The 71,718-nt window shown below is 41.0% G+C and overlaps 2 protein-coding genes and 2 pseudogenes across 4 annotated transcripts; 2 read left to right on the forward strand and 2 right to left on the reverse strand.

Annotated features, from left to right (window-relative positions):
* Positions 1-15,327: 15,327 nt before the first annotated feature.
* Positions 15,328-23,548, reverse strand: MBOAT4 (membrane bound O-acyltransferase domain containing 4). Its single transcript, XM_007093977.2, has 3 exons — positions 23,411-23,548; positions 19,449-19,673; positions 15,328-16,291 (listed from the first exon to the last, which is right to left on the reverse strand). The coding sequence occupies exons 1-3, from the start codon at positions 23,527-23,529 to the stop codon at positions 15,328-15,330; spliced, it is 1,308 nt and encodes a 435-aa protein (XP_007094039.2). The 5' UTR covers positions 23,530-23,548.
* Positions 23,549-26,138: 2,590 nt separating this feature from the next.
* DCTN6 (dynactin subunit 6) lies at positions 26,139-52,223 on the forward strand. Of its 3 annotated transcripts, none has more exons than XM_007093942.3 (7): positions 26,139-26,240; positions 35,002-35,066; positions 44,455-44,560; positions 46,164-46,252; positions 47,538-47,585; positions 48,598-48,740; positions 51,648-52,223. In XM_007093942.3, the coding sequence occupies exons 1-7, from the start codon at positions 26,218-26,220 to the stop codon at positions 51,744-51,746; spliced, it is 573 nt and encodes a 190-aa protein (XP_007094004.1). In that variant the 5' UTR covers positions 26,139-26,217; the 3' UTR covers positions 51,747-52,223. The 3 variants fall into 3 exon arrangements, with proteins under 3 accessions (XP_007094004.1, XP_042839058.1, XP_042839059.1); XM_042983124.1 differs by lacking the exon at positions 26,139-26,240 and adding an exon at positions 26,669-27,038; XM_042983125.1 differs by lacking the exons at positions 26,139-26,240; positions 35,002-35,066 and adding an exon at positions 37,488-37,599.
* A 5,102-nt stretch (positions 52,224-57,325) lies between these two features.
* Positions 57,326-58,102, reverse strand: LOC102966610 (annotated as a pseudogene).
* A 4,279-nt stretch (positions 58,103-62,381) lies between these two features.
* Positions 62,382-62,755, forward strand: LOC102966316 (annotated as a pseudogene).
* The last annotated feature ends 8,963 nt before the right edge of the window (positions 62,756-71,718 follow it).

Genomic DNA, 71,718 nt, shown 5'->3' on the forward strand with positions numbered 1-71,718 from the left:
AGTGGAGAGAAGTAATTAAGGAAGGATACAAAAAGGACTTCAACAGTATTCTCAATGTTTCACTTTTTAAAATTTTCATGGTACATACACAGACACTTTGTTATACTTTACACTTTTTTTTGATTATTTTTTTTTAACGTTTATTTATTTTTGAGAAGAGAGAGACAGAGCATGAGCAGGGGAGGAGAGAGACAGAGGGAGACACAGAATCTGAAACAGGCTCCAGGCTCTGAGCTGTCAGCACAGAGCCCGACGCGGGGCTAGAACTCACAGACCGCGAGATCGTGACCTGAGCCGAAGTCGGCGCTTAACCAACTGAGCCACCCAGATGCCCCTATTTTTATTTTTTTCAATGTTTATTTTTGAGAGAGAGAGACAGAGTGTGAGTGGGGGAGGGGCAGAGAGAGAGGGAGACAGAATCTGAAGCAGACTCCAGGCTCTGAGCTGTCAGCACAGAGCCTGACTCAGGGCTCGGACTCATGAACCACGAGATAATGACATGAGCCTAAGTCAGATGCTTAACCAACTGATATTTATTTTAAAGACAGGAAAATGGGGACACCTGGGTGACTCAGTTGGTGAATGATCTGACTCTTGATTTCAGCTCAGGTCATGATTTTTGGTAGGAGTATAAACTGGTACAAACATTCTCAAATGCAGAGCACCTGGCTGGCTCAGTTGGTAGAGCATGTGACACTTGATCTCAGAGTCATGAGTTCAAGCCTGATGTCGGGTGTGGAGTTTACATTAAAAAAAAAAAGAGAGAGAGAGAGGGGCGCCTGGGTGCTCAGTCATTTAAGCTTCTGACTTCAGCTTAGGTCATAATCTTGAAGTTTGTGAGGTAAGTTTAGGCCCTGCATCGGGCTCTGTCCTGACATACAGAGTGGATCCTGCTTGGGATTCTCGCTCTTTCTCTGCCCCTCCCCTGCTCATACTCTCTACCCCTCCCCTGCTCATACTCTCTGTCCCCCTCTAAATAAATAAATAAATAAATAAATAAATAAATAAATAAATAAAAACTTTAAAAAAATATTAAGGGGCGCCTGGGTGGCTCAGTTGGTTAAGCGTCCGACTTCGGCTCAGGTCATGATCTCACCGTTCATGAATTTGAGCCCCATGTCAGGCTCTTTGCTGACAGCTCACAGCCTGAAGCCTGCTTCAGATTCTGTTTCTCCTCTCTCTCTCCCTCTCTCTCTCTACCTGCTCGTGTTCTCTCTCTCTCTCTCAAAAATAAATAAACATTAAAAATTTTTAAAAAGAACATTAAAAGAAAAAACTGAAAAACATACTCAAATGTAATTTGGTGATAAATATTAAAAGCCTCCAAGTATGCATACTATTTAACCTATTAAGTCCTTGAATAGTAATCCTAGGGAATTAATCAGAGATAGAAGATAGTCATCACCTTATTATTTATAGCAGTAAAAAGTTTAAAAATGTTAAAGTCGCATAGCAGAAGATTGATTAAGTCATGAATGTATTAGGCAGTTATTAAAAATCACCTTGTAAAAAATGCAGACATAACAACATTTTACAACATATTGTTAATCATTAGCAGGCTAGAAAATGAGTATGATCCTAATTTTCTGAGAATATGTAAGTACATGTATATAAATACATATGTATGTATATGTAGAGAAAGTTGGGAGGTTTTTGTGTTAGTTTGCTCAGGCCACCATAACAAAGTACCAGAGATTGGGTGGCTTGAACAACAGAAACTTCTGGATGCCTGTCTGGCTCAGCAGAGCATACAACTCTTTTTTTTTTTTTTTTAATATTTATTTATTTGGGGAAGAGCACAAGCAGGAGAGAGGCAGAGAGAGCGGGGCCAAGGATCTGAAGAGGGCTGTGCACTGACAGGCTGACATCAGTGAGCCCGATGTGGGGCTCGAACTCATGGACCACAAGATCATGACCTGAGCTGAAGTTGGATGCTCAGCCGACTGTGCCACCCAGGTGCCCCAGAGCATGTGACTCTTGATCTCGGGGTCATGAGTTCAAGCCCCACGTTGGTCATAAAGCTTACTTTCAAAAAATAAAATTAAAACAACAGAAATTTATTTTCTCACAGTTCTGGAGGCTGATTTCTTCTGAGGCCTCTCCTTGGCTTGCAGAAAGCCACCTTCTTCCTCACTGTGTCATCCCTCCGTCTGTGTTCTTTCTGTCCCAATCACCTCATCTTGTACGAATACTAGTCATATTGGACTACGACCTATGCTATGACCTCACTTAATCTTGATTACTTCTTTAAAGGCCCCATCTCTAAATACAGTTACATTCTGAGGTACTGGGAGTTAGGACTTTAACATATGAATTTTGATGGAACAAAATTCAGCCCATTATACCTATATATCAAAATATTAACTAGATGTGTCTAAGTAATTTTAAAAATGATTTTTTGTAAAAATGAGATCTTCCTACACTAATGATAAATGGGACTCTTTCAATCTCAGTTGAAGTCCCCAAAACCAAGAATAATACTATAGGTGCCAATTTCTGTCCCCTTGTCCTAAATGTGGTGCCAAGTCACATCTATTAAACACGTACCCGCTTCCTACCTGTAGAAGTAAAACATGGAGGATCAAAGAGTAGAGGCGGTAACCCTTTGAAGAGAGTCACGGGAGCACTTTGGCATTTCCCCCTCCAAGGGTGTGAAAAGAAACTGCTTCCTCCTCCTTCAAGCCAAGGGAGAAGCAGTTTAAGGGAGCCACTCAGGGAACTTGGCATGTATTCCCTGAGCTTGGATGGCATGAGTACTAGAATGAGAGCTTTGGCCAGATCATCCTGAGCTAGAAAAGCAGAGGGAGAGATCATCAGGGCTGCAAAGAAAATGAGCTGAGGGGCGCCTGGGTGGCTCAGTTGGTTAAGTGTCCGACTTCGGCTCAGGTCGTGATCTCACAGCCTGGAGCCTTTTTCAGATTCTGTGTCTCCCTGTCTCTCTGACCCTCCGCCGTTCATGCTCTGTCTCTCTCTGTCTCAAAAATAAATAAATGTTAAAAAAAAAAAAGAAAGAAAGAAAGCTGAATGCATTTCTAATGGCAAAGGTGGGGATGTATCTATGTACCTTCTCAGAGGAAGGTCTCTGTTTCAAGGACTTGTCAATGGGCTCTAAGTAGCAAGGAAACTTAATTTTTTCCTCTTGCTTTTGTTTCCCACATCAGACTAGGCATTTATTTATTTATTTATTCATTCATTTATTCATTCAGAGAGAGAGAGAATAAGTGGGGGAGCAGCAAAGAGACAGGAAACAGAATCCCATGCAGGCTCCGCGCTGTCAGCACAGAGCCCAACGCGGGGCTGGAACTCACAAACTGTGAGACCATGACCTGAGCCAATATCTAAATTCAGATGCTTAACCAACTAAATCATCCAGGTGCAAAAAAGACTAGGCTTTTAAATGCCAGAACATGGGGACTATCTATGTAGTAACTGAACTAACGTAAATTCACTCCTTGGTGAGTTTCAGATAGAGATTATACCAGTTGAGTTGTCACACAAAGGAAACTTCATTTGCAGCAAGTAAGGAGATGATGGGGAATAATTTACAAAGCCACCATGTGAGGACTAAGCCCACCAACCCAATCAAAGGAGGGCCGCGGAAACTTGGAGCAGAGTCAAGGGAGACTTTAATCAACGTTCTTGCAAGAGCAGGCGTCTGAGAGACAGGCACACTCTGGGCAGTTACAGCAGACAATTTATCTCCTAGTGTGCGAGTCCCTTCCCCGGTTCCTCATTGGCTGAGTACTACAGAGGTTAGAGCCTTCAGGGCCACGCCTGTGCCCGTGTAAGACAAAAAATAGTCTGATTGGAACAAATATACATTCCCTGAGGTGACAGAGACTTTCAGTCCCTCCTCCTTTTGTTCTTTGGCGCATGCTCGTTGCAAAGCCCACTAAAATAAGCCCTCGAAATGCAGAGGGGAAGAAGAACCAGGAAGTGAAGTGTCTAAAGGTTTGGGGCTCCATTGGTGGAGGGTGTAAAGGTTAAATTGTACTATAGGGCTAACGCTTAGCTTGGAAGATAACAACTTTGTTCTGACACTAAAGGTCAAAAGATAACAACCTTGCTTTTACTCTTGTAAATCATACTTCATACTCTTGTGAATCAGGCTTTACCAATGAAGGAAACAAAACCTCAAAAAAGGAGCATCAGAGACAAGGTCAAGGAGATCCACTGGTTGCAACTTAGCAGCAAAAAGTCTAAAATAATCACCTCATTCGATAACTGTTTGTGACTCATCTGGCAACTGTTTCTAATCATCTGGGAACTATTTCTCTGTTCTGTTCCCAGATAATGATAAAACGATGTGATCGGCTTTAAAAACTCTGTACCCCGGCTGTTCGAAGCCACACTCTTATCAAGAGTGTTGGTCCCGATCAGTCGGCCACACTCTTATCAAGAGTGTTGGTCCTGATTGGTCAGCCACACTCTTATCAAGAGTGTTGGTCCTGATCGGTCAGTTTTGCCTCTCATTGTAATAAACTTTGTTGCAACTGTCACTGGTGCCCATAGCATTCTGTTTCAGGAGTGGTGTGGATGCAACAGAGGGGGGTGGGGGTTTGTACATATTTCCAATAGGTTGTAAACCTACTATTAACTACACATCACAGCTTTTATTTGGTATTTCTGAAAATGAATCATCTCCCTTATTTCTCACAATGTCCCGTCCCCCCCCCCCCCCCACCTTGCAGGGGTGAGCAGATTGTTTTAATTTAAGTTTTGGGATAAATATTCAGAAAAGGAAGCTTTGTCATCACAAACGCCTATACACACATCCTATGTTATGTTAATGAAGCTTGTGTTCCTTCTAGGGTGGAGACTTCAAAGAAGCAGAGGTAAATATCAGACTAGGGGAAGGGACTATGGCTGTGCTCTGAGAGCAGATGTAACCTGGATGGGGTCTTGGGCTCCTAAGGTAAGGAATGCAGGGCCTTGCTTGTTCATAGGCTGAAATCAATCAGTTGACCAGGAGTCCAGGCTTCTGCAGAGACAGACTATTTGTTGGTGGGTCTGAAAAGAAACAATAGTTGATTAGGGAGAAACAGTTCTCTGAAAAACAAGCTTTAAATTTTCTGCTAGTTTAAACTCATTAACCCTATGGGTCACGGTTTCAAACCTGCAGAAACAACTCAAGAATGGGCATTCGGTCAATCTTTACTTTTGCGAGTTTTACCATTGATTTATTGTCTTTGAATTTGTTAGGCTATTTCTTGACTTGGTAGAGACTTCCCCCCCCCCACCCCCACCCCCGCAATTCCCTTTGTTTTCTTAAAATCTGTAACTACTAGGTTTTTCATTTCTTTGTGATTCTGACACCTAGGAAGCTCTGCCAGCAGTGTGCCTGGGCACAGATCACAGTAAATAGCTGGGATCTAAAATGACTTCTCTTGGGTCACAAAAGCTGTGTTTTGTCTTTTTTTTTTCAGGGGACCCCTAAATCTTTCTGCTTACATCTAAACCCTATTGAGAAAACTCTTCAAATAAAGCAGTCTCTTAAAGAATTCAAAGAACGCAATCATTCCCATCCTCATTTACCACCCAGAAATAGCCAATATTAACATTAAGTGACTGTCATCTATCTATGGACGGTTTTGTACAATAAGACAAAACTCTCCATTCTTTAAGCAATGACAACAACAGGAGTATATAGGAAGACTCTGGACTAGTTCACAGAATCTATGGAGAAGCTGCAAATCTGGTCTTGAAAAGGACAAGAACTTGGGCAGCAGCCAGAGTCTGCGGAACAGAGCCAGATGCATTGGCAGTATTTGGGAGCGCTGATGATCGGATAAATAGGCCCCAGGTATTTTTCATTATGTTCTTATACTCAAGATTTAAATTCTTACCTTAAAAAAAAGTTTAACAAAGAAGACAAACTACAGGAGGCAGACACTTGTTTCTTTACCCCACAGCTCTTTCTCTCTTAATAATTGCTAGCAGAAACACATTTTGGGGGCACCTGGGTGGCTCAGGTGGTTAACCACCAGACTTCAGCTCAGGTCTTGATGTCTCAGTTCCTGAGTTCAAGCCCCACATGGGGCTCTCTGCTGTCAGTACAGAGCCTGCTTCAGATCCCCTGTCCCATTCCCCCTCCCCCCGCCCCTCCCCTGCACGGCAATCTCTCTCTCTCTCTCAAAAATAAATAAACATTAAAAAAAAAAGGAACATATTTTGTTTGTGGCTATGTGAACAGTTATAGGGAATGAATCATAATGGTTTAGAGAATGACTTCCGAATTTAACCTAAACACCTTATAAAAGATCTTTCTTTTTCCTTGCAGATCAATAATTCCAGGGTAAGACTGGTTGAAGAGATCTTTGTCAAATTGCCCAATATAGGACTAAAGCCCCTGGTATTGACTATACCTTTTATTATTTTTCTCTCTCAGGAAAAAAGATTAAAATAAGAAATGAGTTAAGAACTCCTATATTCAACAATAAAAAAAAAAAGCCGAATTTGAAAATGGGCAAAAGACTTGAACTAACATTTTTCCAAAGAAGATATACAAAAGGTCAATAAGCATATGAAAAGATGCTCAACATCAATAATCAGAAGGGAAATGCAAATCAAAACCACAATGAGGGGAGCCTGGCTGGCTCAGTCAGCAAAACATGTGGCTCTTGGTCTCAGGGTAGTGAGTTCAAGCCCCATGTTGAATGTAGAGATTACTTAAAAATAAAAATCTTAAAAAAAAAAAAAAAAGAAATATCACTTCACACCCATTAGAACACACACACACACGAACATATGTATATATGTATTTACCTATACATATATATATATGTATGTATATATATGTATATATATACATACACACACACACATATATGTATATATACTTTTTTAAGTAAGCTCCATACTCAGCATGGGGCTTGAACTCATGACCCTGAGATTAGGAGTCACATGCTCTACTAACTAAGCCAGCCAGGCACCCCTAGAATGACTATTATATTTAAATAAAACAAAGCCAGAATAAACAAGTGTTTACAAGGATGTGGAGAAATTGAAATGTTTGTGCACTGTTGGCAGGAATGTTGAATGGTGCAGCCACTGTGGAAAATGGTACGGCAGTACCTCAAAAAATGAAACATTGACTATGATCCACCAATTACACTTCTAGGTATATGACCCAAAGAACTAAAAGGAGGAACTCAAACAGATATTTTTACACCAATGTTCATAGCATCATTATTCACAGTAGCCAAAAGGTGGAAACAACTCAAATACTCAGCTTTAAAAAAGGATGAAATTCTAATACGTGCTACAACATGGATGAATCTTGAAGACATTATGCTCAATGGAATAAACCAGACACAAATGGCAAATACTGTATGATTCCACTTATATGAAGTACCTGGAATAGGGGGAAACACACAGAGACGAGAGATAGAACAGTGGTGACCAGGAACTGGGGGGTTGGGAAATGGGGAGTTATTCTCTAGTGGCTTTCTATTTAGAATGATGAAAACATTCTGGAAATGGATGGTGGTGATTACCCCAAGTATGTGAATGTTCTTAATACCACTGAAGTGTATACTTAAAACTGGTCAAAATGGTAACTTTTATGTTATGCATATTTTACCACAACAGAAGCAGTTTTGAAAAGGGATGACTGTTAATTGCTGTTCATAAGATGCATGTGCAACTTTTTCAAAAAATTAAATTTTGCATTGTTGCAAATATGTAATCCTTGCAAATTTCATGAGGCAATTATGCCAATTTACTTTTAATGTTGCATATGAAGCCACCTCAAATGAAATAATAAAATTATAGATAATTGTCATTATTACCAATTGTATTTGCCCCAGGCAAGGTTATAAAAAGGATCCAAAGAGTTCACCCCTTTGAAGCAGATTCTGAGTGAGGGAAAAATCTGTTAATAGATGCCCACTCTATGAAAACAAAAACGAATAGGGTGCATCCAGATCTCCCCGGACATTTGGGAAAAAATAGAAGAATAAGAAATGTCAACACACCGCAACAGAGGTTATGCGATATTATATTGGTTGTAGAATATAAGGAGAGCAAAATAACCCTTTGAATGAGCCCTCAATAAGATGATAGATACATACATACTTACGTACATACTTATGTACGTACGTACATACATAGATATTTAAAAAAACATGAGATTTACTGTCTTAACATATTTTTAAGAGTGCAGTTAGTATTGTTAGCTTATACGTACATTATATAGCAGATGTCTGGAACTTTTTCATCGTGCATGACTGCAACTCTACACCTGTTGAATAGCAACTCATTTCCCCCTCTCCTCCAGCCACTGGCAACCACTGTTCTGCCTTCTGTCTCCATGAGTGTGTCTACTTTAGATACCTCGTGTAAGTGGAATCACGCAGTATTTGTCCTTCTGTGACTGGCTGATAAGCTGCACATTGCTTAGTGACAACCAGCATTCATTCCCACTATTACAGAAGTCTTGGAACTAGATTTTCCAGATCCCTCTGCCTCCAGGCTCCCGAGTTTAATTTGTTTTGCTAATTAAATACACTCACCATGCTTTTCGAAAACCCAAAGAGACCAAAAGATGCTTTTCCTCTGCCAACAGTGGTGTGCAGGCTTAAGCAGATGAGAGTTTTCTCAAGGGTTGACAAGACTGTATTCCACTGCTCTGAAGCCGAATGTGTGAGTTCCTGACCTGTGGGTTTTACTGGAAACTTTCTGACCTCCGGATTAAAATATGGAATTTCTAGTGGAGATCTAAGATTTTGCTCCCCCAAGTTTCTCAGTGATTTTGTGTCTTTCTCTCTTTTTTTCTTTCAGTTCTTATCTTAAAAGAAAAAAATCAACTTTAGGTGCCAAGGCAATTAATTCAAAGGGGAAACACTAGTCTTTTCAGAGATGGTGCTGGAACAACCGGATATCCACATGCAGAGGAATGAAATTGGACCCCTACCTCACTCTACTTTCAAATGTTAACTCAATATATCATAGACCTAATGTAAAAGCTAAGTCTAAGATTTACATAAGAGCAAATCTTCATGACCTTGGTTTGGCAATGGTTTCAGAGATATGACAAGCAAAAAGCAACCGAGGGAAATGTATAATTTGTGTTCATTAAAATTAAAAATTTTTGTGCTTCAAAGGACACTATCAAGAAAGTAGTGAAAATACAACCCACAGAATGGAAGAAAATATTTGTAAATTACATATCCGATAAGGATCAAGTATCCAAAATATTTAAATAACTCTTAACAACTCAACAGCAGAAAGCCCCAAATAACCCAGTTTAAAAATGGGCAGAGCAGGGCACCTGGGTGGCTCAATCAGTTAAAGGTCTGATTCTTGATTTCTGCTCAGTCATAATCTCAGGACTTGTAGGACTGAGCCCCATGTCCAGCTCTGGACTGTCAGCGCAGAGCCTGCTTGGGATTCTCTCTCCCTCTCCCTCTCTGCCCCTGCCTGTCTCTCTCTCTCTCTCTCTCAAAATAAATAAATAAACATTAAAAAAAATTTTAATAAAAATGGGCAAAGCATCGAAATAGACATTTCTCCAAAAAAAAAAAAAAGAGAGAGATACAAATGCTAATAATTACATGAAAAAGTACTCAACATTATTAGTCATTTAGGGAAATGCAAATCAAAACCACAGTGAGACACTACTTCATATCCACTACAATGACTAGAATGAAAAAGACATCTATAACAAGTGTTTACGAGGATATGGAAAAATTGTGAGCAGGAATGTAAAACGGTACAGCTGATGTGGAAAAGAGTTTGGCAGTTCCTCAAAAAGCTAAACACAGTTACCATATGACCCAGAAATTCCACTCATATGTATATACATAAGACCATTAAAAACATATGTACACAGGGGCGCCTGGGTGGCTCAGTCGGTTGAGTGGCCGACTTCGGCTCAGGTCATGATCTCTCAGTCCGTGAGTTCGAGCCCCACGTTGGGCTCTGTGCTGACAGCTCAGAGCCTGGAGCCTGTTTCAGATTCTGTGTCTCCCTCTCTCTGACCCTCCCCTGTTCATGCTCTGTTGTCTCAAAAATAAATAAAACGTTAAGGAAAAAAAATTAAAAAAAAAAACATGTACACAAAAATTTGAACACAAATGTTCATAATAGCATTATTCATGATAGCCAAAGAGTGAAGTATCTGGGTTTTTTGTGAAGTGTCTGTTCAACATTTTTGCACATTCTTATTGTTTTGGAAATAGGTGCCATTGACAAAGTTCACATAAAATATAACCACTAACCCTTTACTTCTTAGTGCTGAACCCCACCAAGTTTCTGCTACGTTAAAACGTGTAGAAAAGAATATGTTGGAAGTGATTTGAATCTACAGTCTAATAGTTGGCATTTTAATCAGGGTTGTTACTAATGATTGCCATTTATTCTTTGATAACAATTGGGCATTGCAATGTTCATAATCTAGTGGTCCCTATAGTGCTTATAGGAATACATTGGTCCAATCTGTTCTTTCACACCTACTGAACCTGATTCACCATCAATCTGTTCCTCATTGTTTGATCCTTTCCCCTTCACCCAGGCTCGGCAGGCTGGCTGCCAGAGCCTCTCAAGCGACCTGAGAGAGAGTTCATTGCCTGTAAGAGATCAGTCACGTGGGCAGAGTAGCATCCTTTGGGCAGAGATAAAATTTGGCTTTCTTAGTACTTTTCTGGATTGAAATATCTACTAATGCTTGCCAGGACGAACTCCTCAAAACGCTCTACCTGGGCCTCCTTTTCCATGTTCTCATGAAATTGATGAATCAAGGATTGATGAATTAACTGTGTGTCAGTGATGTCTCCCTATGGTTTGCTTTATAAAACTACATGGATAGAAAAAAATCAAGATTGGATTGTGTCCTTCAGAGAAGTTTAACAATTGAGATGGATCACTAAACTTGAGTTACCCATTTAGAGCCACTGGCTGCCTGTTGGTCACGGCAGCTGCCAACAGATGAAGAAAGAGGCCAGCGTGGGTGAGTGGCTACATGTGCATCAGGGGGACAAGGCTGTGAGCCTACCTTACCTAAAATTGAAAGGTAAATTGAAGTTCTCATGGAACATTTCCCGGGCAATGCCATCTCAACAGACAAATGATGGCCCCTATAGCTCCTTGGTCCTCTTAGGAAGGCAAATTTTGCAGTTTTTTGTTAAAGATTTTCTAATTAAGCTTTGCTAGTATTCTGAGCTTTTCAGTTATCATGGCTTATCCCATTGTTATTTATTTTATTTTATTTATTTATTTTTAAATTACATCTAAGTTAGCATATAGTGCAATAATGATTTCAGGAATAGAATCCAGTGATTCATCCCCTACACATAACACCCAATGCTCATTCCAACAGGTGTCTTCCTTAACTCCCCTTGCCCATTTAGCCCATCCCGCACCCAAACCCCCTCCAGCAACCCTCAGGTCTCTGTATTTAATAGTCTCTTATGTTTTGTCCCCCCCATTTTTATATTATTTTTGTTTCCCTTCCCTTATGTTCATCTGTTCTGTATCTTAAATTCCACATATAAGTGAAGTCATATGATATTTGTCTTTCTCTGACTGACTCATTTCACTTAGCATAATACCCTCTAGTTCCATCCATGTTGTTCCAAAATACAAGACCTCATTCTTTTTGATTGCCAAGTAATACTCCATTGTATATGTATACCACATCTTCTTTATCCATTCATCCATGAAAGGACATTTGGGCTCTTTCCATACGTTGGCTATTGTTGACAGTGCTGCTATAAACATTGGGGTGCATGTGCCCCTTCAAAACAGCACACTTGTAGCCCGTGGATAAATGCCTAGTGGTGCAATTGGGGGTCATAGGGTAGTTCTATTTTTAGTTTTTTGAGGAACCTCCATACTGTTTCCCAGAGTGGCTGCACCAGCTTGCATCCTCACCGACAGTGCAAAACGGCTCCCCTTTCTCTGCATCCTCACCAACATCTGTTGTTGGCTGCCTTGTTAATTGTAGCCATTCTAACAGGCGTGAGGTGGTATCTCATTGTGGTTTTGTTTTGTATGTCCCTGATGATGAGTGATGCTGAGCATTTGTTTCATGTGTCTGTTAATGGCTTATCCCACTTTTAGAAATTTCTTAATCAACAGAATCTCATACAATGATATTTTTCAAAATTTGGATGAGGTCCCATGGGGGGATCTGTGAAGCCTCCTACCAAACTCTTTAGAGTAAGTTGGCTGATAAAAGGTAGGATGCCAGAAGCCAGGGGCTTCAGCCCCATTGGGGGTTGTTTCTATGGGTTACTTAGCTCTAGTACTTGGCCCCGAGAATCTAATTCACTTGTCCAGGGTACCACCTACAGGACAGCAGCTGCTGGCCCTTTCCTTGCATTTATAGAGGATAAACATAATTTATCAAAATACTATTCTGGTTGGGCCTATAAGTAGGACAGAATAAGACAGAAATCAGGGGTGGCCTGAAGGCCACTTTCTAGATCAAACAAAAGAAGAAAAGTGTCATATCCAGTTCCGAAAGCAAGGTCAGAGCCATGAGATTAATAATGACAGAGATGAAAAAGCAGGTGCTATCGGTGATATGTCAAAGGGAATTTGGGAGGCAATAGGCGGGGTCTTGGGAGTGATAATCAGTAACTGAAGGAAAGGGAAACTAAAGTTGCCAAATGCTGAGGGAGCAGCTGAAGCAGGAGTCAGGAACTCAAAAATTAAGTCCTAACAAAGGAAATGAGGATTGGAAGAAGATACATTCTCTGCTCTCTGCTCTTGGATCCCCGAATCTCCTCTGGGCAGACAGATGGCTTCTGGATCTACATGTCTGGCTCAGACTTTTTTCCTTAGATTAAGTCCTTCAAATCACATTGTTCTTTATACTGTCCAATATAAATGAAGCATTTCTATAGGATGCAAATAGAAAGCGAAGGAAGTAGATGTCCTGGTTTTAACCAATCGGAGGAGCAGAAATTACCCCTGGCCATCAATAGAGAGATAGATTTGGAGACCAAATTGCCCTTTAAAAAACTTTATTAACCAACTACTTTTTAAAATTGAATAATTTATCGTAAGCATTTTCCTAATCATTAAAGGCATTCATGTAAAAAATTTGTTCAAGTGTAATGTACATACATAAACTTGCACATATCTTAAGTGTACAATTTGAAGGGTTTTCATAAACTGAACACATACATCCATGTAGCTAGCTCCTCAGACGTGCCTGTATACAAGCATTCATTTTTTTAATGGTTTTATTATTTTTTTAATTTATTTTTTGAGAGAGAGTGCAAGTGTGAGCGGGGGAGGGGCAGAGAGAGAGGAAGACAGAGGATCCAAAGCAGGCTCCCAGCTGACAGCAGAGAGCCCCACGTGGGGCTCAAACTCACAAACCTTGAGATAATGACCTGAGCCGAAGTCGGACGCTCAACCGACTGAGCCACCCAGACGCCCTCAACCGTTCATTTTTAATAGCTCTATCATAGCCCATCGTAATTGCTTAACCATTCTCCTAATGCTGACTTTTTTTTTTTAATGATAAATAATGCTGCAATGGTTATTTATCTTTCTTCCCAACCTATAACACCGCCACTACCATCCCACTTGCCCGTCTGGGTCGGATTCTAGGATGTCCTTCCAGCAACGTGCTTGTAATGGTCTTAGAGTACTTTAACATCCCCTTGGCAACCTACTGCTTCCCCTTGACTATCCCCAACCTTGGAAAATCCTGTTTGTCCTCATTGTCTCCTCTGTGTCGGAGGGTTAAGGCCACTACAAATTCCTGCCATCTGTTCGGAGCCCTCACTGCTTGTTGTGCTATATTCTGTGTGTGAAGATTGGGCTGTTTGTTTGCTGTCTGTTAGTGAGTGATATTGACACAACTTTTTTTTTTCAAGTTTATTTATTTATTTTGAGAGAGAGAGAGCTTGAGTGGAGTGGGAGCAGAGAGAGAGGGAGAGAGAATTTCAAGCAGGCTCCATGCTGACACAGCACAGAGCCTGACGTGGGGCTTGAACTCACAAACTGTGAGATCATGACCTGAGCCAAAATCAAGAGTCAGATGCTTCACCAGCTGAGCCACCCAGGTGCCCCGACACAACTTTCTAAATGATCTATAACTTCTGACTGTCTTTGTCAGGTTTTAAAAATTAGAAGCTCACTTGCAAGTTTAAATTTTGTAAAGAATGAAAATGGTTGGTTTGGGAAGATTAGATGCTGTGCAGTGCTTCCCATGGTGCAATAAACGGAGTCAGCAGATGATTTTAAGTGGGACACAAACGATTTGTATGTATTCCTTTTAGTGAATATGAGAATAAAATATAATTAATGCACTAAACTCGATTTTCACCAATGCCATTGCTTAGAAAGAGGGTAAGTTTTTAAAGTAAGCTGAGCTAAAATTGATTTGAAGAGAAATTGTAATTCTGTAACATGCCAGGTGGCCCACAGATGTGAAAACGATCGTTATGTGACTGTGGCTTCACTACCAATGGAGGTCTTGACAGCTTTCTCTTGGGGTATTTTAAGTCCTAACAGAGGAAGAAACGGAGACAATTATTTAGGATGTGCCAAGAAAAGGGAACTGGACCCTCAACGTTGTACTAAAATAGGATTTACTTCTTGTTCTTGGTCTCTTTGTGTGACATATTTCATGGGTCAGTTTTGTACTTAACAATTATGTAAGTGCTTATCAAGCCTCAGCCAGATTTTCAATTTATTAACATATTCTGAGATAATATCAGCCTTTCCATTCTGAGACCAAATTTTTCAAATTATTTACGGATCAGCATGAGTCTCTAGTTCATGTAACAAACCCACACAATTATATGATTTAGAGGGTTTTTGTTGTTGTTGTTGTTTTTAAAGTAATCTCTACACCCAACATGGGACTAGAACTCATGACCTCGAGATCAAGAGTCACATGCTCTAGTGACTGAGCCAACCAGGCGCCCCTGACTTAGGTTTTTGTTTTTGTTGTTTTTGTCTTGCTGAACTCACGGTCCAGGATCAAGTGGACCAATCGGACACTCAGTGTTTAGGTGTCCATGTATATACTGTTTGTCATTTGGTTCACAGTACCTAATGTTTTTATCTATCCCCTTACCTAAATGTTGTTTCCACACCTACACTGTAAGCCCCAAGGGAAGAAACCATGTCTTTGTCTCTCTTTTTTGGGGGGGGGGGGCCGGACTTCGGTACCAGTATAATAGCTTGTTAAAGTAGATGCCCAAATTTCTATGGCAAGACATGAGGTATACGCATCCAATACTTGAAAAAAAAAAAAAAAAGACCTAGTATGGAAAAGTTCAAGCATATGCATCATCAACACACCATCTGGCACTTTTTAAACTCTATTTCATGGATGTATAAGATGAAGGCTGGGGAAAGATATCAGGTCAATTTATGCTTTCTCTTCGCTAATAGAAAAAGCAAAATACAATACACCATGGGAAAGACACTGTTGTAAGAATTACACAGCAGCCAGAGAGAGGAGAGGCTCCTGACCTCCACAGCCAGCATTATATAGGCAATGATGAGCTGGGTGTGGGCCCAGGTGACAGTTCTATAGAGCAGCTGCATCGGCCAGGATCTGATAGACAAGTTGGCAAAGGTGTGGATTAGGTAATCAGCTTCCACCATCAGAGCCCAGCAGAGGAAACCAAACACCTGTCCTGGATGGAGCCCGTGCCACCAGGCAGAGAAGGCAAATGTCTGCAGCAACGGCCAGGCCCTGCCGTGCTGGAATATGAGGCGTCTGAGCCACCCAGCTGTGCTTTGGTTCCACTTTCTCGTGAACAGGGATATCCTGTGGGTTGTTTCCAGTGTCCAAATGTCCGCATCAGGGACGTATCCCTCCCTAGCAGGGCTCTGACCAAATTCAGGTCCAAAGCCTGCTGCATGGAGGAGCGCATCATCCAGGATCCAGCAGGAATAGTAGGTGAGTTTGAAGAGCTCGGCTGTGGACCACATGACACGGATGCACTGGAGTTGCCGGCAGTCAGTCAGACCTGCTCCTGCACCCACCACCTTCCTCAGGACCACCTTTAGGCACTCGAGGCCCAGAATCTGCAGACCCATCCGGGTCAGAGCCCAGACAGAGCGCCTGGGACCCAAACTGCTGGACCCTTGAACACGAGCCTGAAATCTCTGGAAGGAACACAGGGAGCCTCCTAGGAGAGCAGGGAAAAAGAGCAAGTAGCTGAAATAGGGCAGTGTCTTCCACAGATGTTCAAGAACAGAGCTTCTGCCCCTGATGCCTCTTGCTTCTGCCTTCACTTTTCCCTCACAAAGGTCCAGAGAGAGGGATGTGACCCTCTGGGTCAAGAGCATGAGGGAGGAAAGAGTGATGCAGAACCTGAAAGAGATTTATTTAAATGTGAAAACGCTCCCCATATTTATTTCATCCCAGTCCAGTCCCTCACACATGACCCCACAGCAGATAATAGCTCTGAATGATCAAGACCGATGTCCTGGCCTACAGTGCCCCCACAAAGACTCTTAGATTAGTTCAGACCACAAGCTACTCTGGGCAGGATCAAGAGGTAAATGGGGAAATCGGGGCACCTGGGTGGCTCAGTCGGTTAAGTGTCTGACTTCGGCTCTGGTCATGATCTCATTGTTCAGGAGTTCAAGCCCCGCGTTGGGCTCCGTGCTGACAGCTCAGAGCCTGGAGCCTGCCTTGGATTCTGTGTCTCCCTCGCTCTCTGCCCCTCCCCCGCTTGCACTCTGTCTCTCTCTCTCCCTCAAAAATAAACATTTAAAAAAATTTTTTTTAAGGTAATGGGGAAATTAATCATGAATCCGAGAGGCAACCAAAAGACTGACAAGGAATATCATGGGGAAATATTGATTATAATATTTCTAAGAATGGCCTATACAGATTAGGATCAGGGACCTGGAAGAAATTTGCCATGGAAGAAACAAAAATTTAGTACTGAAGAGACTATAGTGAAGCAGAGATTTTGAATATGAACCGGTCCCTGATAGTAAGATTTTGCAGGCTGTGGCTTCTGTGCTGAGGAATGTGAGTCAAGCTAGGGGTTCAGGGTGTGCACTGAGTCATTAGCAATTTGAGGGGTGTTCTTAACCAATCACCTGAACTGCTCTGGCTTCAGTGTCACAAGGTAGAGAAGATACTACCGGCAAAGTTATTGTGGAGAAAATTAAGGAAAATTATATGGTGCACTCTACAATCAGGGTTGCTGTCCTGTGGAGAGAAAATGGCACTGTTTCCCAAATGCTGCTGTTTCATTCTGTGAGTCTGAGGATTTAAGGACAACTGACCTCATCTGACTTATCCAAACAGTAAGTAAAATTGCTTCCAAATGCCACCAACCCCTGTTCACACTCCTTCTGTTGGGGTGGAATGTGTTCCCCGTAAATTCGTATTTTGAAGCCCTATCTCCCAGTCCCTCAGAATGTGACTGTATTTGGATACGAGTTGATTAAGTTAAAATGAGGTCATCAGGGGCACCTGGGTGGCTCAGTTGGTTAAGTGTCTGACTTTAGCTCAGGTCATGATCTTGTGGTTCATGGGTCCGAGCCCCGCATCAGGCTCTGGGCTGACAGCTCAGAGCCTGGAGCCTGCTTCCGATTGTGTGTCTCCCTCTCTCTCTGCTCACACTCTGTCTCTCTCTCTCTCTCTCTCTCAAAAATAAATAAACATTAAAAAAATTTTTTTTAATGAGGTCATTGGGGTAAACCCTAAACGAATATGACTGGTCTCCTTATGAGAAGAGGATATTAGGGCACAGACACACACAGAAGAAAGACCAGATGAGGACACAGGGGGAAAGAGCCATCTACAAGCCAAGGAGGGAGGCCTCAGAAGAAGCTGAACCTGCCAACACCTTGATCTTGAACTTCCAGCCTCCAGAGGAAGTAAGTTTCTGTTGTGTGAGCCACCCAGTCTTCATTACTTTGTTATGACAACCAGAGCAAATTAGCACCTCTTCCCATTTCAGCTCTGGCTCAGCCTTCCTTCCGTCAACCAGATCCCGTTGAACTTGCTCCTCCAGCCCCTATCAGGTCCTGGCTTCCCACTGAAATGCTAATTCACCACACCCTAGTCAGTACTCCCCATTCCCTACCGGCTGCCATCTTGCCTCTTCTTCTGAGAAGCAAACCCTAAAGCCTTTGGTGAAGACAGTGAGGATAAAGAAAAGGATTCTGGGTGTGGCAGGGATGGCAAAATGAGTGAAGCAATGGCAAGCTAGAATCAGACCCGCCTCGACAGGTCACAGCCCCTGTTCTGTGAGTGACCATGGACCCACGCCAATTGTGATAACAGAGGGAGCCAGGGACCACAGGCTGTATTAGATACCTGTATTAGACATACCTGTATTAGATACCTCTAATCTTGGTGATCTCAGGGACTCATGAAAACATTTCTTTAGACTGATTCTTTTTCCTACACTGGGTGACCACCCTTCTGGGAGGATGGAATAGCTGAGTCTCAATGAAAGCAAAACTCTTGGGGCACCTGTGAGTCTCAGTCAGTTAAGCATCCAACTCCTTTTTTTTGTTTTGTTTTTTTAATCATTATTTATTTTTGAGAGAGAGAGAGAGAGAGAGAGAGAGAGAGAGACAGAGTGCGAGCAGGGGAGGAAGAGAGAGAGAGGGAGACCCAGAATCCGAAGCAGGCTCCAGGCTCCAAGCTGTCGGCACAGAGCCTGACGTGAGGCTTGAACTCATGAACCGTGAGTTCATGGCCTGAGCTGAAGTTGGACGCTTAACCATCTGAGCCACCCAGGCACCCCAGCATCTGACTCTTAATTTCAGCTCAGGTCATGATCTCACAGTTTGTGAGTTCGAGCCCTGTGTTGAGCTCTGCACTGACTGTGTGGGGCCTGCTTGGGATTTACTCTCTCCCTCTCTTTGCCCCTCCCTTGCTCCTGCTTGCTCTCTTGCTCTCTCTCTCTCTCTCTCTCTCTCTCTCAAAATAATTAAATAAACATAAAAAAAAAAAGAAGAAGAAGCAAAACTCTTGCACAGCAGCTTCCATGGGAAGGTAGCAAAGGTTTACAGTGGATTGATACCTTCCTGGTCCTATTAAAGGGGAGGAGAGGCCGCTGGCCGTGTGTCTAAACCACCAACTCTGAGTTCAGCAAATAGTGCTTAGTCACTTCAAGACAGGCCTCATCCAGGGGCCCTGGGACCCCTGGTTCAACACCCTTTCAGGCACAATGTTAAGTACAGCTAAGTGCCAGATACTGTACTACACAGGCAATACATGGTAGTTATTTATAGTCACATCATTACATTTATATACATTATCTCTAACATCAAAGATTTGCATTCAGAGACATAAACACACATATACACATACACGCACACTTTTGTTTTTAGGAAAAGAAATGGAGGCTGAGAGGTTAAATGACTTGCTTAAGGTCACACTGCTCAGATGTGCAAGAACTGAGATTCAAACTCCACACTCAGGGTCTCTCCACGTCCCCCAGGCACAAGCAAAGCCTTGGCTGGTTTAATACAGCCAAGGGAACAGGCCGCTTTACCTCATGGAAGGACGTTCTTGCAGGTAATATTCAGTATAGTGCAGACCCAGGTGACACAGTGTCTGCCAGCTCATCTGAAAGAAGAAAGCCCACCTGTGGACATCCCGGGGCCTGAGAGAGGAAATCAGAACCCCGGCGCACAGAGCAGGGATGAGGACAAGCACGGCGAAGGAACCCATAGCAGCCCAGGCCAGGGCCCCGCCTCCAGCCAGGAGAAAGAGGTACCTGGAAGAAAAAGGACAAGTGTGAGACTGACTTGGAACAGTGTGACAGATGAGTCACTTCAGATATCATTCTGGAGAATCCCATGTAACACCTAAGGGAGCCATACTGTTATCACTCCAAAGTCTTCTTTTTGTTTTTCTGAGGGAAAGAACCCTGGGAGAAAAAGCCAGAATCCATTTGAAAACACCTACCTCAGGAAACAAATTTTGATACCCACCATTCAAGTGGGAACAACACCCTCCCCTGACAATCCTGTGGGTGACAGCTCTGGAAGGTTCCCTGGTGGGGACATCTTAAAAAATCTAGTGGTTTGCTGGGGCACCTGGGTGGCTCGGTAGGTTGAGCATCTAACTTTGGCTCAGGTTATGATCTTGCAGTCTGTGAGTTCAAGCCCCGCATCAGGCTCTGTACTGACAGCTCAGAGCATGGACCCTGCTTTGGCTTCTGTGTCTCCCTCTCTCTCTCTCTGCCCTTCCCACTTGTACTCTGTCTCTGTCTCTCTGTTTCTAAAAAATAAGCATTAAGAAAAAATTTTTTTTTAATCTAGTGGTTTGCTGCCTGACTGAAAAGTGATGGGAAGCTAGTGTCGAGGATCTAGGACAGCTCTCTAGATATCGTCTCATTGAGATGAGCCTCCTTCCTTTTCGCTGGGTTGCACTGCCCTGCACCATTCCAGAGAGAGTGGGAAAGGGGACTCCGTGCCTCTCTCCACTAACTGTTTGAAAACTCAATTAGAAAAAAACAAAAAACAAAAAACAACTCAATTAGAAAATCTTTATAGGTGCTCTTAATCTTCCCTATTGCACTTTAAAGATCTTAGGAATTGATGGTTTTTCTTAATGTTGTTAAAGACCCACGTCAGTGAAGTGGTTTATGCAAACTGCCTCCCTCAGAAGCTGATAGATGCCCTGAGGATGTGCAGAGACCTGGGAAATTTCACATGAGGACTCAGTTCTTCTTTCCACAGTGTATGGAAGTTAGTTTGTTTGTTTACTTTTTAAAGTTTTTTTTTTTTTTTTAATTAATCTCTACACCCATTGTGGGGCTTGGACTCATGACCCCGAGGTCAAGAGTCACATGCTCTCCCAATTGAGCCAGCCAGGTGCCCCTGTTTGTTTGTTTTAATTGGTGCCAAATTAATAAATCTGAATGAAGAGGTGTGAAAATAGGTCCTGACTGGTCAGGGATAGGAAAATTGAGTCAAAGAGGCCTATGCTTTTGGGGCACCTGGGTGGCTCAGCCAGTTAAGCGTCCAACTCTTGATTTCAGTTCAAGTCATGGTCTCATGGTTGGTGAGTTCGAGCCCCACATCTGGCTCTGCGCTGACAGCACAGAGCCTGCTTGGGATTCTCTCTCCCTCCCTCTTTGCCCCTCCCTCCCTTCAACCTAAATAAACATTAAAACAAACAAACAAAAAGATTAAAAAGAGGCCTACATTTTCTTGACCACTGCAGGGTATGTATCATGGCTCAGCGACACACACACATTAGTAAGAATGTCTTTCCTGTGGGGGGACTGATAGGTGGTCCCCGTGTAAGTTGCTCTATCACACAGGGTCTGGGCCATTCCTGTGCTTCCCTGCCACGGAAAAATAAGGGGAACACGTATTCCTTACACAGCAGAAGTAGAAGCCTGAAGTGGCAACTGCCCTCAGGCTTTGTAAACATTAAAATGTCTACACGTGTTCAATGTAGGCTACATGATGTATTGAGTACTTATTTTATTCTAGGCATTGTGCTAATAATCTCTTTGTAAGAAATAGCTTTATTTAATCCTTAAAATAACTCCATGAGATAGGCATTATTATTTCCATTTCATAGATCAACTTGAGAATTTATTCACATACACAGGACACACAGGAAGGGAAGGACCCAGGACCCGTCAGGCTGACTCCGAAGCCAGCCATCTCTCTCTCTCTTTTTTAAGTTTATTTATTTTTGAGATATTCCCTCTCTCTGCAAGAGAGAGGCAGCGCACGTGCACGCATATGTGCACACAAGCAGGGGAGGGGCAGAAAGAGAAAATCCCAAGCAAGCTCCATGCTGTCAGCACAGAGTCCAGAGCCCCACGTGGGCTCAAAGTCACAAACCAAACCATGAGATCATGCATGACCTGAGCTGAAATCAACAGTTGGACGCTTAACCTACTAAGCTACCCAGGCGTCCCCCAAAGCCGGCAATCTTAACCCTATGGGAATTAATCCTTGTTTTTGCACTTGCTTTGCTTTATTATTTGTGATTCTTTCTCAATAGGAAACTTTTTTACAACTGCTCCCCTCCTAAGTGAGGGTAAGGGCTGTCAACCACTTGTGAACATGTAATATACCACAGATTAGTCAAACTCACTAGTTTTTTTTATTAGATACAACTAGATCTTACTTAAAAATCCCCAGTGTATAAAAATCTTAATTTCCAAAATAAGTGAATCATTAGGAGGTAGCCCTCGGGCAATGGATTTTCATGTGACACAAGGATATTCCACAAACTTCTTTAAAAACACGGGCTGCCTTTAATGTATATAATGTATTAACTATACAGGGGCGCCTGGGTGGCTCAGTTGGTTGAGAGTCTGACTCTTCGTTTTGGCTCAGGTCATGATCCCAGGGTTGTGGGATGGAGCCCCATATCAGCCTTTGCACTGAGCATGGATCCTGCTTGAGATTCTCTCTCTCTCTACCCCCTCCCCTGCTTGTGCTCTCTCTCAAATAAAAAATAATAATAACTGGGGCGCCTGGGTGGCTCAGTCGGTTGAGTTTCCGACTTCGGCTCAGGTCATGATCTCACGGTCTGTGAGTTCGAGCCCCAAGTCGGGCTCTGTGCTGACAGCTCAGAGCCTGGAGCCTGCTTTGGATTCTGTGTCTCCCTCTCTCTGACCCTCCCCCATTCATGCTCTGTCTCTCTCTGTCTCAAAAATAAATAAACATTTAAAAAAATAATAATAACTTATTAACTACACAAAAATCATTTCAATCAAGTTATCAAGTCTCTAATGATAATAATTTTTGGACCCCAGATTAAGATCCAGCCAATCTAACATAATTTATTTCGACTTATTCCATTTCTCTGAGAAATCATACAAAGGCATTTTAAAAATCAGTTATATATTTAATAAAATTTAATTTTATTGAAAATTATAAAATTCCATGAAATTAGGACTGGTCAAGAGTACAGGACATATGGTGGGGGTATAGACATATCTGTTTGGGGAACTCCTGTACTAACTCAACATCGATCTCTCCCCAGAGTTTATTTTCACCGTTTTCCCCTTTAATGTAAACCTGTCAAACTTTGAGTCAATGCAGACATGATGTCAATTTCCACTACCATTGCACTCTAATAGAGATATCAATGATTGAGCAATCAATAATCAGTGGTAGTGATAAGTACTTAAAAACAACCGTATAATTAATTATTTTTAAAAAAATTTTTAACATTTATTCATTTTTTGAGAGACAGAGAGAGACAGAGCATGAGCCGGGGAGGGGCAGAGAGAGAGGGAGACACAGAATCCATAACAGGCTCCAGGCTCTGAGCTATCAGCACAGAGCCTGATGCGGGACTGGAACCCGTGAACCGTGAGATCATGACCCAAGCCGAAGTCAGTCACTTAACCGACTGAGCCACCCAGGCGGCCCTGTATAATTAATTATTTAATCTTCATGTCTTCAGGCCAATCCGTGCTTTTTGACCTACTATGGTATTCATAGATGTAAGAGCAAAATTAGCCTTTAAACCTACCTGGCAGGGGTGGAAAATGAATCCATAGTGCAGAGATAATTAAACAGAAGTGCAAAAGGAAAAGCGGCCCCTTGATAAAGTGATACAGGATGGAGGAAGAACAGCTGAAGCCAATCCATTGTGAACTGGGACAAAGATACTGTGCTTTCCAGAGTCCTTAACAGGTGCCTTCCTTCAGGAATAGAAATCTCAACCAGGTTCTCTTTGATCTGCTTATATGGCTCAGGAAGGCGTGGGTGAGTAAAAAGCAAACAAAAGCACTGGCGAGAAGCAGCATAAAAGTTGGCTTTCTGATAAAGGGAACTGCACTATAGAAACCAAAATGCGTCTTGGTGTGATATTAAGAACGTACAAAAAACATTGCTTTCACAATTCTCGTTTAGTTTACATACTGTGTTATTTGCCTTCCCAGTCATCTGTCATATTTTCTTCACTAAGTTAAAGAAAAATGTCATTTTCCAGTTGTAGACAGACAACTGGCTGGCTGGGAAGGAGAAGCAAGGATGTGAGCGAGGAAAGGAGTCACCATAATCACATGAGCCAATTCCTAAAATAAATGCATGTGCGTGTGTGTGTGTGTGTGTGTGTGTGTATAATCTCCCGTGGTTTTGTTTCTCTGGAGAACTGTGATTAATACATACACCATGGAAGTCTTTCAAATTAATTTAGACAGACATTGTTTGAAAACAGGTGCTTATATGCTTGGGGACAATAGAATGTTTTAAATTCATCCATATATTTATTCAACAATTTTCTTTTTTAGTATTTATTATGTGTCGGGTACTGTGGTCAGTGCTGGGTAAACGGGGACAAATTCGTGTGGCTACTTTCAAGGAACTAAGTCTTTGGGGAAAATAATAAGATAAACAATTACAGCTGCCAATGGGTCCTTTTTTTGCATTTTTTTTTTTTAAAGTAAACTCTACCACCAAGATGGGGTTCAAACTTACAACCCAAGATCAAGAGTCCCATGTAGTACCAACTGAGCCAGTGAGGCACCTGGATGATGGGTCCTCTTCTTATTCCATGGAGAAAACCAGCAGTAGAGCAAGAATGACCTATTTCTGATTGGGTGGCCAGAGAGGGTGTCTCTGAGTGTGATGGTTAGTTTTTTGTATCAGTTTAGCTAGAGTAGGCTACAGTTCCCAGCTATTCAATCAAACACCAATCTAGGTGATGTTGTGAAGGTGTTTTGTAGATGTGATTGAAGTCCATAACCAGTTGACTTTAAAGAAGGGAGAGTATCCCAGATTATCCAGGTGGGACTGATCCAATCACTTAAAAGGCTTTAAGAGCAGGCCTGGAGCTTCTCTGAAGATACTCCACCAACAGACAGCAGCTACACCACATGCCTGAGAGTTCCAGCCTGCCCCACAGACTTCTGACTTGCCTAGCCAGCCCCCACAATTGTGTAAGCCAATTCCTTGCAATAAACCTCTTAATTTATAACTCCTAGCAGTTCTGTTTCTCTGGTTGAACCCTGACCAATACACAGAGTATGTGACATCTGAGACTTAAACCATCATAGGAAGGCAGGGTGGAGAGCAGGGTCAGGTGGAAGCGCTCTGGGGCAGTCAGCTTGGCTTCATAGAGAATGAACGCGTGATTAGAGAAAGAGGAAGAGAAACTGAACATGAAGAAGTAGTCAGAAGAACTGAATAAGAGAAGTAGTCAGGGGCTGGATCTAGTCCAGAGGTAGGTTACAGAAAGGAGTTAGGAAGAAAAACGAAAAGAATGGAAAGTACAATAATTGGATTAGTGTTTAAAGGATGATTTTGTTGGAGGCTCAGTCGCTTAAGCATATGACTTCGACTCAGGTTATGATCTCCGGTTGGTGAGTTCAAGCCCTGCATCGGGCTCCGTGCTGACAGCTCAGAGCCTGGAATCTGCTTTGGATTCTGTGTCTTCCTCTCTCTGCCCCTACTCTGCTCACACTGTCTCTCTCAAAAATAAAAACATTGAAAAAACTTAAAAATAAGATAAAGGATGATTCTGGCGACAGGAGAATGGCTTCAATGAGGGAGGTGGGGAGGCGGTGGGAAGGGGATGGGGGACACCCCGGGAGAGATGGCAGCTGAGATTGCATTAGGGAGGTGGAAGTCTTGCCGGTGAATTATATATGAATTATAAACGGGGAGGTGAGGAAAGTCTAAGATGCCTATTGAGTTTCTAGCTTGAGCAATTTTAAGTGAATGGTAGATCTCTTTACTGAGGTGGAGAGCAAAGCATCAACTAAGGGGTGTAAATCAAAAGCTCTGCCCCGGACGTTTTAGGTTTGATACGACTTTGAGGCATCCAAGTGGAGGATGCAATGAAATAACCATGTATGAAGCTCGGTAAAGAGGACAGAACTAGAGATATTAACCCGAGAAAGTCAGCAGGTAGGAGGGTACTTATGGGAATGTCGAGCTCACCCAGCAAGAGCTGAGCTCACACTGAACGAAAAGGGCCCAGGCCCTGGCAGGAATTTAACGGGCAAAGACCGAAAAGCAGGCTGAAAAAGAATGGTGGAGTATAATGAGGTCATCATGATGTGCGCTGGATTAGACTAAACGGCTGCTTTAAATCCGAGTCTATCCATCTCTGGACTGCGCTAAAAATAAGCCAGCGGCCACGCGAGGTCGCCTCGCACAATCCCCCTCAGGCAGAGAGTGGCGCAACCACTAGCCCCGGCAGGCCCCGCCCCCGGGCAGGCCCGCCCCTGCCCTATCCCGATCCTGCCAGGCGCTCCAATCGCTTGTAGAGACCATCGCTGGACCCAGGCGGCTGTGTCGATCTCCGCTCCAACTGGAGACAGGGTCCAAACCATGGCGGAGAAGGCTCAAAAGAGGTGAGTCGGCTGTTTGAGAAAAGTCCATTTCTAGACTCCACATGAGTGGAATCTGCTCCTGGTCGCCAACGGTAGGGACTAAGATGATGTCTTATCCCGGGCGCTCGGCCTGGATGGCTCTTAAAGCCCAGCCTTGGCAGCCGCTGAGGCAGAAAACGACGAAGCGGGCGTAAGGGAGGATTGGGAAGGGATGAGGAATCGGTGCCTGGAAGGTTTTTGTTCTTCGATCCCACCGCCACCGCGCCGCCCTCCTCCAGAACGCGCCTGCGCGGAAAGGGTCTCCGAGAGGCGCTGCGCGGCGAGAATGGCGTCGCCCGCTTCCTCGGGACCCGGGGGGACCCCCCCACCCCGACCCTCACCCCCTGTCCCCCAATTCCGCGCTGTTTGATGCAGCTGTTCACGGAGGGCGGCTTGTAGCAGTATTCTCTGCTGTGCGTTCCGACACACCCACGGTAGTGCTGGCCGCACCCCAGAACCCTCTTGCCCATTGTGGGCGCAGTGTGTGTAAACCCATCGCTGTCGCTTGTCACAAGGGGGACTGCGCCTGGGCTATAACAGTGTGAGACATTCTGCTCGGCGTGGCTAAGCTACTTTGTAAATGTGTGAGGACAGCAGTGGGGGCTCCTCCCAACAGCCTTCACTGCTGCGAACAGCTTGGATGGGAGAAATGCTTAAGTTAACGATTTCGAAAAGCAGCGGCGTTGAGCACCCTCTGCTGCCTCTCTTTGAACGGGAAACCGACACACCTTGTTTCTGTTGCAGTAAATTAAAATTTAGGGTTTTTTTCTATGGAGGCAGGTAACTATAATCTTTTTTCATAAGCTAAAGAGAACCAGGTATACTCTGAAAATTGTGTGCAGTATATAGCCGTGTACAGTGGAGTGTTTTGGGGTTTTTTTTAGTGTATTTATTTATTTATTTAGAGAGAGCTGGGGAAGGGCAGAGAGTGGGAGAGAGAGAATCCCAAGCAGGCTTCGAGCTGCCAGCACAGCCTACGTGGGACTTGAACTCACAAACTGTGAGATCGTGACCTGAGCAGAAATCAAGAGCTACCCGGGCTCCCCAGATGGCTTGTTATGTAAATAGGTGCTCAGCTAAGCCTTTCATCTCAGCTGCCTGAGCCCCCTCAGCCCCATCACTCGGAGGTGCAGTGGAGTCTACACAGAGGTGATTGGACCACGTTTTAGTTGGTCTAGTGATGAATTTAACTGTTTTCTGCCTCATGGAGAAGTATGCTGATGGGACCACAAACTCTGCCTGGGTCCTCTCCCTTAGACATAAAACCGGACAGGGGGACACTTGGGAATCGTTCCTATCCTCACTTGTCTAGGACAAGTTATATGTAGGTGCTGTTTTCATAAAGAAAAATCATCGAGGGAGGCTGAGGGAATGGAAACTTGAAATGGGAAATAAGGTCTAAAACAAGAGGCATTTTAATAAGATTGCATTATTTTAACACACAAACCCACTCTAAATGAAAACCATCAGAGGAATAGCATTTTCATATGGTGATCCATTCAAGGACAGCATTATTCAGCTCTCACAGGAAAAGTACCCAACATGTCAGGAAGTTTCCAAGAAACTTTCAACTAACAGAAAAGAAATGATTGGTGTTAGGATAATGATGCTTCAGGGACAAACTGCTTCAGGAAATTTCTAGTCTCTGGGCTTCAGTTTCCTCATCTATAAGATGAGAAGATCAGGCCATTTTCTGCTTTCTGTTCCATGTTACTGAAGTTTTTCTTTACTTGGTAGAAAGATTGTATTTTTTTACTGTGACTTCAGCAGAGTCAGACACGTAACCCCGATGCATCGTTTTTAGAATTTCATTAACTTGTGCCTTGTAGAAAGTCAGTGTATGTCAAAATGATGGAAACAGATACAGCTGTGTCTGATCTCACAAGTATTTCTTAGATAGACTCAGGAATTACTAGTTTTTGTTTGATATATATTCTTTTTACTTAGAGCTTTAAAAAATGCTTTGTGGTAGGAAGGTTTGTTTGCTGAAATTTGTAGAAGAAAAAATTGTGTCTCCTTTTTTATAGTTTTCCCTATCAGTAAGGAAGTGGGTGTGATTTAAGAAATATATTTTTGCTGTCACTTTGCACTTGTATCAGGGAATATTTAGGGGGGTTCTAGAATGTAAATGATGGAGAGACATGTTAAAGAGTTTGTACTCTGCTGACTTTCAGAGCTATATTTCTCTCTCTTTTTAATTATTTCAGGAGAATTTAGTGATTCATCACTTAACATATTACACCCAGTGCTCATCCCAACAAGAGCTCTCCTTAATGCCCATCACCCATTTAGCCCACCCCTGCCACCCCTCTCGCAACCCTCAGTTTGTTCTCTATATTTAAGAGTCTCTTACGGTTTGCCTCCCTCTCTATTTTTCCTTCCTTTCCGTTATGTTCATCTGTTTTGTTTCTTAAGTTCCACATGAGTGAAATCATATATTTATCTTTCTCTGACTGACTTATTTTGTTTAGCATAATACACTCTAGTTCTATCCACATTGTTGCAAATGGCAAGATTTCATTCTTTTTGATTGCTGAGTAATAGCCCATTGTGTGTGTGTGTGTGTGTGTGTGTATACACCACATCTTTATCCATTCTCCAGTTGATGGATGTTGGTATCTTTCCATAATTTGGCTATTGTTGATAGTGCTGCTATAAACATTGGGGTACATGTGCCCCTTCAAATCAGTATTTTTGTATCCTTTGGATAAATACCTAGGAGTGCAACTGCTGGGTCATGGGGTAGTTCTATTTTTAATTTTTTGAGGAACTTCCATGTTGTTTTCCAGAGTGGTTGCACCAGTTTGCCTTCCCACCAGCAGTGCAAAAGAGTTCCTGTTTGTCCGTATCCTCACCAACATGTGTTGTTGCCTGAGCTGTTAGTTTTAGTCATTCTGACAGGTGTGAGGTGCAGGTGTAAGGTGGTATCTCACTGTGGTTTTGATTTGTATTTCCCTGATGAGTGATGTTGAGCATCTGTTAGCCATCTGGATGTCTTACTTGGAAAAGTGTCTGTTCATGTCTTTTGCCCATTTCTTCACTGGATTATTTGTTTTTTGGGTGTTGAGTTTGGTAAGTTCTTTATAGATTTTGGATACTAACTCTTTATCGGATATGTCATTTGCATATATCTTCTCCCGTTCCTGCCGGTTGCCTTTTAGTTTTGTTGATTTATTTCCTTTGCTGTGCAGAAGCTTTTTATCTTGATGAAGTCGTAATAGTTCATTTTTGTCAGAGCTATCTTTCTGGTCTAGAACTCTCATGAGCTCTGTGTTTTTACTTTCTTACTGAGTCTTTCTCCTGAATTTTCTGTGGACCCTCAACCTGAATTAATATAAAATTTAACAAAATGACTTCACTTTTGTCATTGCCTTACTTTTCTATGTACTGATGATTTTCAAATCTTCTAACAGATATAGCAGATATATCAAATATCTAGTAATTATCACATAATCTGTCTTTTTTTTTTTCTCTTTGGAGATCTTCCCATGAAACCCTCTATCATCTTTGTTCTCTGAGGCTGATGCATGGCTGTTGTCCTGTTATTTCCCTTTGTACTAACACACTGGAGTCTCTGTTTCTAGACTCTATCTTATCTATTGGCTTACTTTTATTTAGCTTAGTACATCCTTCGGGAGCTTCCCAATAAAGAGTACTTTTTTAAAGTTTTTGCAAGTCTGAAGATGTCTTTATTCTCTGTCCAAACTTGATTGCTAGTTTGGCTGGGTGGATAGCTCTGGTTTGAACATAGTTTTCACTTAGAATTCTGTAGGGATTGTCTGTGGTCTTCTAAATTCTAGTATTGCTACTGAGGACTCTGTTGGCACTCTGATTATTTTAACCTCTCTTGGTGTTTTGAGTGTTTGTGTTTTTGTTTTTGTTTTCGTTCTGAAAACTTTAAGGATCTTTTCCATAGCATTCAGAAATTTTAAGATGATATTACTTGGCATGGGCCTTTTGCATTCACATCCTTTTAGGGTTGAGATTAATATTCTTTAGTCTGTGGGAAATTTTCTTGTATTATTCTTTATTTATTTATTTATTTATTTTTTAATAATTTTTTTTTAACGTTTATTTATTTTTGAGACAGAGAGAGACAGAGTATGAATGGGGGAGGGTCAGAGAGAGAGAGGGAGACACAGAATCTGAGACAGGCTCCAGGCTCTGAGGTGTCAGCCCAGAGCCCGACGCAGGGCTTGAACTCACGAACCGCGAGATCATGACCTGAGCCGAAGTTGGACGCTTAACCGCTGAGCCACCCAGGCGCCCCTCTTGTATTACTCTTTAATAGTTTTTTTCCATAAATTGTTTTCTCCTTTTTATTTGGATTCTTTTTTTTTTTTTTTTAATGTTTATTTTTGAAAGAGAGAGACAGAGTGCAAGCAGGGGAGGGACAGAGAGAGAGGGAGACACAGAATCAGAAGCAGGCTCCAGGCTCTGAACCGTCAGCACAGAGCCCACTGTGGCGCTTGAACCCATGGACCGTGAGATCATGACCTAAGTCAAAGTTGGATGCTTAACCAACTGAGCCACTCAGGTGCCCTGAGATTTATTTGGATTCTATACCTCATATGTTGGTACTCTAATTTTCTCACTTTTTCTGTCCTATTTTCAATTTTATTTTATTTATTTTATTTTATTTTGCATTTTGTTCTACTTTCTGGAAGAGCTCTTTTTTTAACATTCCTAGTGATTTCACATTTTGGTTATGTTTTTAATTTTTAGGAACTCTTTCTTAGACTGTTCATTTTTAATAGACTTCTGCCTTGTTTAATGCAGTAGTCCTTTATTTCTCGTGAATTATACGTTTGTTTTTTTTTAAGTTTACTTTTACTACCTGAATTGTCTGTGTTTCTTCAGACTATTTTTTTCCTTTGTTTTGCTTTTTTTCCTTTTTAGTTGGAGGCTTTCCTGATTTATCTAATCATCTCTGGCTCTCTGTCCATTATTAAGGATGGGAACTTAAACAACTGGAAGCTCCAGGTATACGCATTAGGCTTACCTTGTGATGTGCTTCAGGGTGGAGCAAATCAGGCAGGAAGCTGAACTTCTCATTGAAGAACTCATGTTGTCTGGAAGTTTCTTTGAAAAAGAATTCTCTTCTATTCCCCTGTTGCCTAAAATTCTGTATGAGGATAGGGAGGCACACAGGGGAAGGGGAGATGGTGGGCTCACTGTTGCTCAGCCAGTCCTCATCACCTACCTCTGGGCCTGATTTCTTGGGTGCAGTACCGCAGGGAGGGGCAAACTTTTTCTATAAAATGGTAGTTTTACCTTGTTTTTATTGTTAGGAGTATATAGTATTCCAGTAAGTTGATTACATTTTATTTCATTACTTCTCCCCTTTTATGGTTTCATTATTCTAAATAACATTGCCAATTTGTGCATATATTTTCCTCCTGTTGAATTCTTGATGGTAGAACTCCAGAAGTAGATTTCCTAGGTCAAACATTGTGACTACGTTGATTCCTGATGCATATTGGTACAGTATTTTCTAAGAAGTATCCTGATAATTATCATCAAAAGTGTCCAGATGTCTCAGTTAAATTACAGATACATCATCTGATAGCCAAAATAAATGAAAAAGCAAAAACACCTCATTATCCTGAACAAACTAATACAGGAAATGGACTGGAGTGTGATTATACTGAATATTCCAACTATTTGCATTTATTTCATAACATAGCCTTTTATTTCTTACTTACATTGACTTGTGTCATGTTTCTATTAGTATAGTATCAACCATCCTTCATGTAATATGACACAGAACAGTGACAGACAGTGGCCTAGAAATACTATAACCAATGCCATTGTGAATCGGCATGATAGGGTCGCATTTATGATAGCTGATTGTTTATTTGAAGATTGGAAGTAATGAGAGTGTTACTAATGAATAATAATTTTGTTCTGGGTTAAGAAAGATTGTTGCTGAATCAGTGAGAACAGTGATTTAAAGAACAATAATAAAAAAACTGGTCTTAAAAAGGGAAACTAGGAGTCTAAAATTCATTAAATGATACGAGTTACAAGAAAGTATTTATAGGTAGGGGAGGGCATATAAGGATCATGATTTGAGGGAGACTTTTTTTAAGGAAATAAGGATACATTTTCAGCCTAGTTACAGAAATGAATCCAGGATCCCCTTGGCACCTGGTGTTAAGAAAATTTTATCAATCTCTTTTCTGTCTTGTTTTATTTAGTTATATATTGAATAGGTAATCATTTGTGGGCTTCAAAATGCAAACAGTTAAAAAATGGGGATGTAAAGAAAAACATTTTCCATCTACCATTGTGTCCTTGCTATCCAGCTCCTCTCTCAGAAGGCAGTGAATATTATTAGTATCTTCTGTGTCCCTCCAGAGATAGTTTGGGAATATTGAAGCAAATACAAATATTCAGCAGTTACACACTAGAACAGCTATATTGGTTGCATCAGTTGTAAATGATGCTCAAAAGTTATATCAAAGAAACTGAATGTGCTAAACACAAGTATTTTATTAGAATGGCAAGCATGTCCTATTTAAGTTCATGTTACATGTGATGAAGATTTGCATTCATCAAAGAGGACAGATTTAAAAAGTGAATGAACCCATCTCACAGTAAAACATTTGGAAAAATAAAACCTGGCAGTAACAATTTTTTTTTTATCAAAGCAATGTCAAAAAAAGGCATGAAAAACAAATAGAAAGTACCATTGACATTTTTATACTATCTACTATCAGTTAAAAATCAGTATTTTCATACATGAATATTTATAGAACTTAATACGAGTGATTATTGCACTCTACATTTCTGGTTCTTACTGGTTGGAAAACATTTGCTAAAGTTTCTGAAAACAAGTTTTTAGAAAACTTAACAAATCAGTCAAGATATTAACATTTTGGTCAAGAAAGTTTCCGCTGTTTTATATATCAGGTTTTAATAGTTTATTTAAAATGCATAATTGGGCCACCTGGTTGGCTCAGTCAGTTAAACGTCCAACTTCAGCTTGGGTCATGATCTCACCATTGGTGGGTTCGAGCCCTGCATGGGCTCTGTGCTGACAGCTCAGAGCCTGGAGCCTGCATCAGATTCTGTGTCTCCCTCTCTCTCTGCCCCTCCCCTGCTCTCTCTCAAAAATAAACATTAAAATGCAAAATTCATGGCTTAGAAAAGTAGTTTGATAGGTTTTGTTGATCTCATAGAACTAGAACAGGTTAAGGATATTAAACATTATACTAGAAATCTTAGGGCAATAAGGCAAGAAAAATAAATAATTGGAAAAGAAGAAAAACTGTATTCACAGACAGCAAAATTATTTATGTGAGAAATCCCAGAGAATCTACTTGAACTTAGTGGGTTTAGCAAAGTTTCAGGATACAAAGTCAATATACAAAATTATATTGTATTTCTGTGTACTTGCAGTGAACGACTGGAAATCAAAATTTTTGAAAAATCCAAATACAATTATGAAGTCAAAATATCTAAAATGGTATTGTTATTTTATAGAAGCGAGTGCACATTTAACCATGAATAATATCATTCCTACTAAGAAAAATACTTAGAACAAGTTACCAAATGATTGTCAATTTAATGGGAAAGTCGTTTGGTACAGTTCTTCACGTCAGCTCATGGCTCAGCTACAGCTGCATTCAGCTAGATTCAGCTGTGTCAAACAGGACATCATGGAATATCAAAAGCATCAATAAATTATTTGGAATTTAGTAATTTTGAACAGCTTGCACTCTAGTTTATATCACTTGATAAGCTGATTTATAATATAAATAGAGAATATTTGTAAATTTTGAATCTCTACGTTGATTTCTATATTAATATTACCTTGCCAGTTGTTACGTATTGTGAATATTCATTCCTTTTACAAAAACAATGGTGTATTATATACTGTCCATTTTCTGGCTTTTAGTTTTTTTGACTTAAGATAGGTTGGATTACAGAGAGGGAGGGAGGCAAACCATAAGAGACCCTGAAATACTGAGAACAAACTGAGGGTTGATGGGGGTAGGGGAGACGGGAAAGTGGATGATGGGCATTTAGGAGAGCACCTGTTGGGATGAGCACTGGGTGTTGCATGGAAACCAATTTGACAATAAATTATATTTAATATAAAAATATATATAGCTTGGAAATCATCCCAAATCTTTACATAAAGGATTATTCATTCTTTTTAATGATTGTGTATTAAATTGTGGTGTACCATACTTTACTAACCTGTCCCTTTCTAATGGATATCTAGGTTGTATTCAGCCTTTTGCTGTTTGGAAACAATGCTGGTGTTAAAAGAATCCAAAATCTCTTTTCTCAAGCATTTTAATAGGGCATCATATATGATTTTAGCCTGATGGATAGTATGCCCCCTCAGAAACTTATAGTATATTAAATACCTTACCTTTTATCATTTCTTTTTTTTAATCAGATTTTTTTAACTTTTTTTTCACTGAAGTGTCTAGATAGCTTCTATAGCAATGTTTTTTTTTAATTTTTTTTTTTACGTTTATTTATTTTTGAGACAGAGAGAGACAGAGCATGAATGGGGGAGGGTCAGAGAGAGGGAGACACAGAATCCAAAACAGGCTCCAGGCTCTGAGCTGTCAGCACAGAGCCCGACGCGGGGCTCGAACTCACAGACCGTGAGATCGTGACCTGAGCCGAAGTCGGCCGCTTAACCAACTGAGCCACCCAGGCGCCCCTATAGCAATATTTTTTAAACTTACCCATGGTGAATGTTACCTTTTTCTTCCTACAGTGTGAAGATTGCTCCTGGAGCAGTTGTATGTGTAGAAAGTGAAATCCGGGGTGATGTAACCATAGGTAAGGAAATTGTTTATTAGTGGTTTTTTCCTCAAAAATTGATGTAATTTAATTTATTTCAATGTTTTACAATTAATTAGGTGTTATATATTTGTCTGTTTCATTGACGTCCTAATTTTATTGAGAAAATGATGTATTTCTCCCATGTTTAGTATTTCTAAAAGAAGTAAGTGTGATGGGCACTTGTTAAAGATTTTATTTTATTTTATTTTTAATTAAAAATTTATTTATTTTAACTAATCTCTACACCCAACATGGGGCTTAAACCCACGACCCAAAGATCGAGTCACATCTCCTGACTGAGCCATCCAGGCACCCCAAGATTTTATTTTTAAGTAATCTCTGCACCCAATGTAGGGCTCAAACTCAAAGCCCCAAAATCAAGAGTCACATGCTCCACTGACTGAGCCAGCCAGGCACCTGGATGGACTCTCTATTTTGAAAACCCCTCTCTGATAAAGGAATGAGGCGATGTAATATAGTCATTAATTTATTTGAGGAACATCTATTATGTACTACAGTGTGCACTGTGCTAGCACTAGAGACACAGCGATGAACACAGCAGACAAAGGTGTTGCCTTCATGGAGCTTATACACTACTAGGTAGTTAATAAGAGGTGGACCATGGAGTCGGACAGACCTGGGTTAGCATCCTTGCTCTTTACCTGCTGGTTTACCTTGCACATATTATTATACATAACCTCACCAGCCTTCATTTTCCCCATCTGTGTAAGTGTGTGTATTAGAATTAGGTTCAGCTGCATATAGTGGTGGCTTAAACACACAAAAGTTTATTCTCTTATATAAATAAGTCTAGAGGTAAGCAATTCAGGGCTGGTCAGTTGATTGTCCAGGAGCTCCAGCCTTGTAGGCCCGAATGTGATAGCTAAAGCACCAAGAGTGATCTTTGATAAGAAAGAGGAGGATTTGGGGCACCTGGGTAGCTCAGTCCGTTAAGCATCCGACTTACGCTTAGGTCATGATATCACAGTTCATGAGTTTGAGCCCCAAGTCAGGCTCTGTGCTAACAGCTCAGAGCTTGGAGCCTGCTTCGGATTCTGTGTCTCCCTCTCCTCTCTCTGATCCTCCCCAGCTCATGCGCTCTCTCTCTCTCTCTCTCTCTCACAAATAAATACTAAAAAAAAAGAAGAAGAAAGGGGAGGAGTGGAAACAAAAGGGTGTACCTCCAAGTTGGATCAGCTTCCTTTACATAGTCTTCCTGAAAGTTTCACACATTCTCTCTTTGTATGTCTGATGCCTTGGACTTAGTCTCAGCCTTGGAAGGCTGGGAGATACAGTCTGAACTGGGTGCATTGCTGCCCCCAATCCAGTGGGATTCAGCTACCAGGGAAAGGGAAGAACGGATATCTAGTGGCAAGTAGCAGGTTTTTCGACGTGCAAAATAGGAGTGCCCACCTTACAGGCACTTTTTGAAGGATTAAGTAAGAGAATATTTGTGAAAGTCATTGCCCGAAACCTAACACTAGCTGACCACATTGTTAAATCTTAGCAGTATGTAGCCTTGCTGGAGGTGAGGTCCAACACTGAAATCAAATTAACAGTTTAACATGTGGTAACTTGCGTATATGGACATGATTGAGTTCCCCTGAACTTACATTTTAGCCACTAGTTCTTTTACGTATGTTTTCACTGCATCTTGTGCCTTTGTAGCTTTATGAACTAACATGAGTCCATCCTCACTAGCAGCTGCATGTTACCAGAGTAGAGCTTTCAATGAGTTAAGTACAATTTCAGAGAGAAAACACACCCTGGTCCCTTATGCTAACAGTATCTGTCGTTGTTGTTGTATTATTTATTTATTTGGAGAGAGAGGTGAGAGAGAATCCCAAGCAGGCTCCATACTGTCAGTGCAGAGCCTGATGCGGGGCTCCATCTCATGAACTGCGAGATCATGACCTGAGCTGAGATCAAGAGTCAGACGCTTAACTGCCTGAGCCACCCGGGCGCTGCTAACACTATCTTTAATAGGAAAAAAAAAAACTGGATTTTAGTAAGTCTAAGCCTCCAACCAATTTAGACATCATGTCTTATAAAACAAGTAAAGATTGTACCAGTATTATGGAATATCATTAGGAATTTTCTAGGTTGGATTTTATTTTAGATTGACAGTATTTCAGAGTTTAGAAGGTGACACAGTTTCTTTTCAGTGCTATGTTAACTTTTTGTTAATTCTTAAAACCATTTGCAAACTTTTTATGAGGAGAAATCATGATGGCCACATGTTTATCAAAGATGTTGTTCTGCATTATTTTTAATCTGGTATTTAAAAAAATTTTTTTAATGTTTATTTATTTTTGAGAGAGAGAGACAGAGAGACACAGAATCTGAAGCAGGCTCTAGGCTCTGATCTGTCAGCACAGAGCCGTCGTGGCTTGAACTCCTGAACGGTGAAATCATGACCTGAGCTGAAGTCAGATGCTTAATCAACTAAGCCACCCAGAAGTCCCTTTAATCTGGTATTTTTATGGTTTTCATCATGATTCAAGGAATAACCCTCTCATTAGCTCACAAGGTATTGTTTTTTTCTTTTTTCTTGTTTTTAAAGTTTAATGATTTATTTTGAGAGAGAGAGAGAGACAGGCAAAGGGAGGGAGAGAGAAAGAAAAAGAATCCCAAGCAGTCAGTGCAGAGCCTGATGCAGGGCTCAAACTCCTGAACTGTGAGATCATGACCTCATATGAAATCCAGAGTCGGGCGCTTAACCAACTGAGCCACCTAGGCACCCCACCCACAAGGTACTCTTTTTTTTTTTTTTTTTTTTAATGTTTATTTATTCTTAAGAGAGACAGAGTGTGAGCAGGGGAAGGGCAGAGAGAGAGGAAGACACAGAATCCGAAGCAAGCTCCAGATTCTGAGCTGTCAGCACAGAGCCTGACATGGGACTCGAACTCTGGAACTGCGAGGTCCTGACCTGAGCCAAAGTCAGAAGCTTAACCAACTGAACCACCCCCAAGTATTTTTAATTAGAAGGAAAGTAAGACTAAAATAATGTAGCTAATTACACAAATTTGCCCTTTCATTTCTACTTCTTCCTCATTTTTAACGAAGTATGGTATACCTATTATATAATAGATAGATAGTATAGAAACCTCTGCTGGCAAAAATGTACACACAGGTGTAGGTACATGTTTGTCTGTAGGTATATTTCAGATTTGAAAAAAAAAAAAAAACAAAAAAAACTCCTGTTACTTTTCTCCTTTTCTCCTATGAAAAGAAAAGGTGGACCAGGGACCACAGCATAGGATTGGGACATGGGAGTATCAGGAGTCAGCACTCACTTTCCAGTCTCTCCTGCTGTCTTTCACTACTTTGTGCTCCTCCCCTTTCCTTATCCTTTTAATCACCAACCTTCCCTAAATGTTGAAATTATGTAAGGAATACAGTGTTTAAATCTACTTTTTTTTCCAGTAGCTGACAGTACAGAGATGGCTAAAGTGTAAAATGACAGTTCAACACAGATTTTTTAGCATAAGAAGTGGTTGTAATTTTTAACTAGTGATTTGAAGTTTATCATAGAATGGATCTAAATTAATGTTTTTATGCTTATTTTTGACCCAGTGTTTTAAAACAGGAAAATTTGCTCACTTTATAGAAACATCTCAATTTTTAAAACTAAGGAAAAGATTCAGAAGTGATATAGTTATCCAGTGCTCAGTCTTTTATAATTCTTCTCTCATTATCATTATGTATGTTTCTTATCATTTTGTTTTATTTGTTGTTTGTTTGTGTTTATCTTTAACTGTATATATAAGAATGGAAAATTTCCAGAATCAGTACTTAGATAGCCATTTCTATCATTGTTATATTTGGAATAAGATATCCCTAATCTTCTGACTGCTATTAATTCATTTTTCTGATGTAATACATGAGATTAAAAAGCACCAGGGAGATCTGAAGTTAAACGAGAGAGTAGAGATAAGTTATGTGATTAAAACTTACTCTCCCGGGCACCTGGGTGGCTCAGTCGGTTAAGTGTCGGACTTCGTCTCAGGTCATGATCTCACGGTTCATGGGTTCCAGCCCCACATTCGGTTCTGTGCTGAACGCTTGCTCAGAGCCTGGAGCCTGCTTCAGATTGTGTCTCCTTCTCTCTCTGCCCCTCCTCCACTTGTGCTCTGTCTCACTCTTTCAAAAATAAATGTAAAAAATTTAAAAAAAAACTCACTCTCCCCACCATGTTTTTTTCTTTTTCCCCAATTTATGGCTTTTATTGTTTTTGTTTTTGCTTAATTTACCAGACCAAAGTCTTCTTCTGTTATATTAGGGATATAGAGATTTGAACACAATACGCTTTGTTTTCTCAGTCAAGTAGCAATAACCTTAAGTGTAGTTGAGTTTAATAGATTTTTCAGAATGTTATGCAGAACTTTACATCCCCTAGTTGGTTATACTTTTACCAAATTATTCTATTCTGAAATATTTCAGAAAGAAAGTAATTTTTCCTTCTCTTTGTTTCAGTAGTGTAATAGAACTTTAAACCTGATCTGTTCTCCTAGAAAATCAGGTATTTGGTTTATCAAAGAAACTAGTCTGAAGCTTTGAAGCATTGTCCTTAAGCAGAAACCCTAGGACTTGAGGCACTGCTGGAGCCTGACCCCTTTCCTTAGAGGCTGCCAGGAAACAGACCTTGGGAAAAATAACAGCTCTCTTGTTAATTACAATGTGGGTAAACAAGGTTTCATAGCGTCCAGCCTGTTTTTAATTAGGCTGCCTTGATTTTTGGACCACGCATTATTTCCTTAAATTTTGTTTTGAAAGCTGAAAAGCATTTCAGAAAGTTACTTCTAAGCCCCTTTTCTGTAGTCCCATTATAGGGTGAAAGTCAGTCTCCTGGTCTCAGGACAGGGCTCGGTTGGGACAAGGTACTAGGTAGGAAGGCAGACCTCCACATAGTGGGAAAACGGAGATGGAACCCCTTTGTCCCATTTATTCTTTCTCTCCATTACAGTTTTTAATACAGATCGAAAGCTTCCCTTTACTGTGGAAGTCTTTTTTAATAAGGCAGAACAGTGACCTTGACTTGAAATTCATCAAATATAAAGCAGTTCTTACAGGTACTTAAGCTTACAGCTCAAAGGAATTGTTTTAACTTTCCAAAGAGAGCTTGTGGCTTTTTGAACTATTTATTGACATATGAAAATGTACACAAAGATAGCTTCCTGTGGCAAAGATAGACAGGAAAAATGTCCTTTACCAAATGAGGGGAATGGAAGTTTGATGCAAGGAATGCCTTTCTGGCTGTGTTGCATCAAGCCCAGCCAACCATTTAGAAAAATAATTCATCAGCCAGTAAGGCAACATCAGCTCTAGACACATTTATCCAAACAGGGAGATAAGCCAAATAGGATTTCAGCACATTTGGTAAGCAAATATACAAACTACCCTGCCAGTTAAGAGCTCCAAAAAAGTTCACAACAGCCTTTTAAAAAAAAAAAAAAAGCAACTTTCTATAGTGATACATTTTTATTTTTAAAGCATTTTTTAACCTCAAGACCCTTAAACTTGGTTTGAAATCAGACCCGTTCTAGGTAAAAGTGCTTCTTACATGTAGAAGAGTGTGGAGCAGTCTGTGCCCAGACTTCAGTGTGCCGTGGCTGCCCGGGTCTTGGAATACCACTCGGATTCCTGGGCCCACTGGTGCCAATCTCCAGCACAAAACTGTGCAGAGACAAAGCCCACACTGTGCAGGTTACACACCTGAGTCAGAATGTCCCTTTAGCAAGTTCTAGAAACCAAAATTTTAGCAGTCACATGTACTGAAGTACATGAATACTAACCCCTCTACTCTCTGCCCCAAAAGACCTGCAAGAGGTTTAGGGGAACTGTTCAGTTTATTATCAGCCATGACTTTTGTTGCACCACAATTCAGAGTTGATACTTGAACCTTCTAAGTTATTTCAGCCCTGAAACACAAGGACTTGTAGTTTGGCAGTGCTGCCACCAGGTGGAGGCGGTGTCTCATGTAAGCTGGTGATCCTGCATTATATCCCAGGGCCCTTGGATTTATAAACAGATATCCAGTTATCTTCTTGCTAACTTATTAATTATGATAAAAATGAAAACAACAATAATAAAAAACCTGCTTAAAATAGCTCAGGCATTAGGGGCACCTGGGTGGCTCAGTCGGTTAAGCGTCTGACTTCGGTTCAGGTCATAATCTTGGGGTTGGGAGGTTCAAGCCCTGCATTAGGCTCTGTGCTAACAGCTCAGAGCCTGGACCTGCTTTGGATTCTGTGTCTCCCTCTCTCTGCTCCTCCCCTGCTCATGCTCTGTCTCTCCCTTTCAAAAATAGATAAACATTAAAAAAAAAAAAATAGCTCAGGCATTATATTTAAAAATTCTATAAGACATGGGACTTGGGTTTAGTTTCATTTTTAAAATTTGTGTTTGTATAGTTAACATATATTAGATCATTTTTGAAAGGGAAAAATGAAAATATCAATTATTTTCAAAGCTATTTCAGAGGAATTTTTAAAGAAAGACAGGTTTCAGTGACAACCTTATCATACTAGTCCATTCTCCAGTAACTTCTTACAAGTCTGCTTGTCGTCAAAGCTGCAGCTTAGGGGCCAGCAGAATACCTAGTGCCTCTGGCTTATCTGGCCACAGCAGACAATCTGCTTTCTATCACAGCATGGTGATCTCTTCCCCGTCTAAGATTTTAATGCCAGTACAGAAAATACATTTATTCTTTTCTTTTACTATCTTATAGTAATATGTGAATTTTCCCCCACTGTTTAAAAGGAGTTACCACCCTAATAACCTGAGTGGAGGAGAGGAGTTTTTCTGTTTCTCAGACCAGAAGGAGTTGTTTTGCTTATTGATAGTTATTTGTTAGCTTTTAGTGTCAGATAGTGATGAACTTCCCATTTTTAACACCTATGGGCCAGACCCTGTGATCTCCCTTTCAGACATTATTTCGTATAATCCACACTTCAACACAATGAAGTAGGTTATTCTGGATCTCATCTTTTTATAGATGAGAGAACAGGCATTTGAGAGATTAAGCATATAGCCTTTAAGTGGTAGAGACCAGAGTCTAGACTTTCTAGACAAGGAGTGGGGTGCTGGTAGGGGCTTTAATTACAAAGAATCTAAAATAGAATGATTTGTCCCTTTTACCACAGAACATTTTTAAGTAAAGTGTGAATCTGGTATTGTGCAAACTACAGATGTAAATTGGTTCACACAGCTGGAAGACCTGTAAGAAATTTCTCATTTTGGAGGAATCCAGTGTTTGTTTCAGTATTATTTAGCACCTGTCCCTCAAAAGTGGTAACATCTAAATGCCCGTCAGTAAGGGCTTGGTTAAGTAAATTATGATATGTTAATATGATATGAAGTACTATTCAGCCATTAAAAAGAAGAGCTAGCTAAATGTACTTTTATGGAAAAATCACCATGACTTTTTAGGTGAATTAAGAAAATTGGACAATAATAAGTACCATCCCTTGATTAAAAAAAAAAATCAACTATGTGCTTATAATCCATATTTTTCCACCTTCAAATTATATTCTATTTATTTTTTAACTTCATGGTAAAAGATATTTATATACAATGATATTTACGGGTCTTAAGGGTATAGTGGAACTTAAGTCTGGAATAATATACCCCAAACTTTTAAGAATAGTTACCTCTAGGGAACAGGATTAGCGCAAAGAGAGGATCTTTCACTTTTGCTTTGTTTGAATTTTTATAATGAGTATGTATTACCTTTGTAAATATGTGTATTTCTTAACAGAAAAAAAGGCACATGTGTTCACAATCATGGTCAACTTGAGAATCTTCCCAGGGACCCAAGAGATCCCATCTTTTATCCTGAATAGGAGAATTTACCAAAGCAATTTTACTTGGGCAGCTCAGGATTTGGGGAGCCAGGGGTGACAAATAACACAACCACTCTCATGTTATTTCTTATCAGACTGTGCGTCTTTTGACTGTGCATCCTGTCTTGGACCCCACCCTCCTTATCAATCCCCAGCTCTTCATTGTTAGGGGGAAAAAATAAAGTTGCACTGAGGTTCCTTCCAGTTCTCTGAGCACCAGGAACACCTTATTTAATACATTTGTGTGTGAGTATGTTAAGTATTTCCAGTTTTCAAGATAACAAAACAAAATAAAGAAGAAATGCAAGCTCAAAAGGGCAAAAGTAGCTTATATTTCTTTTTATTTCCCTCTAACATATAGCACTGGATCTTGCCTGTCACACGCAGCTAATGATTATTGAATAAATTAACTTACATAGTTGAGTACTGAATTACAGGGACAGTGCATCTTCCTGACTACCTTCCCACTGTCAACACTTCTACCCAGGCTGTCTTACTTTCAGAGTTGGTTACTTCATGTCCACTTATTTACCAATAAAAATAGCCATGGCATTGGGGGTGGGTGGGGCTAGTGTTGCAGGGAGTGGCAGTAATGAGGTTATATTTTCTCAAGAGTGATTTCATTATCACCAAAATGCTAGGCCTTTGGGAAATTAAGAACCAGGGGAGGGAATGTGTTAGCTGTCCAGAATCGTGTCCCTGTTTAAGCAATGCCGGCCACCTCCACCCTGGTGGTGAAATGGATGTGGTAAGACCCCTTCCCGCTCCTTTCAATTTGAGGTAGGAGGCGTCCCCTCAGTCTGCCTATTTCAGAGTCTTAGGATTCCAGTAATTATATTGGCTCCTTCCACTGCCTCCCTGTAACCTTTTCAACCTTTAACTGGTTAAAATCATGTCCTAGACCAGACACAACAGTATCTCTGCCTCCTTCCAGTGGTTAGGCTTGTTATTGGGATGGTGACAAAGTAACAGAGATAAGGTTTCCATGTTTCCCTTCTCCCATTCCACCCATGTTTCCTCTTAGCCACTTAATAGGAAGACTAACTCTATATAGTACACAAGCATGAGAAAGTGTTAATGTGGTTCACTAGCATGAGAAAGCCCAATATTATAAGCAAAGGGAGCCTTACTTTTATGAGAGAAAGCAGGGAAGGGAATTAATGTTATTGCCAACAATGTGCCAGAATACTGTGTCTACAAACATGATCTCATCTAATCCTTACAGTGCCTCTGTAAGATGGTATTCTCCCCACCCCCATTTCACTGCTGAGATAACAGAGGCTTCCAAACAGCTGGTTAGCCAGGGCTGTCTGGCTCCAAAGCCTGTGCTGTCTCCACTCACCTTGCCTTGAGATTTGGCACTAACTACTATTGATAACAGCTGAGGAGATAACATTTGTAAAGTGCACCTAGTGTGGTGCCTGGCACATACTTTAGAAAATGTTCCTCCCAATAGCCTCGGCCCCCTCTTGGTCACCTTCTCCCCTCCTATTGGAAGCGTAGCCTCCACCAATAATTTCTTTTCACCGTATTTTTAACAGGACCTAGGACAGTGATCCACCCTAAAGCACGGATTATTGCAGAAGCCGGGCCAATAGTGATTGGGGAAGGTAACCTAATAGAAGAACAGGCGCTTATCATAAATGCGTGAGTAAGACACTTTCAGATACCCTGAACTAAGTACCTCGGGTTGTGTTTTTATTAATTCAGCTATCTGTAGGAACCTTTTACGGTAGACATCTGGAAAGCCTACTATTTTAGAACTAGAGAAACATTAAGGATCTTTTCAACACAAGTGGTTAGTAAATAAGGAAACCAGAGACCAGATGGGTGAAGAGACTCGTCCAAGGTGAGATAACTTGTTGGTGACTGACTAGAATCTCCTCCTCTCAGTCTGATAATCTTCCCCTTACGTATCACTACCTCTGCTGTGCGCTAAGCAAACATTTCCTGACTCTAGCAACCAAGTGCTGTGCTCATCACCCTTGAAGAGAGTCTTTTGGTTAGATTTCTCACTTCTGACTGAATTGTTATTACTCCTGCCCAGACACATGAGCTTTACTCTGATATATATTTTCATATGCTTTGTGGGGGTAGCACCCAGAATTATATTTGAAATTTTGGGGGCCTTAGAGGCAATTTTTTTTTAATGTTTATTTTTATTGTTGAGACAGAGACAGAGCATGAGTGGGGGAGGGGCAGAGAAAGAGGGAGACACAGAATCTGAAGCAGGCTCCAGGCTCCGAGCTGTCAGCACAGAGCCCGACGCCAGGCTCGAACCCACAGACGGTGAAATCATGACCTGAGCCGAAGCCGGATGCCCAACCAACTGAGCCACCCAGGCGCCCTGGCAATTTTTAACTTTCAAGAATAAAAAGTGATAAAATATTCAAACATGTACATGGTCTTAGTGAGCTAGACTATAATACCTATGACATTTTCATAAGCATTTAATAAAGCTTTCTAGATAAAATTTTGGCAGGAAATTCAAGCTTATACCTAATTTATAGCAACAATGTATGGAATTTGTAAGAAAGACCTTGGGAAAATATTTGACTGTGATAAAGAGATTGATTTGTCATAACACTTACTTAGGATTTGGGAGTTTCTTACTATATTAAGCAGTTTCTTTTTAAAATCTTATTTTGGCACCTTTATTGTAAGTCAGTCAGTAATAGCTATATTCTGCAGTAACTCAGCTGTCAGAGATAAAGCACCATTTAAAAAATGGCTTCCTCTTAGACCACAAACATTTTATGTTCCAAATATTTCAAACTACCTAAGAGCATATAAAATAATTACATGAATTTCTGTTTACATTTCACAATCTCAAATGATTATTGAGAATGGAAATTTTTCGAGCCAGGCATGATTTTGATTCCAGTTTAATAAGCTAAAAATTATAGCCAGCATCATTTTTACCTTGTCCTGGAAAAGGCCCTCTGGGCTATGAGCTTTAAAAATAAGCAAAGGAAAAATTAAAAATAAAAAAAATAAATAAAAATCAGCAAAGGAAGGCTGACCTTCTAAAATTACCTGTGACTTCTTTACCTTTTAGTAGTTCTTTTTCAACTCAGAATCAAGTCTTCAGCATAGATGATAAATAATTCACTTGGAATAAGAAATTACTTATATAGTTATGTATTTTAAGCTTGATGGAGATCAAATTGACAGAATGAACCCAAATTCTAAAACAAGAGAATTGCTTATTGCATTATTGACTTTGATGATTTGTCTCTTCTTTTTATAGTCACCCTGATAATATCACCCCTGATGCTGAAGATCCAGAACCAAAACCTATGATCATTGGCACCAATAATGTGTTTGAAGTTGGCTGTTGTATCCTTTACAATAGTTTAAAGTAAAACATTCTTCCCAGCTGTTTTTAGTATCCAAAATCTATTCCATAGAAATCATCATATTTTACCTGTCAAATATATCAAGTATATTATAAGTATGCATACACACACACACACACACACACACACACACACACACACTGCTCCTAGTGTTACAGCTTGTTCACAGGTAACAATAGGTAACAATAACTGAGTGGCAGTAGACATAGAAACAAGAAGAATCCTGGCTTCTGTCCTGCTTTAAGAACCACAGCTCTGTCCATTCAATTCCTATATAGTTTAGGTTAACAGTATGTTGTCTGCTGCAAAGAAATGGTGGAAAGGGATGGAAATATTTCTTTTTTTTTTTTTAAGTTTATTTTATTTATTTATTTATTTTAAGGGGGAGAGGGGCAATGAGAGAGAGGGGGAGAGAGAGGGAGGGAGAGAGACAGAGTGAGAGAAAGAATCCCAAGCTAACAGCGGATCCTGATGTCAGGGTTTGAGCTCACAAACCATGAGATCATGACCTGAGCTGAAATCAAGAGTCGGACACTTAACCAACTGAGCCACCCAGGCACCCCTGGAAATATTTCATTCTTTGTTTTTTTTTTCCCCAGAGTGCTACTAGTTCTTACCTTGATTTTTGTACTCTAAAAAGCTAGTAAACTCTTTTCATGTTGTCAGAAAGATATAATTTTATGACAGAAAAACTTGGAGGAAAATAAAATCTATTTAGTGATAGCAAAATATTTAAACAAATTAAGCTACAGGCACAAAATGGACTATTCGGATCATTAAGCAGTCATCTTAAATTACGGTTTTAAAGATTTTAATCGTATGGAATAATGCCTGCAAATTTAATTGAAGCAAATAAAGCGAGCTGTAAAAGTTTATACAGTTTGATTCCCAGTTATGTTAAGGGAATTATATGTATTTACATAAAGATATATCAAACTGTTAGCAGTGTTATCTTTAAGTGATTGGGTGATAAATTTAATTTTCTTCAAACAGTCGTGAAAATATGTTACTTATAGAATGGGGGTAAAAGATGCTCATTTCCTTAAAAAACATAGAAGGCATTTATATCTACTTAGAGATGCTTACATTTAAAGATTAAAGCTTTACTTTCAGGTTGCCCTGAGCAAAGGAGCTCTCACCAGGCTGAGCCTGCATGGCCCTGCCCATGCTCCTACCCTCTGTCCCAGGGCAGGATAAGGATATAGTGAATTGGTAGGGGGAAAAGATGCACATGTTTACAATGTTTACTTAACTCTGGCTTACAGATTCCCAAGCCATGAAAATGGGAGATAATAATGTTATTGAATCAAAAGGTAAGCTGTATTCAGAATTTTATTGTGAAAATGATTACCTCCTTTTTCTTTGTGGTGTCCTAGAAAACAACCCAAGTATAACCTCTGGCAAAGTGGAAGGAAGGCATGGTTGGAAGTGGACTACAATAGGAGACTAAATCTTTGCCTTTAAGGAACCTAATAATGTGTTTAATACATTGAACTAAAAATTGAGCTGTGTACATAAGTTGGGATTGGATTAAACCATAACGTTCAGATGAAAGATTTGAAAAGATTTCTGCTAAATACTAGTGTCCGTGATAATTTAGTTGATTAATATAATTGCAGAATTGAAGAAAAAAATCATTTTCTGTATCAGTTTGCTTTCTTTAATTTCAGGACTACTTTACCTAGCCAGTCAGGAACAAATATAAGCAACTTATCATAAGTGGAGCTGGGCAGGAGGTCATGTAAAGTCACCACTACGGGAAAGCAGCTCCCAAGAGCGTGCCCCACTAAAGTCCAGAAAGAACCTGAGCAATAAGATGTCTTTAGAATAATAATTTATCTTTGGTGGTCCTAACTGACATGAAAGAAAAATGCTTCTTTTTTTAAATACTAAAGTTAGACTTGTTGTTAGTCTACTTAATGGTTTTTGTTTTAATTTGATTACCAATTATTATCGTTGTTATTTTCTACTTATTATATACTTACTATGTGTCAAACCTGAGCTCGGCACTTTCCATTTAATATCTCACTTATTCCTTACAACAAACTGTAAGTAGGTTGATCTTTCATTTCATAGATAAGCTTCTCAGAATTTTTAGTGACTTGTCCAAGGTCACACAACTAGTCAGCAGCAGAGCTCTGTGTTTAATCCATCTAATACTAGTCTGGTGCCTGCCTCTATGCTTTACCAACTCTGAATTGAAGTATTTTCTTTAATTTTTTTCTTAAAGCTAGTTTACTTTTTCATACTTTAAGACATTTTGGAAAAATGTAACATTCTAATCATTTGTCTTAAAATACAGTTCTTTCTATGTTTTTATTGCAGCGTATGTGGGCAGAAACGTAATCCTGACAAGTGGTTGCATCATTGGGGCTTGCTGTAACCTGAATACATTTGAGGTCATCCCTGAGAATACAGTGATCTATGGTGCAGACTGCCTTCGTAGGGTGCAGACTGAGCGACCACAGGTACTGGAACCTGTCTTTAAAAGGAGTTCTTTTTTTTTTTTTTTTAAATGTTTGACAGAGACAGAGCATGAGTAGGGGTGGGGCAGAGAGAGAGGGAGACACAGAATCAGAAGCAGGCTCCAGGCTCTGAGCTGTCAGCACAGAACCTGATGTAGGGCTGGAACCCATGAACTGCAAGAACATGACCTGAGCCAAAGTCGGGTGCTTCACTGACTGAGCCACCCTGGCTCCCCAAAAAGGAGTTCTTTCTGAAAGAAACAAAGAAAAACTTAAATACAGAGAACAAACTGGTGGTTGCCACAGGGGAGGTGGGGTGGGGGGGGAGAGAGATGGGTGAAACAGATCAAGAGGATTAAGAGGTACATACCTCCAGTTTAAAATAAGTAAGTCACAGAGATGAAATGTACAGCACAGGCAATATAGTCAGTAAATTGTAATTATGGTTGTCATAGTGACTACATTTATCATAATGAGCAACAAGTGATGTATAGAATCATTGAATTGATAAGTTGTACACTTGAAACTAATATAACACTTGAATAATATTAAATAAATATACTTCAATTAGAAAAAATTTCTGGCGCTACTAATTTTCAAAAAACTACCACATAATTGTTTTAATGGGACAGCAAGTTTGCCATTTAAAGAGCAGATGAGAGGGGCGCCTGGGTGGCTCAGTCGGTTAAGCGTCCGACTTCGGCTCAGGTCATGATCTTGCAGTCTGTGAGTTCGAGCCCCGCGTCGGGCTCTGTGCTGACGGCTCAGAGCCTGGAGCCTGTTTCAGATTCTGTGTCTCCCTCTCTCTCTGACCCTCCCCCGTTCATGTCAATCCCTGTCTCAAAAATAAAATAAACATTAAAAAAAAAATTAAAAAAAAAAAATAGCAGATGAGAGGGACGCCTGGGTGGCTCAGCCAGTTAAATGTCTGACTCAGGTTATGATCTATGGTTGTGGGGTCGTAGGTCACAGGATGTGCACTGAGCGTGGAGCCTGCTTGGGATTCTCTCTCTCCCACTCTCTTTTCCCCTCCCTCTCTCTGTCTCAAAATAAATAAATAAACTTAAAAAAATAAAATAAAAAGCAAATGATTAAAATCAGAGAAACATTCCTAAAACTAGAATTTATTTGCATTGAAATTATTCAGTCTTTAAGTTATTATCAAAAATATGTACAAAGATGACAATGACAAATTGATAATGAGCAAAGAAAATCCAGAGATGTTGCTCCTGATCTTAATGTATTTTCACTGAAAATGTATCACCAAACTTTATAAACTGTTGATTCACTCCGAAAATACCAATCCTCAAGGTAAGGAATGATCCTACCAAATTTATACTGGCCAACCAACTTTGGTCCATCTGTTAGTTTACCAACATAGCTGACTTGAAAATAAACACAGTTTGTGAATATGCAAGTGTGTTTTGATATTTTCCTGGCTTACGAGAAATTCTCTCTTCCTACTAAGAACCAAGAATAATTAAGAATATATATTTAGAGTTTCATACAGGAGATAAAATAGGGCATTTGGGGCTTCCTTTGGACAGAAGACATTCTGATTGAAGTTGTGAACTTCATTGTTTGGCACACAATATATTTCCTTAGTTACCCAGCCTCTTTCCCCTCCTCCAAAAGAAAATATTTTTCAAGACATCTATCATTTTGCATCTGATTCTTAGCCATATTTTATCAGATGTTAAAACTCCAGCTGTCTTTGGGTTATTCTGTTTCTGTAATGTTTGGATTTTATTATTATTATAAGCAAGTATTACTTCTATAGACCAAAAAGGCAGTAAAACAAACCAGGGTTGTTTTCACTATCTTTCTGCATACCAGCAAAAATGATTGAAGAAGGAGAAAAGAAACTGGAGTTGGGTTAAAAGAGATTAGAATTCAGTGAGTAAGAATATCTGGAGTTGAATACAGTTTTCCACATCTCACTCATCACAGGTCCTTATTAAAGAACTTACTGAATCAAAATGTCTCGGGCAAGGACCTAATAATCATCCATATTTGTCACAAGTACCCCTAGTGAGTTTTGCAATGAGGGAAGTTTGGGCGGCGCTGGTGAGTGAAGAGCAGAGAGTACAGCTGTGTACTTGTAGGGCCTGTGGAAAACTGTGCGTTCCAAGAATTCTACTTAGGTTGTTGTCTATGATTAGAACTTTTTTTTTTTTTAATTTTTTTTTTTTTTTAACATTTATTTATTTTTGAGACAGAGAGAGACAGAGCATGAACGGGGGAGGGTCAGAGAGAGAGGGAGACACAGAATCCGAAACAGGCTCCAGGCTCTGAGCAGTCAGCACAGAGCCTGACACGGGGCTTGAACTCACGGACGGGACCGTGAGATCATGACCTGAGCCGAAGTCGGACGCTCAACAGACTGAGCCACCCAGACGCCCCGATTAGAACTTTTTAACTTTTTCAAGGCCAGCGTAAAGCCTGTAACAGCAGGGTTGAAAACTGAGTCATGTATATTTTTAATTTTTTTTTTTAAGTTTATTTATTTAGAGAGAGAGTGTGCGAGAGAGTGTGAGTTGGAGCAGGGGAGGAGCAGAGAGAAAGGGAGAGAGAGAAACCCAAGCAGGCTCCTTGTCGTCAGCACAGAGCCTGACGCGGGGCAGATCGTGACCTGAACTGAAATCAAGAGTCAGATACTTAGTCACCCAGGTGCCCCTCATGTATATTTTTATATGTAAAATCTTTTGGCTTTTTCGTATTTCCAAACTTAATGTATATTCATTATAAATTAAACAACCTAAATAAATAAATAAATAAATAACCAAAAAACCCCACAAAAAACAGGTAAGCAAAAATCAGCCAGTGGAAATCACCTATACTTCCCTGACCCTGAGCTGCCTGGTACTCTTGCTTTCTGCTTGTCAGTTCTTAATTCTCTTATCTTTTTAGCCCCAGACACTACAGCTGGATTTCCTGATGAAAATCTTGCCAAACTACCACCACCTAAAGAAGACTATGAAAGGAAGCTCAACTCCAGTTAAGAACTAAGAACAATATACAACATCAAGATAACAGTTTGTCTTTGACCACTGTCTTTTGAGAGGGCCACAGTGTTTATGTGCTCTTAGCAATTCACAGATTAATACATGTTGACTTTATTTTATAAAATTGAGTCAGAGAGGAAAGTAATGGATTTTCATTATAACTGTCCTCTGTAATTACATAAAATGCATTATTTTCCTATATCCTTAACTCCTTTTCTGAGAATTTACAGGTTTGGTTTATTTTTCTTTTGTCATATGTTGGCCATGATTTTAGTTGTGTAAAAGATTCCCTGTGATAAGAAGGGGCATATTACTATGTATTTATATTCTAGCATATGTTGTATTCAATAAAAATGCTAGTGACGGGACTTTCGGTGAACATACTTTGATCAAGTTTTCTACTTGTGTTAACTTCGCTAAAATAGCTCTTTTAATTTTTACTGTGTACTAGCCATATTAAAGCTAATGTGTTTATCTTTTCCTTTTGTTACTTTGGAGCTGTTTGGTATTTCAGGTGAAATTTCAGCAGCTGTTGAACTAATTTGACTTCATCTTATTTCCAAGAAAAAAAATCTATTTTCATTTTAGTAAAACAGGTATTAGAAAAAGATGTATTCTGTAGCATACAAACAAAATCAGTAAGAATGATCTCTGATGGAAATGACAAGTAAATGACCCTTGAGTAGTCCTGAGTTTCTGAGGATAATAAAACTAAAAGAGATTTTGATATATTTATAAATTTATGAAATTACTTTGGCACATTACCAATGACTGTTGATCTTATTATTATTTATCTTAATTACATATTATTTATCTTAATTACATAATGGCAACATATTGAGGATTTTATTGTAATCCTAAGTTTTTTTTTAATAATTCAAATGCGTACATTTGATGGAACATACTTTTTTCTGAGTCAGTAGCTGTTGGTTAATATTAAGACCAAATTAATTAATACCAATTAAGACCAATATTAATACCAAAATATTTCCTATTGAAATTAAATAATTGTATACTAAAAACTATTTTTGAAGTTCTGAAACGGAACAGGTGCACATTAGCCTTTGTTCCAAATTCGAATGGTTAAATTTTGGTAAGAATACTCATGACTCAAGTTAGAAAACTATACTACCACATATGGTGGATTGAAAAAAGGAAAATAACATCACATAAATGCCCTATTTTTGACAACCGATTTATTCATTTTTCCACCCCTGGTGGTCTCAACTTAGGATTTTGTTGATCATGGAAAATTTTTCTAGATGAAAGATAAAAAATTACAAAACTGCCTTTCATGTAGGCTATGCCAGTTTTAAAATATTATCTCTGGACAAGCTCTGACATGCTAATAAATGTCCTCTGTTCCTAACTGTACAGGTAATATGTGAAAGCAACAGTGAGACCTTTCCCAAGGACTCGGTAATAAGATACCCCCAGAGAGTTAAACTAATTAAGTCAGTTTGTGGGAAGGTAAGCCTCTGTTTCCTAGGTACTCTGTGGTTTTTAAGTGATATTATCTCATTTGAGGAAAGAAAATGTGATCATAAATGGTCAATTTGTCAAGAGTTTGGAGAAGCAAAATATGACTGTGTACATACAGTGTTCTCCCTGGAAGGGAGGTACTGAACCCAAGACACGTGAACAGTTTAGTGACCGGAAGTGTTCTCTTGTTCAGCTAGTATCAGTTTATCAAGACTTGCCATGGCTTGAGAAGAACATACCTGAGACTCACAGCTTTGGGCTCTAATTACAAGCTTAACTGAACCATCTTCCGATTTGCTAATATGACCTCCAAGCTATCATTCAAGAAAGGGAAGAACTCTGGCTCAGAGCACCAGAATTCCATTCAACACATAGCAAATTTTTTTTTTTTAAGTTTGTTTATTTTGAGAGAGAGAGTGCACACACAAATGGGGGAAGAGTAGAGAGAGAGGAAAAGAGAATCCCAAGCAGGCTCCTCACTGTCAGCAAAGAGCCCGAGGTGGGGCTCCAATTCACGAACTATGAGATTATGACCTGAGCTGAAATCGAGTCGGATGCTTAACTGAGCCATCCAGGCACCCCTACACGTGGCAAATTTAGAGAAGCTTTCTGATTTATACATTAGTCTCATGTGAATTTAATTTGTATAGTTCGGCCCCCAAGTCTGTCCATTTAGTCTATGAATTCTGAATATTCTGATAAAACACAGTTTCTGATCCTTTAGGACAAAGAACCAAAGCCTGGACAATGTATTACGAAACTTCGCTCTTTGGGGCTTCTCCATAGCCAGGTTGCCACTTTCTCTAATAGTCTCTCTCACTGAGACTGCACTCCAGCTTCATCACAGACATTCTAGGCAATTATGCTAATGGTAGGACAAACCCTGACAAGCTTGTGACAAAAATGGTAGCAATTGGGCAGGGAGAAGAAAGAAACCATTTTATCACAGCATCTTACTGCAATGTGGTGATAGCTCTTGGGTCAAGATGATAGATTTTCACCAGTTGGATAGTATCAGGTCCAGAAAGGGTACTCTACACTGCTCTCTTACTCATCCATGAATACACACTATAATACTTACTTATGCTATGTAGAAAGTTACCTTGAGATGTAACAACTAGATCCGGTGAACATATCTTACATGCTTTCTGCAGGTCAAATCTAGGAGTACTTCAACTGGTGCTTCTGGCTCAGTGTGCCTCATGATGTTTCTCAGCCAGTCAGTCAGACCTGCAGTCATCTGAAGACTTGACTGGGGCTGGATGGCCCACTTACAAGATGGAGCACGTGAGCCTTGCCATAGGGCTGGTGGGTATCCATGAAATGGCAGCCAGCTTCCCTCAGCTTCCTTCAGATCCATGTGAGGAAGGACCTTGTCTCTAGAGCTGCATACCATCCCTTCTACTTAGAAGCAAGTCATTAAGTCCGTCTCTCACTCAATGGAGAGAGGATTAAGATCCACCTTTTGAAGGGAGGAGCATCCAAGAATTCATGTTCGTATTCTAAAACCATACACACATCCCTTTATACCTGGGTTCCTTACTAGTGTGCAGTCAGCATCTCAAGGCTCTCCACATCAGGGAAGATGGGTTCAGGAAGAACTCTTTCTTAATGGGCATGCCTCATGACCTCATCCGAGGTCTTCAGCTTATAAACTTCTCTAAACATCATCTTAGAAATTTAGATTACTCATCCCTAAATATATATTTCATTAACCATAAGTTTAACTTCTCTAGGCCTAGTAGAAATTATTATTAATAAAAATCCTGAAGGGTAAGAATGTTGAGTAAGAGAATGAAAACGATACAAAAACTCTTCTTCTTCTTCCTCCTCCTCCCTCTCGTCCCCCTCCTCCTCCTCTTCTTTTAAATTTTTTAAGTAACCTCTCCACCCAATGTGGGGCTCAAACTCATGTCCCCATGATCAAGAGTCACATGTTATACACACGCTCTACCAACTAAGCCAGCCAGGCATCCTTACAAAAACTATTCTTAACATATACTTAGGCATTAACTTATTAAATGTGTATACAACCGACTACATGACAGGCACTGTTAAAAGCAGTTTACACTTAACTGGTTAGTTACACACTAAGTCATTTAATTCTCTTGACAATCAGGTGGTATTATCACTGTTTTACAGATGTGGAAGTTGAAGCACAGACAGGCTAAGTAACTGTCCAAGGTCACTGAGTAAATGGCATTTGGCTCCAGAGTTCATGATCTTTTTTTTTTTTTTTTTTTAACGTTTATTTATTTTTGAGACAGAGCATGAGTGGGGGAGGGGCAGAGAGAGGGAGACACAGAACCTGAAGCGGGCTCCAGGCTCTGAGCTGTCAGCCCAGAGCCTGACGCCAGGCTCGAACTCACGGACCGCGAGATCGTGATCTGAGCTGAAGTTGGACGCTTAACCGACTGAGCCACCCAGGTGCCCCAAAGTTAATAATCTTAACCCCATTCAATACTGCCTTTTAATTTTTTTTTTTTTTAACGTTTATTTATTTTTGAGACAGGGAGAGACAGAGCATGAACAGGGGAGGGTCAGAGAGAGGGAGACACAGAATCTGAAACAGGCTCCAGGCTCTGAGCTGTCAGCACAGAGCCCAACGCGGGGCTCGAACTCACGGATCGTGAGATCATGACCTGAGCCGAAGTCGGCTGCTTAACTGAGCCACCCAGGCGCCCCAATACTGCCTTTTAGAAGACGTGTTAAACCTTTTTAGAGATTCCATAATTTAGCGGGCTTCCTAATGCTAGTTAGAAAAACAGTTGTAGACTTGCCTTGCTTATTAATTTTTTTTTTTTTAAAGTTCTTCAATAGCATGAGATAAAACAATAGGAAAACTTAAAAAGAATTATTTGGGCTTCCCCCTGAATTCAGTAAAAATTACTAGAAAGGGGGATGCCTGCCTGGTTCAGTCAGTAGAGCATGCAACTCTTGATCTCTGGGTTGTGAGTTCAAGCCCCACATTGGGTGTAAAGATCACTTAAAAATAAAATCTTGGAAAAAAAAAAAAAGAATTACTAAAAGAGGGGTCATCATGTTGAGGCTATAGGACATTCTATCCAAAAACTTTAAATTGGTTCTGCTGATTATTAACCATGGTAGTAAATCATGGTGGTGTTTTTGTTGTTTTTACTAATAAACGTAATATAATTTCATTTTAGATGATTTAGGGGGTGGGAAGGAAATACTTATAATTCTATGGCCCACCCTTAAACACCACTGCTTGAACTCCTTATATCATTTTGGTAGCTAGTTCTCAGTATACAGTCCAACCGTTAATGAAGGTAAATGAAGATCTCTTTCAGATACTTGAATCTTAAAGCTTCATAATCCGCCCTGTAGACCTGCTGTTTTATCACAAGAGGGCACCAGGAAACAGGATAGTTTTGCCCCTAGTGATTAGCAAATAGGTTCCCTTGAAGAATTTTATTTTTTAACGTTTATTTATTTTGAGAGAGGGAGATCAAGCAGGGGAGGGACAGAGAATGGGGGCGGGGGGGGGCAGCGCAGAGGATCCAAAGGCTCCAAGCCGAAAGCAGAGGAGAGGGCCTGATGCAGGGCTCTCGAACTCATGAACCGCAAGATGACCCAAGCTGAAGTCTGACACTTAACTGACTCAACCACCCAGGCGCCCTGAGAATTTTATTATCCTTAGTAATCTGACCCATATTTTTTTTTATTTAAAAAAAATTTTTTTACATTTATTTTTGAGAGAGAGCACAAGCAGGGTAGGGGCAGAGAGAGAGGGAGACACAGAATCGGAAGCAGGCTCCAGGCTCTGAGCTGCTCTGAGCTGTCAGCACAGAGCCTGACACAGGACTCGAACCCCCAAACCATGAGATCATGACCTGAGCCGAAGTTGGACACTCAACCGACTGAACCACCCAGGCGCCCCATAATCTGACCCACTATTAAAGCTACCAATATTTTCTTCCTTCCTTCCTTCCTTCCTTCCTTCCTTCCTTCCTTCCTTCCTTCCTTCCTTCCTCTTCTTTCTTTGTTTCCTTCTTTCTTCCCTACCTCCTTTTTCTTTTCTTTTCTTTATTTTCGTTGTCAAATGATCCTTTATTCAAATATTTTCCTTATTAGTAGTTCTTAACTAGCTGGGCATTCCATTGTACCACTATTGATGTCATCTGTGATGTCATGAGGGTGGTGGCCATCAACATTGCATCCCACAGACTGGGCAGTCTCCAGGATCTCTTTAATGGTTCCAGAGAGTTCTCAGGCTAAGCTAAAGATCCGTGCCACATTTATCAGGCAATATTGACAATCTCATCAAAAGTGAGATTTCTGGGGTGCCGAATGGCTCAGTTGGTTGAGCCTCTGACTCTTGATTTTGGGTGAGGTCACAATCCCAGGGTCATGGGATTGAGCCCCGAGTCAGGCTCTGTGCTGAGCGTGGAGCCTGTTGATGATTTTTTCTCTTTCTCCCTTTCCCTCTGCCTCTGCCTGTGCCTGTGTGTGTGCACACACTGTCTCTCAAAATAAAACAAAATTTAAAAAAATTTTAAAGTGATATTTCTACTGTGCTTACTGTTCTTGTGCTTCTTTCTGTCTGTTGGTGGTTCCTTGAGGACTCTGGTAATCCGGGTGGAGGCAGAAGGTACCACTTCAATCTGGGCCTGTCCTGAATGGTCCGCTTCGCTGTAATCCTCAGACTCTTCCAATCACCAGTTGCCTTGGTGATGTTATCACCAACTTTTTTTGTAGACAAACGCAGGGGGCCAATCTTCGGGGCCAGGACAGATGTGGTGCCAACCTCCTCACCAGTGCACCTCAGGCGTATGGCTTTGATCTCGCCGGGGTCAAATTTAGGCGCCATGTTGCAGGCGGCTGGTGTCAGGTGAACCTGGATTCGGGACGACCGAAGACAGTTGCACCTTGGCCTCTTCTGAGCCGAAAGCCGAAAGCTTGACTTCAATATTTTCTTTCTTTCTTTTTTTTTAAATTTTTGTCTTTTTTTAATGTTTTATTTATTTTTGAGACAGAGAAAGAGCATGAACGGGAGAGGGGCAGAGAGAGAGAGGGAGATACAGAATCCAAAGCAGGCTCCAGGCTCTAGGCTGTCAGCACAGAGCCCGACGCGGGGCTCGAACTCACGGACCGCGAGATCATGACCTGAGCCGAAGTCGGCCGCTTAACCGACTGAGCCACCCAGGCGCCCCTTCAATATTTTCTTAAACATAAACTAGGAACAGTTCCTTTCCTGCCTTTTTCAAAGAGATGTATTTTAATATTTCAGAGCATTCACCATGTTGGACCCGGTGACACCAAACATCTCCAATGGGAGACCCTGGCATTATGCCCTGCTGCAGAGAAGCCTTACTGGCCCTCCTGGCGGCTTAGCAAAGAAGGGTTTGGTCAAATCTTATTTGTTAGCATTCCCCTCAAGAGTTTCACAGCTTCATATGAATTTGAATGCTAAGTTTCTGAATTGAGATTTTCTGTTTCTAAAACCAGCTCAGCTTTCCTGTGGTTCATACCTTTGAACCAGTTCCTGTTCTGTGTGAAAAATACTCCTGATGCTGAAGACCCACACAATTTTTACAACTAGTAAGTAGGCTAGTCCCTGACGGGCTAATCACTTCTTCCTGACGCGTATGGTCTCCAAAAGTCAGTCATTTGTTCCCAAACTTGTTTATGCAAGTTGTACTTGGTAATCATATAATTTAATTTAATATTACCCAAATGAAACAAATAGGAGCGTGAAGAGAGTTGTGATGTCCATGAAAATAAGTTGAATACTTAGAAAGTCCTGGTAAAGACCTATCGGATACCCAGAAGTAGCTCTAAAGGATTGTCTTTCTCAAGAAAAAAATGCTGTGGGAATAGGTATGGGCAAACAAATGTGTAAGTTCGGCTGGAGGAAAGGTCAAAATCCAGCAGAATTCTGCCCTCAGTTTTCTCTACAAGTGTCTTGAGTCCTCAGTCCAATGAAACTAAAATTGATAGTGCTGCTTGCTCTGTATGTCTTTTGTACAGCCCTGGTCCATAGACTCCAATCAGAAAAGGCCTTTTAGCCCGATATCAGAGGAATGGTGGATGAATGGGATTGTATGTTTTTAATTAAAAATAACATTTTAAGGGGCACCTGGGTGGCTCAGTCAGTTAAGCAGCCGACTTCGGCTCAGGTCATGATCTTGCGGTCCGTGAGTTCGAGCCCCACGTTGGGCTCTATGCTGACGGCTCAGAGCCTGGAGCCTGTTTCAGATTGTGTCTCCTCTCTCTGACCCTCCCCCGTTCGTGCTCTGTCTCTCTGTCTCAAAAATAAATAAACGTTAAAATAAATAACATTTTGGGGCGCCTGGGTGGCTCAGTCAGTTAAGCGTCCGACTTCGGCTCAGGTCATGATCTCACGGTCCGTGAGTTTGAGCCCCGCGTTGGGCTCTGTGCTGACGGCTCAGAGCCTGGAGCCTGTTTCAGATTCTGTGTCTCCCTCTCTCTCTGACCCTGCCCCGTTCATGCTCTGTCTCTCTCTGTCTCAAAAATAAATAAACATTAAAAAAAAATTTTTTTTTAAATAACATTTTAATGTTTATTATAATTTTGTGATTCTCCACTCTGATCAGCAGATCCTGATGACCTAGGGAAGAGAGCTTCTACCGTAGACTTGTAGGAGCTGGCCAACCACACATAGGTAGCGGAACGATTGACCTCAATGCTTGTTAGTGACTTATGCATACTGTTGAATGAATAACCTCTTTTTTTTTAATGTTTACTTATTTTTGAGAGAGCATGAGTCGGGGAGGGGCAGGAGTGCAAGGGGACAGAGGATCCAAAGTGGGCTCTGCACTGACAGTAGAGAGCCTGATTCTCATGAACCGTGAAATCAAGACTTGAGCCTAAGTTGAGCATATAACCCACTGAGTCACCCAGGCACCCCATGAATAACCTAACACACAGAACCCTTTATCTCTGGGTTAAGTGCACTTGATTTTTAATACAGCAGATTTTTAGAACTTAATTACCTATAATATATCTAGACCTGTTAGCTGAAAGAATGGTTTCAGGTCCTTCAACTTATCCTGTAACTGCCTAAAATACATTTTTTTTTTACTTAAGTCTCGCTAGCACAATTGTAGATGTGTCATATATATTGCTTAAATGCGTAGAGCCCCCAAAAGAGAAGTCTTTGACTTTGTGTTTACCTCTGTAGTTAGTGAACTTCTGCCATTGTGCTCAGTATATTTTATAATTAGAAAAAGAATGACCCACACTTGGTCCCGTATGATAATCTTTACATTTGAACTTTATTATAATGCAGTAAAAAAAATTGGAAAGCTTTTTACCAGTTGCAGATAAATTGTTAAATTTGTGCCAGATGACAGAAAATCAAATACATTTGAGTTTTGAATACTGAAATATGAAAGGGGAAAACTTGTACTGTAAATGGTACTCTGCTAAAGTTGACTTCCTCTTTCTACAATGTGTTAGGGCCCCTCCCTATATTTCAACCCTTGCCCAAAAGAAAAGCCATGTTATTAGATCAAGGGCAAGCATCCATCCCCCTCTTCTTCCTCCTCAGCAGAGCCTCAAATTTTACTCAGCTGTCCGTCCAGTCCACAGGTGAACCTTAATCAGTCCATGCCAATGAGTGTTGGGCCTTTCCCTGGTCCACAATGTGCCTGTAACTTAAATTTGCCTGATACAAGCTGAAGGACGAACTAACTTGTCATTGAGGGAGGTTTTCCTTCTACCACTGGATGTGAATAAGGGGACATACTGCCTATTTGCTGCTGGCAGCCACCTTACCACCATGAGGAGAGGTAGCAGAACAACAATATAGAAAAAATGGAGGTGCTTTAAGACGTGGCTGAGCTTAACCTTAGAGCCTGCTTCACTCTGGACTTGTTAGGTGAGATAATACATTTTCCCATTATCTCAGCAAGTGTGAGCTGGGTTTTCTGTTACAGAAATTTTATATCCTAATACAAAATACCAAAAATTTTCAAGAAATTTTGCCTCAATTTTTTTAAGTTTATTTATTGATTTTGAGAGAGGGGGTGGGGGTGTTCTAGTGGGATAGGGACAGAGAGGAGGGGAGAGCCTCAAGCGGGCTTGGCATTGTCAGCTCAGAACCTGACTTGGGCCTCAAACTCACAAATTGTGAGATTGTGACCTGAGTCGAAGCCAAGAGTCAGATGCTTAACTGACTGATGGACCCACGCACCCCTACCTCAATTTTTTTTCTTAATGTTTACTTATTTTTGAGGGACAGAGACAGAGCATGAGCGGGGGAGGGGCAGAGAGAGAGGGAGACACAGAATTCGAAGCAGGCTCCAGGCTCTGAGCTGTCAGCACAGAGCCCGACGAGGGGCTCGAACTCCTAGACTGTGAGATCATGACCTGAGCCGAAGTCGGTCGCTCAGCCGACTGAGCCACCCAGGCGCCCCACCCCTGCCTCAATTTTTAAGTGGCCTGCTTTGCTGATGTAGTCAGTACGTGCCTGGTCTAACTATTGTGCAGTCCAGCACTGCCAGGTGCTGCAGGGATAGCAAATTGAAGAGGGGCAAGTGTGCATATGCAAGGAGACCAGATAAGAAGATTTGTGGTGGCTTTGGGATGGACTGTTAAAGATAGGGACAAGTGGAACACTTAGACATTTAGGAGGTAAAATTGATAAGATTCAGCGATTGACTATTGGGGGAAGGGAGAGACAAGGTGGCAAGCATGACCTAGAGTTTCTATTTAGTGTAAGTAGATGGATGGTGGTCTCCTCACTGAGCTCGAGAGAGCACAGGAAGAAGACAGGTTGATATTAACAAGAATTTGATGTTGGAAACATTGATTTTGAAATGCCTTTGAGATATCCAATGTAGATTTTTCTATAGCAGCTCGAGACATAATTATCCTTTTAAAATCTACAGTTTTGAGGATTTTAATACATTCATAGAGCTATGCAATCATCATTACTAATTTCTTTTTTTAACATTTTCACTCCAAAACCCCATACCCGTGAGCAGTTTTCTCATTCCTTCTTCCTCCAAACCCTGGCAACCACTGATCTACTTTCAGTGTCTGGATTTGCCTATTCTGGATAAGCAACTCATCACATAAAATGTGATGATAAAGTTAATGGCTGGGTTTCTTATCAGAAATCATGGAGGCTAGCTTTTTCTTCTCGGGATGGTGTCCATAGGCACTCAGAATGGTCTAGTGTTTGACATACCATCGTTGGCTGTCCTACGATACAGCCTCTAACAAAACCAGGCTGTCCTGAACCCCTGGTAATACAATCATTTACCTTTATACCAAGAAGATTGGGAAAGCATCCAATTCTGCTTGTGGGGTGTGCCCAGGCCGACTTTGAGGAGTTCATACTATGAGACCTAGAGTTCTTCTGAGGTTGTCTAAAATGAAAGAACATATCATCAGGACCTATGGTGGTTCCATGTGAGCTAAGTGTGTTTGTGATAGGACCAATTGTGCTTTCCTTGTTGATGAGCAGAAAATTGTTTTGAAAGTGTTGAAGGCACAAGCACAGAGTCAGAAAGCTAACTAAAAAAGTGAAGTTTTGAGTAATAAAAATTTTTTTTAAATCACAGAGGCTAGAAGGCAGTAGGTGACATATGTATGTATGTATGTATGTATGTATTTTTTGATTTTGTGATTTTATGATTTTATCTTAAAGTAATCTCCACACCCAGTGTGGGGCTTGAACTCACAACCCCGAGATCAAGAGTTGCATGCTTCTCCAACTGGGCCAGCCAGGTGCCCTTAGGGTGATATACTTAAAGTCCTGAAAAAAAAATTGTCAACCAATTGAAAAGAGGTACTTACAAATAGGTATTTGCACACCAACAATGTTCACCAACGTTCATAGCATTATTCACAAAAGGTAGAAACAACCCAAGTATTCATTTACAGAAGAATGGATACAAAATGTGTAGTGCGTCCATACAGTGGAATATTATTTGGTCATAAAAAAGGAATGAAGTATGGATCCATCCTACAACATGGATGAACCTTGAAACATGCTGAGTAAAAGAAGCCAGACCCAAAAGGCCACACACACAGTGTGATTCCATTCATATGATCTGTCAAGAATAGGCAAACCTACAGAGACAAAAAGTAGAGTGGTAGTTGATGGGTGATGAAGAGAAGGGCAATTGGGGACTACAGGTTTCCTTTTAGGTTAAAGTAGAAATATTCTAGAATTAAACAGGGATGGTGGTTGCATAGCATTGCGAATATACTAAAAATCACTGAATTGTATACTCTAAAATGTTCAAGGTGGTGAATTATGTTACATGAAATTTATCTAAATAGAAGAGTTTTCTGTTTCAGAAATGGGAAAGGATGATGAGACTATTTCCCCATATCTGATATTAAAGGACAAAACTGGGGGTGCCTGGGTGGCGCAGTCGGTTAAGCGTCCGACTTCAGCCAGGTCACGATCTCGCGGTCCGTGAGTTCGAGCCCCGCGTCAGGCTCTGAGCTGATGGCTCGGAGCCTGGAACCTGTTTCCGATTCTGTGTCTCCCTCTCTCTCTGTCCCTCCCCCGTTCATGCTCTGTCTCTCTCTGTCCCAAAAATAAATAAAAAAACGTTGAAAAAAAATTTTTTTAAAGGACAAAACTGGATTTATGGCGGTCTCTAGTAAGGGAGAACTGCTTGTCAGGCATGGTCTCCAAGAGCAGAGCAGACTGCTGATCTCCTGTAGGGTTTTTGAGAAGTGTGGAATTCATGGATTGATGGCCTTTCAGAAGTGTGAATGGGTTGACATCATCTGTGGAAGTGTGGTTGCTCAGGTGAGACATACTGATTTGCAGGTGCTCAGGTGCACTTTTACCACAGCGGGTCCATTCTTATTTATTGACTGATTTTCAAAAGCAAGAGTGAACACTGGTTGGTTTGCAAAAGTATGTTCAGTTCAGCTAATTGTCACAGATAGATTGAAGAGACTTAACAACCAGTTCTGGTGGCTTCTTGTTACCACAGCTACAGAACAATCCATCTTTCCCTAACTTGGTAGGATCCTTCTTTTTCTCATACCAACCTCTTCCATGTCTGTAACCTCTCCATACTCTCCCTTAGGGTCTGATCAATGAGAGGGAAAGGGCAGGAATCTCCTTCAATACAGGCTCTGTGCTTCTTTACTCATATATCTATTCAACAAATTGTGTCATGGCATACAGAGGAGGAGAATAATACAATCCCTGTCCCAGAGTCTGGGGGTGGAACTCAGCTATACTCGTTCTGTCTAGAAGAGGGAGGGAGGTTCCCAGAGGAGAAAAGCCTTGAATGGACCTGACCCTGACTCAATCCTGGCACTTACTCTATCCGTGTAAGTATGCAGGACAAATCAGGAGAAAAGGCTTTCAAGAGAAGCAAGTTAACAGTGTATCGTGATTAAGTTTTTATGTCAATTCATCTAGATAAGAAATTAATATTTATTAGTTACTTGCCTTATGTTAGGCTTTGCTAAGTGCTTTAAATGGGTTTTACTAAAACCTCACAAAAACCTTATGATTAGGTACCACTCTTGACATCATTTGCCAATGAGGAAATTTACTCTCAAAGGGCTAAATAATTTGCCCAAGGTTATGTGGTAAGTAGCAGAGGCTGGATTCAAATACAGACCATCTGACTTAATAGCTACTTGGAGCCTTTGATAAATTACAAGTTTAACATAGGGAAGAAAAGCGTAGCCTACAGAAGAGGGCATTCAATTTCAATGTGAAGTGTATCTAATCCACCTTAATAAGACAATTTATGTTTCAGGCATCGATCAGGATTTGCATTCAAAAGTATTTTAAATATTATGAAAAAGTATTTGGATAGGGTGGCTTAGTCAGTTGAGTGTCTGACTTTTGATTTCAGCTCAGGTCATGATCTCATGGTTTGTGAGATCGAGCCCTGTATCAGGCTCTGTGCTGACAGCATGGAGCCTGCTTGGGGTTCTCTCTCTCTCTCTCTCTCTCTCTCTCTCTCTCTCTCTTCCCCTCTGACCCCCCTCAAAAATAAATAAATAAACTTTTTTAAAAAAGGTTTTTGGTACAATATATATCTCATAATTTAACAGATAATAACTGTTGAATTCAACAGTTATTCAATAGAATTGAATAATTCTGATTGAGCCATCAAGTTAAAGGAACTGAAGAAAATTTACAGAGAAAACTGGTTTTATCCTTCAGAAAGAAGCTTATAAGGGTGACACAATGAGGATGATAGGTATATATGTACATTTATTAAGGCTCAAATCAGAACACTAATCGGAGAGCCTGGGTGACTCAGTTGGTTAAATGTATGACTTCAGCTCGGGTCGTGATCTTGCTGTTTATGAATTCGAGCCCCATGTCTGGCTCCTTGCTGACAGCTCAGAGCCTGGAGCCTGCTTCAGATTCTGTGTCTCCCTCTCTCTCTTCTCCTCCCCTGCTTACACTCTGTCTCTCTCTCAAAAATAAAGATTAAAAAAAATTTTTTTTAATAAAAACACAAATTATCTAAGTACTTACCCTGTGGTACATGGCTTATATGCAAAAAGTGGGTTTTTTCCCTAAAAAAAAGTGTCTGTAACTTCCATCAACTTCTTAAAGAATTCTGTTACCACCCCCCGCAAAAAGCTAAGAATGACTGCTCTGAAATTTTCAGCAGGGAAAAATGACTAATACATTCCTAATTTTGCTTCCATTTACATTTCTTTCTCAATGTTAATTACTGGTTACATTACACAGTTTGCTTTGGTTACCATATTTTCTAGTCAAGGCTTTTTGGGTCACAAGGTAAAGACATTAGTTAAAACTAATTTAAGCAAAAAGGCCTTCATGGAAGGTTCTCGATAGTTAATGGAATCCAAGGGCATCAAGCAGAGCTGGGACCCACAGAGGACTGGACCAGGAACCTGGCAGTCAGCTAAGCTTCCCTTACTCAAGTTCTCTCTCACATTGTCCCCTCTGTTGGCTTCTCAGCAGACCAGCGGTCACTGCTTATACGTGCATGTGACCCGCCGCGGTTGCCCTCACTCCCTGGTTTGCTCGTGCTCTGTTCACTGGCCTGCGGAAATGACGACACAGCATCTCACAGTGCCCCATTCAGAACTCTCAGGACGGAGTCTCTGCTGGACCCACTGCTGGTCTCGTCAGCCACAGGCAGGAAGGCAAGTGTGAGTGTGGCTGCTGGGTGTGACCATGGGCAACTCCCAGAAAGGGGAGCAGAGGCTGAGAGGCACCCCATCTGTGTGTCCTAGTCCACTCCACTGAAAGTGAATTTGCTGGTCTGTATGCCTGAATTTCAGGAAGTTTTCACTGATAATAGTCTCTATAATCTTAAAATACTCTCTTTTCCTATGGAGAGCATTAAGAGAGAAAACTTTACATAAAACCATGATCTTACTTTTAGATTGAAATCTCCATTATGTTGATTTAGGTCTTTTATCTGTATTGCAAACTTGTGGAATTTGTGTCACTTTCTCATGTTACAGTTTTAGATCCTGGTCACTATCATCATCCACCCACCCATACACACATTAGCTGAAAAGATAGATGCCTTCCTCAATATTTAGCTTAAAAGTTGTCATGGTTGGTATATTGGTTAATATCAATCATCTGAAGAGGTGAATCCCAACCTGTAGTGTCCCATATGTATTTTATTTCACAAGCCCTCTCCCTTCTCCAGGAGTGCTATGAGATCTGCCATTGTTTGAAAAACGAATTTAGGGGTGCCTGAGTGTTTCAATCGGTTAAGCATGGGGACTCCAGCTCAGGTCATAATCCCACGGTTCGTGAGTTTAAGCCCCATGTCAGCCTCTGCGCTGACAGCTTGGAGCCAGGAGCCTGCTTCGGATTCTGTCCCCACTCTCTCTACCCCTCCTCCCCCTCAAAAATAAATACACATTAGAAAAAGAAAAATGGGGCTGCCTGAGTGGCTTGGTCCGTTAAGCATCCAACTTTGGCTCAGGTCATGATCTCATGGTTCGTGAGTTTGCTCCCCGCATTGGGCTCTGCTCTGGCCGCGCAGAGCCTGCTTGGGATGCTGCCTCCCTCTCTCTCTGCCCCTCCCCTGCCCACGCTCTGTTGCCCTCTCTCTCAAGAATGCATAAACATTGAAAAAGAATTTTTTTTAAATAATGGGACCCCAGCCCCAGAGGAGGCTGCCACCTGATTTAACACCACCAACTGATAGCAGTGAGCTGCCACCTGGAGGTGACTTATGCTGCCCTTGAGTTCATTCTCCCTCTCAGGTTTCTGACAGCTCCCTCGGAGTCAGCTTGCCAAGGGTAGGAGTCCTTGTCAATGAGCAACTGTCCTCTCTGGAAATCTAAATTCTTTTTGAACAGTTTATATTTCATTCGGGTCATTGTGCAAAAGTATATTGGATTAATTATGGAGGGCCACTCAGGTAGAAATGAAACAGCTTAGAGAAATGATCACATATGTACTATATACACAGGTGTATAAATTGTTCCTAAAGTACAAGTGTAAAAATTATGCATCTATGAATACAAATTATCTATACTGAAAAGGAGAGTAAGTCAGACTTCATTCTAGAAAACAGCCCAGCCCCACATGTCCTTTCCGATCCACCTTCCAGGGAGGTGTGGAAATGACAAAGCCTCCCTCAGGAAGGCCTACCAGACAATACTTAGTAATAGAAGAAAGGCCTTTGCCCCTACAGGGCCCAAAGCAAGGCTTTCCAATTTTGTTTGCATAAAATACCACTGCTTGCAAAGTAAACATTAGCAGAATAATTTAACAAGAATGGCTGTTGTCTTCCTGCCAGGTAATCCATTGATTATTTAGAATTTAAGACAAACTAAAGCCTTCTCAATTAATTATTCTTTAGAAACGAATTCCAAAACTGTATGCAGAATGCTGCCTCTTTCCAAAAGAAACTTGAAGATAAAGAATGTGTATGTATACAGGTTAACAAAATAGAAATGAACATAGCAAGCCGGGACATGAGGAGAAGCAGATGTGCTGACCCTGAGGAACCGCTGACTACCGTGATTGATCATTGGATTTGACTTTGAGAGCAGGTATACAAATCAGGAAATAAAAACCTGAAAGCAATGGAAGGGCTAATAAATGGTGGTTAATGTTATAATTCATAGTTTCACATTTTTCAAATACCCATGTTTTTCACCACCTGAATTTGCAGCTGCATCGATATTTAAGGCTTTTATATTGTAACAAGACGCCACTGGATCAGAATCTTCTAGTACATTCCAGCACGAGCTCTACTGGACTGTGTGTCAGCTTGCTCTTCCAACTTAGAATCATTTGAGTCTTGTGTTTTAGGAAATAGAAAAGGAGGATTAAACTAGCAATGAGCTTTTGCCATATGTTTAGCTCCTTCATCTCTGACTGGAAAATTTGAGGCAATAAGGTCCCCAACATTTTGGCCTGAAAAACATACCTATTATTCTTGGGAGTCATGACAAATAACAAAAAGAATAAGTTACATTGTTCTCATTACATAGAATAGACACTTTCAACTGGAAGATTCTCAAGATGTACTTCTGGCACAGGTCAGAGAGACTGGAGAATCTAACCAGACAGGATTCTCCTCTTACCCTTTTCTGGATCTGAGATCCCTGCCCTCAAGAGCCCACTTGTAGAGCCCAACGCCCACTACAGTCCCCAAGAGCCTCCCAGAAATGGCACCTGCGCGGAGGGCTGGGTGAGAGTCCTGCGTATACAGCAGTGGTCGGCACCAGAGGACAGCTGCAGACCTTAGGTGCTAGTAAATAAATAGATGAGAACAAAAAACATCCAGAACAGTCCCCAAGAGCCTCCCAGAAATGGCACCTGTGCGGAGGGCTGGGTGAGAGTCCTGCGTATACAGCAGTGGTCGGCACCAGAGGACAGCTGCAGACCTTAGGTGCTAGTAAATAAATAGATGAGAACAAAAAACATCCAGAACAGTCCCCAAGAGCCTCCCAGAAATGGCACCTGTGCGGAGGGCTGGGTGAGAGTCCTGCGTATACAGCAGTGGTCGGCACCAGAGGACAGCTGCAGACCTTAGGTGCTAGTAAATAAATAGATGAGAACAAAAAACATCCAGAACAGTAATGACCCTAATGGTTCAAGTTCAGGCCAGAAAAAAAATTTTTTTAAGGGGAATAACTTGTCAAAATAAAATTGTCAAAATGAGACTTCACAGGTTTCACCTATACACAGTCTCCTCCTTTGATCACGCGTGTGGCATGTTCCTCAATCTCTATGATCATCCAATTCTCATCAGAAACTATATCAACTATTTAGCAACTCTGCCTTAATGAGAATGAGAAGATGTGGGGTGAGGAGAGTGACAGCAGACAGAATACATTCTATTTTCTGAATTAAGACGAGAGGCAAGGAAGAAATGTGGACATGATCAATTTCTATCAGTAATCAAATAAAAAACACTAATTTTCAGAAAAGAGAAATTATAGGTTAAATGCCACTTTACTTTTCCTTGAAAAATCTGCATTTGGTCCCAATCCACCAAAACGAATGTAATCTTGGATTTATCTCCGGCCAGGTACTACCCTATCTTGATTCGTTCATGGTTAAAACCTTCTCAAATCTACCTCCTGTCCGTTGGAATTTTTATTTAACCAAAGAAATCAGCATAATAACATATGTATATATTAATACTAATGTATGTATTGTTGCAGTGTGATTACGAGAACAGTTTGACTTGTAGAACATTTACATCATCATTATTTCTTCAACTCTGTTCCATCACATTCCTCTTCAGAGGTGGGGCACCTGGGTGGCTCAGTCAGTTAAGCATCTGACTCTTGGTTTTGGCTTAGGTCATGACCTCAGAGTTCATGAGTTCACGTCCCACTTTGGGCTCTGCACTGACAGTGTGGAGCCTGCTTGGGATTCTCTCTTTCCCTCCCCTGCTCATGTTCTCTGTTTCTCTCTCTCTCTCTCTCTCTCTCTCTCTCTCAAGTAAATAAATAAACTTTAAAAAAATTATTTAAAAAATCTGTTTGCACATAGAATTCTACCAGATGTGATTCACTCTTGATGGCACACAGGTGCAGAAAACCCTTCGTGACGCTGTGACGTATTGTTGATTAATTCCTTTAGTTAAGGAAAATTTCCAGCTGACACATGGTTGCCATTGGAAGTGCTTAACCACGAAGATAGGGGCTGTCCCTCCAGGACAAGAGCACGCGTGCAGTTCTTCCAATAGCGAAGGCCTGCTTTCTCCCCTGAACTGCTGAGTGTTGGGACCTTCATCAATCAGCACAACACCCAATCTCTCAGCCAACAAGCAGCAGATTCTTAAGAAGCTTTTTTCTTATTTTTCTCCTGGAATGCTGCTACCGCGAGATCAAAGCCACACTCAGAAATATCTTTGCATAGTATCTACACTGATTGTTTTTCTCGGTGCAAAATGAGAGAGTGCGTTGGCCCAGTGGTTCAAAAGCTCTTATCACAGAGATGAGTGAAGGGAAGTTATAAGCCCCTTCTTTCTTGACCTCTGATCCCAGGGGCCTGAGCTCTAAAAGGTCAAGGCGGCAGCCTCCCTGAGAGCCATGAGCCGTGGGCCAAGAGCAAACTAAGCTGGGTCTGGACTGAGAGAAGTTAGTACACAGCGGCCATATGTAAGCGCCTGACTTGCAATAGAGGCCCACACACCATTTTTGCTGATTCCCTTGTTCCCACTGTGCCTGCTTCCCCCCCTCACACGTTCCACTTGCCCTTAACCAGCCTGGTCCGTCACATGGCAGATTCCCAGCCTCTGCCCTCTCCTTGTTCTCTTCATGCCTCAGTTTCCACTGCCACCGACCTCAGCTGCCCCCTGAATGCCAGTGCTCCTTGAGTGTCTGTCCTGGGCCCTCCTTGGGTGATGTCACCTGCGACCCCAGCTTCAACTGCCTCCGGTATGCTAATTCCGTGCAGCCTGGATTCCCAGCTCATCTAGCTCCCCCTATCCAGGCCCCAGATGCTTTCTAGAGAGCCCCCCTTCCATGCCCTTCTAGCATTGCATTTGTCATGTGCTTTCATCTGATGGGGTCTCCCAGAAATGCTTCACGTAGGAGTCCGGAGTGAGTCCCACTTTACACAGCAGATAGTGGTTGGCACCAATGGCACAATTGCAGACCTTACACAAACTGGCAGATTCTATCTGGGCACAAAGAACAAACCTCTGTTCGTACGTCCTCCCTCAGCTCTTCATTTTGCCTTCTGCCACGTCGTTAGGCGATTCCATTCTTAGATTCGCGTGAGATGATACCAGAAGGCAGTTTATATAAAAGCGTTAGCTCTCCTCATGTATCCTAGCATAGTGCGTGGTAAGCACCTATTTTCCCAAACCAGCAAGCCTTCTATCAGACCTGACTCCTTCCTGTACCATCGGCTCTACCTCGGAAAGCTCAGCTCAGCTCGGCTCTACCTCTGAAATCTCTCTTGACATCTCTCTCTCTCTCCATCCCTCTGCCTAAAGTGGCCTTCATCATCTTTATCTTCTAACCATCTCCAGATTGATTGTCACCGTCTCCTCTCTTGTTCATTGAGTTGACTTCCTAAGACATGAACGGCATCA

This window comes from Panthera tigris, chromosome B1 (genome assembly GCF_018350195.1).
Source record: "Panthera tigris isolate Pti1 chromosome B1, P.tigris_Pti1_mat1.1, whole genome shotgun sequence".
Classification (NCBI taxonomy): Eukaryota; Metazoa; Chordata; class Mammalia; order Carnivora; family Felidae; genus Panthera; species Panthera tigris.

What these genes read in the sequence shown, in the direction of transcription:
- MBOAT4 (XM_007093977.2), bottom strand. Translation starts at nt 23,529, where the DNA reads ATGGATTGGCTTCAGCTGTTCTTCCTCCATCCTGTATCACTTTATCAA. An exon ending in TCATTTTCCACCCCTGCCAG is followed by an intron (nt 19,674 to 23,410) that starts GTAGGTTTAAAG and finishes TTTTTCTTCCAG; the next exon opens with GTACCTCTTTCTCCTGGCTG. An exon ending in CAAGAACGTCCTTCCATGAG is followed by an intron (nt 16,292 to 19,448) that starts GTAAAGCGGCCT and finishes AATCTCTTTCAG; the next exon opens with GTTCTGCATCACTCTTTCCT.
- DCTN6 (XM_042983124.1), top strand. Translation starts at nt 26,839, where the DNA reads ATGTGTGAGGACAGCAGTGGGGGCTCCTCCCAACAGCCTTCACTGCTG. An exon ending in CAGGCGCTTATCATAAATGC is followed by an intron (nt 44,561 to 46,163) that starts GTGAGTAAGACA and finishes TTCTTTTTATAG; the next exon opens with TCACCCTGATAATATCACCC. An exon ending in TGTGTTTGAAGTTGGCTGTT is followed by an intron (nt 46,253 to 47,537) that starts GTATCCTTTACA and finishes TCTGGCTTACAG; the next exon opens with ATTCCCAAGCCATGAAAATG.